This window comes from Centroberyx gerrardi, chromosome 15, assembly GCF_048128805.1.
Source record: "Centroberyx gerrardi isolate f3 chromosome 15, fCenGer3.hap1.cur.20231027, whole genome shotgun sequence".
NCBI classification, from domain to species: domain Eukaryota; kingdom Metazoa; phylum Chordata; class Actinopteri; order Beryciformes; family Berycidae; genus Centroberyx; species Centroberyx gerrardi.
Genome location: NC_136011.1, coordinates 13,875,307 through 13,944,918, shown reverse-complemented (window position 1 = coordinate 13,944,918; position 69,612 = coordinate 13,875,307). Strand labels below are relative to the sequence as shown.

At 41.7% G+C, this 69,612-nt stretch overlaps 9 protein-coding genes across 9 annotated transcripts; 6 read left to right on the top strand and 3 right to left on the bottom strand.

Moving 5' to 3' along the window:
* Positions 1–9,053: 9,053 nt before the first annotated feature.
* Positions 9,054–14,189, top strand: tmem72 (transmembrane protein 72). Its single transcript, XM_071913773.2, has 5 exons — positions 9,054–9,129; positions 11,456–11,522; positions 12,939–13,010; positions 13,484–13,623; positions 13,747–14,189. The coding sequence occupies exons 1-5, from the start codon at positions 9,054–9,056 to the stop codon at positions 14,187–14,189; spliced, it is 798 nt and encodes a 265-aa protein (XP_071769874.1).
* Positions 14,190–16,964: 2,775 nt separating this feature from the next.
* Positions 16,965–36,457, top strand: rassf4a (Ras association domain family member 4a). Its single transcript, XM_071913383.2, has 11 exons — positions 16,965–17,072; positions 23,499–23,567; positions 23,700–23,775; positions 31,783–31,904; positions 32,561–32,640; positions 33,933–34,102; positions 34,565–34,666; positions 34,765–34,816; positions 34,911–35,032; positions 35,642–35,739; positions 36,195–36,457. Exons 2-11 carry the CDS (start codon positions 23,515–23,517, stop codon positions 36,262–36,264), a joined length of 945 nt encoding a protein of 314 aa, XP_071769484.1. The 5' UTR covers positions 16,965–17,072; positions 23,499–23,514; the 3' UTR covers positions 36,265–36,457.
* LOC139922941 (C-X-C motif chemokine 10-like) lies at positions 20,766–22,709 on the bottom strand. Its single transcript, XM_071913596.2, has 4 exons — positions 22,583–22,709; positions 22,241–22,370; positions 22,030–22,113; positions 20,766–21,336 (listed from the first exon to the last, which is right to left on the bottom strand). The coding sequence occupies exons 1-4, from the start codon at positions 22,647–22,649 to the stop codon at positions 21,210–21,212; spliced, it is 408 nt and encodes a 135-aa protein (XP_071769697.2). The 5' UTR covers positions 22,650–22,709; the 3' UTR covers positions 20,766–21,209.
* On the bottom strand, positions 28,982–30,308 carry LOC144542374 (uncharacterized). The gene is made up of 2 exons (XM_078288885.1): positions 30,253–30,308; positions 28,982–29,696 (listed from the first exon to the last, which is right to left on the bottom strand). The coding sequence occupies exon 2, from the start codon at positions 29,690–29,692 to the stop codon at positions 29,270–29,272; it is 423 nt and encodes a 140-aa protein (XP_078145011.1). The 5' UTR covers positions 29,693–29,696; positions 30,253–30,308; the 3' UTR covers positions 28,982–29,269.
* Positions 36,458–38,343: 1,886 nt separating the features above from the next.
* On the top strand, positions 38,344–45,291 carry paox (polyamine oxidase). Its single transcript, XM_071913547.2, has 10 exons — positions 38,344–38,582; positions 39,056–39,232; positions 41,180–41,310; positions 41,452–41,639; positions 42,288–42,469; positions 43,183–43,352; positions 43,730–43,815; positions 43,928–44,040; positions 44,156–44,310; positions 44,424–45,291. The coding sequence occupies exons 1-10, from the start codon at positions 38,423–38,425 to the stop codon at positions 44,574–44,576; spliced, it is 1,515 nt and encodes a 504-aa protein (XP_071769648.2). The 5' UTR covers positions 38,344–38,422; the 3' UTR covers positions 44,577–45,291.
* Positions 45,292–46,361: 1,070 nt separating this feature from the next.
* On the top strand, positions 46,362–51,859 carry mtg1 (mitochondrial ribosome-associated GTPase 1). Its single transcript, XM_071913462.2, has 11 exons — positions 46,362–46,540; positions 47,438–47,504; positions 48,286–48,388; positions 48,531–48,617; positions 48,738–48,794; positions 50,147–50,237; positions 50,341–50,402; positions 50,514–50,610; positions 50,797–50,878; positions 50,969–51,081; positions 51,515–51,859. The coding sequence occupies exons 1-11, from the start codon at positions 46,438–46,440 to the stop codon at positions 51,610–51,612; spliced, it is 960 nt and encodes a 319-aa protein (XP_071769563.2). The 5' UTR covers positions 46,362–46,437; the 3' UTR covers positions 51,613–51,859.
* Positions 51,860–53,380: 1,521 nt separating this feature from the next.
* On the bottom strand, positions 53,381–53,848 carry sprn (shadow of prion protein). The gene has a single exon (XM_071912883.2). It carries the CDS (start codon positions 53,846–53,848, stop codon positions 53,381–53,383), a length of 468 nt encoding a protein of 155 aa, XP_071768984.1.
* A 1,839-nt stretch (positions 53,849–55,687) lies between these two features.
* echs1 (enoyl CoA hydratase, short chain, 1, mitochondrial) lies at positions 55,688–59,096 on the top strand. Its single transcript, XM_071913429.2, has 8 exons — positions 55,688–55,823; positions 56,949–57,146; positions 57,269–57,396; positions 57,688–57,787; positions 57,906–58,010; positions 58,218–58,337; positions 58,448–58,515; positions 58,610–59,096. Exons 1-8 carry the CDS (start codon positions 55,733–55,735, stop codon positions 58,673–58,675), a joined length of 876 nt encoding a protein of 291 aa, XP_071769530.1. The 5' UTR covers positions 55,688–55,732; the 3' UTR covers positions 58,676–59,096.
* A 3,844-nt stretch (positions 59,097–62,940) lies between these two features.
* fuom (fucose mutarotase) lies at positions 62,941–64,885 on the top strand. Its single transcript, XM_071913629.2, has 6 exons — positions 62,941–63,097; positions 63,368–63,436; positions 63,535–63,605; positions 63,769–63,867; positions 64,017–64,090; positions 64,492–64,885. The coding sequence occupies exons 1-6, from the start codon at positions 63,013–63,015 to the stop codon at positions 64,556–64,558; spliced, it is 465 nt and encodes a 154-aa protein (XP_071769730.1). The 5' UTR covers positions 62,941–63,012; the 3' UTR covers positions 64,559–64,885.
* The last annotated feature ends 4,727 nt before the right edge of the window (positions 64,886–69,612 follow it).

Genomic DNA, 69,612 nt, shown 5'->3' with positions numbered 1-69,612 from the left:
TCCAAGAGGTGATGAAATTTGTACGAATATGGGGCAATTAGAGTAAATGCTTTCGAAATGAAAATTCATTGTCTGGATGAGAACCAGAGCTGTTCTAATAAGAAAGTGAAAGTTCAGCATTGAACATCTTGGGGGTTAGAGTGAGAGTGCCACAGGTTCATATTATGTCTACACAAATAATTCCAATTTTATATTTCTTTCCAGTTGAATGCACTTAAAGAGGTCGTTCACAAGTAATGTCATCCGCCCCCAATGAATAACACCCACCCTACTTGGAATAACTGAAACACTTTTAGTCATCAGTGCCGATGTTATGACTGTAATGGTATCATGGTCCTTTATATTTATGTACCCTGTGCATGGACGGCATGTTAAACTTTGCTTTTTGTTGCTGTGTCTTGTAAGTGTAAACACACAGTTCATGCATGACTTATTACTGTGGTGAGTTTCGTCCATTTAGACAAATAGCCTTGGCTGAAAAGTGACTCAAGGGATCTCCCATCTCATAGTCACCACTTCCTCTCTCTGCTGACAATAACCAAAAAATGAGAGCTTTTGCTTTCTCTCACACTCTGCCATATTAAATCCCGCTTAACCTTCCACCCTTCACTGAAGTCGATCCTTTCCTCATCCACTCTTCCTCTTTCAATCCATCCTCTGCCATCCCATCACTTCTCCCATCTCTGCCCTTCTTTTATAGCTCTTTTACTCACCCTCATCCTATATTACAGTCGTCTGAATGGTTTAATTATTGGCCGGCTCCATGAACTCTTGTCGCCATAGCAACTGAGGATGACCCATGATGTGAGGGTCACAAGGGTACGGTTGAGTGTTGAGGACATTCTTCCACCTCCACGCATGTCCGTACCACTATAACATGGAAGCCGGTGCACCAGAAGCTGCCCTGGGTTAAAGCGCGGCCATGACCCTGCTGACCGAGCACTTCTGTGTGGCCAAACCGGGGTCACGGGTTCAGAGGAGAGGAGTGAAAGGTTAGGTAGGAGTGACAGAGAGCCAGTACGCAGGCAACAGATCGATCTCCCCGCTGAGGAAAACACGTCACTCTGACACTGGTCATGCTGTCATCCATCTTCACTCACTTGAACTACCTACTCCCTTCTCTCTCTCTCTCTCTCTCTCTCTCTCTATGTTTCTCCCCATTCTCCACTCCTCTCTCCGAGACAGTTTCAGTTCAGTGGCTGCGTCGTGTCACATAAAACATCTTGAGAAGTGTTTCTGCATTTTTATTTGTTTGGTTTCGATTCTGAATCGGATGTTTGAAATGGAGGAATGCTAAGAAAATATATTCCAGTGTGTAGATTTAAAAGACACATTTAAATCCACTTCCTTTCTGTTATTTTAAATCCCATGGCACAAATTAGTTGTCATTCTGTCACGTTCAGAGGCCAACTGTTGTCACTCAGCTTGTTAGCGCATACAGCTTTACTTTGGACTCACTGAGAGTAATCAGAGAAAGTTCTCCCTGTGTGTCCTCTCAGGAGTCTGATGTGATTTACGTATGTGACAGGTGTGCATACCCACACACATGCGTACACACACACACACACACACACACACACACACACACTGGACATGGTCATTATTACATAGAGATCTTTTTCTCCTCTCTCATTAAAGCAACAAGTTTGTGGATGCCAGAATAAACTACTTCTGAGTTTCTGTCATCAAATCTGTCCGTTCTTATAATACCTCAGAGCATCAGTGGATGTACATTCCTTATACAATTCACATTCATGGTTTGGGAATTAAAGCGCAGGCCAACATTCAGTTCACTGTGGGGTTTGCAGCCGAACTACGACCCAGATGCTTATTCAATGTTTTCAAACTGATCTAACAATCAAGTTAACATATCCATCTCATTATAAGGTTTGACTCCACTTTCACTGCCTCTTTAGCATTGCGGGCCTCATACCAAAATTGAATAAAAACACTCCATTTGTTCTCTGGACACTACTTACAGTCTATATAAACTCAACCTGTTTCCCTGACACGTACCCATGTGTCCACTTGCACATACACAAGATGCAGAATCTGTGTGCATGCATGTCCATGTGTGTGTGTACATGCAAACGTGTGTGCACTAGCAGGTGGAGCAATCTTCCTGCCATGGGCTGTCCTTGGTTGAGGCCTCCTCTCCCTGGTATTATTGGGCAACCAGCTGCGGTTAGAACAGCTCCAGTGCATGGAAACACTTAACCAGGCTGAAGGATAGCCCTCACCCTGACCACCACCACACACACTCATAAAACACAGCCATATGTAAAGGATTGTGATGATGATGACTGGCTCTTTTGATATTCACTGTGAGGGCAGTGGGCATGACTAATGACATGGTGTTTATAATGTGGTGTATAATAGGACATGATTCCACCCTCTTAACCTGGGTCTTGAACTCAATCATCCAATTTATTAGCTGCAATTCCGTGGAGCCAGGAGTTGTAGAAGTCAGCCGTGGGATTATGGATTATATTATTGGGGAGGACTACACACAGGACTGCAGGTTTTTGTTATTAGTGTCTCAACAGGGACAAAATATTCAGACTGACACTAGCCAGTTTCTTCCTTTCAAAGTAACTTCACTTTCTGGAATCTTCAACTCTCCCAAACGTCTGTTTGGCCAAATCCATGATGACCAGTCAAATATGAGTTGCAGTCTCTCCTGTCTGGATTCCAGTGGCCCAGTACCAATGGAAACACAAAACATACAGTATCACTGTCTGTTCAGGCCTGTATGGCTGGTTAATTCACTCCTGGTTCCTGGCCTTGACACACACACAAACACACACACACACACACACACACACACACACACACACACACACACACACACACACACAAACAAACTTACACACACGTTTGTAGTAGTATACCTGTGAAAACCTTCATTGATGCTCATTCCTTAACTGGTAACCATCACTCTCTCCACTACATGTCTAAACTTAACCCTACCCTCAATCTAATCCTAATTCTAACCTTAACCCTAAATCACACACAGAGACACAGACACTTACACACACACATACCTGATGAGAAGTGTTTTATGTAGTTAAGGTGTGGTTTCATCTGTTGACTTGCACTAACATTACTAATAAATGGAAGGAGGCTGGTGTCAATTTTGATTGAGACAAATTTATAGTGTGTTTGTTTAGCTCTTGCCTATATTTGCACTGAACTTACCTTATTTGGTTATGATACATGAACTATAACTGCATTTTTCTCTATTGAGCTACTCCCAAATGGAAAATATCAGGACTTTCCACTGAACTCCAAACAGACCCTCAGTGTGTTCTGTGACTGGAGGTCACCCAAAACCTGCAGGTCGGCTCTGTCCGTCCCCCTAGGTGCACACACTGATATACAACAGTGTTTCCTCAGGAAGGAAAAACCTGCCCTCCTCCTTCCATGTCCACTGTCATGATGCTCTTACAAGCGATTGTACTCTTCAGGTCTGCTGGGGATCAACGACTTCATCTTCCTCTCTTCTCTTCTCTTCTCTTCTCTTCTCTTCTCTTCTCTTCTCTTCTCTTCTCTTCTCTTCTCTTCTCTTTTCTTCTCTTCTCTCTCTTATTCTGTCTACCCCTCCTGTCTCTAAAGGAGGACCTGTGTCTCTGTGGATTACCTCACAAAATCTTTACAGGCAGGCCAGATTACCATAAAAGCTTTTCGTCTACTCCTGGATCAGGAGTAGAAGGGAGAACTGAACAGCACATTTTTATGAGTAAAATTTGGATGTCATTAAAGAAACCTAGAACCATGTTATGAAACCATTTTTCTGTTTACAGTGAAATACTACACCATTTTAGATATTATCATGTGGGCATGATCAGCCCCGTCACTAGGCTGTGAAAGGTGGTGACGATGCTAGGGGCCCACAGCTGCAGAGGGCCCATACAAATTCCAGTAGAATGAATTAATTCAATTTATTGTATAAATCCTGCAGAAAGGCATTTGATACTTCAGAATGCAAAATAATAAACCCACAAATTATGCAATATGAAAGTAGTTTTCAGTTTGCTGCAGTTTTTGCGTAAGTTGCCATTGTGCACTGTGAACGTGCTTTGTGCGTTTTGGCTTGATTGCCTGGCTGTGGTTGGTAAGACCGAGTTCTTTTTAAGTTGTTTTACCACTGTGAAGTGTGTAAATTCACTGTACTGTGTGCATAATGGCTGGGTTATGGCTGTGGTTGGTAAGACCAAGTTCTTTTTAAGTTGTTTTACCACTGTGAAGTGTGTAAATTCACTGTACTGTGTGCATAATGGCTGGGTTATGGCTGTGGTTGGTAAGACCAAGTTCTTTTTAAGTTGTTTTACCACTGTGAAGTGTGTAAATTCACTGTGTGCATAATGGCTGGGTTATGGCTGTGGTTGGTACGACTAAGTTTTGTTTTGTTTTTCTTATAAAGTTGCCGCGGTGCAGTTTGTGTAAAATCAATGTGCTTTGTGTGTAATGGCTGGATTAAGGCTGTGATTGAAGCTAGATGTATTATAAGATATTTTTCATTGGCATTCAGATGTTTTGTTGAGAATTCGATCAAGTAATTCATTGCAGGCCTTTTACTTCATTTGTGGCATTGGCCAAAACATCCTTGCAGTCAGAGAGAGCTGTGCGCTTTGGGTTTACTGTGTACAGTTTTGTCAGGTTTGATTCTTGGAATGACATTTTGGCATTTGTGTAGTTTGCATTATATTGAAAGTGTGTAAAGCTATTTCTGGTTTTATCTCTATTCCCGGTGTGATATCTTTATTTAGTATCGGTTTATATATGCCTGTATTCCTTGGCTCTTTCACCACTGCTGCCATCAGCTGAAAGGAATCAGTGCTTGTGTGTGTGATTGCCCTTCTTATTACATACAGCACTCCCTTACTTTCCCTCTGGAAGACAAAGTGTAAGGACAGTCCTGGCCCTGTTACTACTCAAGATAATAGCCCAGTATAAACACATCAGTACGTGTCTGACAGGGCACCTCTCGTCATCCTCCTGTTGGCCTAAAAGAAATTCTCCACTCATCTGCAAGACTGCCCTCATGGTATTTGTCAGTATCAACAGAATTAGGTTGCTTCTGTGGATTACGGCCGTCTGTGAGCTGGTGAGAAGAAGGCGAGGACAGAGGGACGCAAGAGACTAAAAAACAATCCTTCTAGGAGCCGAAGCTGAAGTCCACAGGATGATGAATATTGGCTCATCACAATATGCTGTCAGTTGAAGTGAAAGGACAGAGGATGATCAGCCAACATAATCACCATATGTACTGTTAGATGACCTCAGTGAATACATACATACAGCAGCTCAGTCATATTCTCTTATTGGATAGGATGTAAACCAGACAAGCAGTAACACAGCTGTACCTCAATTAAAACCTGAAACAGAGAGGATGTGGCAGGTTAACATTAGTTTTGGAAGATAAAATTGGAATGGTTTGGAATCATTAATTGTTTAATTATGCACCAGTGAATTTGGCCTCCATGTAACAGCTGACAAGCCAAACAACTGACATTAATATCACTCAACAGTAGCGGGCACGCACACACACACACATTTGCAAGCATTTTGTTTGACGCATGCAAACTGGACGTATCCCTTTTTTCCTCGGGACAGCCTCATCCAGCTCATTTGCATTCTGTGTGAACAAGAATCAAGACTTCTCACACTCAGCCAAGTCACAGTCTGTCAATCAGAATTAAGTACATGTGAACATGGCTGTTGGATCGGATGTTGATAGTCTATGGTTAGCGCCAGTCAGCACATTGCCTACATCCGGCCTTTCCACCCTCTTGTCACTGTATCTACATGCCTCAGTTCTGGGTCAGGCTATAGAGACTCAGAATAGTATAAGTATGATGTTATCACTTTATCCTGATTTGATTTTATACAGCGCTCTCTGTACACTATAATTCTGCCTTGACACTGTGGAGGGTCTGAAACACTGCAACACATATGCAGCACCTCATACGTTTGTATACACCCTTTGTGGACTATGAGATACTAAACAGGCAGACATTACGTTGTTTTGTCCTCTCTGTCTGCTCATAACCTTCCATATGATTCATATATGTTTCACAACAGCATATTTTTGCCCCTCTCCATGTCTGTGCTCCTTCATCTCTTTGGGTGTTGCTCCCAACCTCTTGACATTGTAACTGGGATCAGAGCAAAGGGAGTTTTTGTCTGGACAGTGTCAGGACGTAAACATCACACTGGGTTTACATGAATACGTCTATTGGCTTGTAACTATACACTGACCTTACAGCTGCCTTGTAGTAACAACTCACAACCGCTAGGTGGCTCTGTACATTTATGGATTGAATACCATTGGCCCATGGCAGGGCACACAGTTAATTAACTGTTTAAGAATGCATGCAAGGTGTTAATCGTCATCTTGTATGCAATTGTGCTTATATTTTTATGTTTTAAGAAAGATTCATAGCACTCTGTTGAAATTACTTCAGCCTTTGGGGGAGTGTACACAGCCCCCTCGTGGCCTTAGATAAAACAGCCTGTAGGAGGTGATTATGGAGAGAATGTCTGAGCAAGGCGATGGAGCAGGGTAATAAAGCTGCTGGTGTAATTAAGATTAGAGCTGTTTTCACTGGTTCTGACAAGCACCAGACACCCACGCCGGACTGAGACGGGTTGGATGGGGGGGAGGGAAGAAGGGGGAGGGAGAGAGTGAGAGAGGGCGGCACAGCGAGTCTCCAGTCCCATGCCCATGGGCACAGTGGAGCAAGGGGGAGTGTGAGAACGGTGTGATGATGATGAGGAGGGCGAGGAGGTGTAATACCGGAATGATTAGCGGGTGAGAGAAAGCGTGAGCAGGCAAGTGAAAGTCTGAGAAGAGGGTGAGAGGGCGTAGGGCATGCTGGGTAAATCCGAGCGCTGAGAGGAGCTGTGGATGTGTCACAACCTCTGTCTGGAGCTGTACAGACCAAATGAAAACACAGAACTGTATTTATACTGTAACACTAGATTTACAGTCTCACTGGATGGCAATCAGTCACAATTACTTAAACCACTCCACCCTGTGGCATATCCTGGCGACTGCTACAAAACTCATTACACAGACTGGAAACGATCCCCTCAACATGTACAGTGGCTTATTATCATGAATTATGTTTTTCAGTAGATGGAAGGCTGTTTTTTTTCTGTCACCATGAAGGCCACCCATCCCAAACAAACATAAACACACAGCCCACTGTGGCCGTGGCGGCAAGGCTCAGTTAACATGCACACTACTCTCTCTGCTAACATTCCTAACTCATGTATGTCTGGTTCATGTGCAACAATAACCTACAGTCTAAATATACATATGATCTAATCAAGTCTTTATTTATTAAAACAAATGAAGTGGGTGGTCAAAAATGTTTTTTGTTTTCCTCATTCAGCATTTTTCCCCACTCTGACTAACAGTAGCCTATGGCAATTGATTATCACTTGTTTCATTAAATCACTTTTAATAGTGAAAGAATGGTTAGTAGCCTAAGCACAAGTGTGTATTTCTGCATTGAATAATGGAAAAACACTACAAAATAGAAACACACTTACTGACTTTTAGTGTGTCTGATTTGTTTATCTTTCAGTTCTTTAGATAGTAATTATTTCTCTAGTCTCTGTAAAAAGGACTCCCTCTTTTACAGGGTTTTAAACCACATCATTAATTATAGGTTTATATCTTTCATCGTTTCACACCTAGTATTGACTAACAACGTTTTATCACAGCATAGCTCACATTCACTCACTTACACACATGTACCACACATGCCACAAATAACCTGGAAGCTAAGCTGGAAACAAGTGAAACCAGTGTGAAAAAAACAAAAGTGTCTTTGTGAGAGTGTCTAAGGAGATTTACTACAGCTTACTTTGTTCCCCAACAGGAGTCAGGGTGTGTATGTGAGCTCTCTGACTCTTTCCGCTCATTCCAATAGGCGGCTGCTCTGCCTGAACAGGGTTTCACCACAGCCAAACCTGCCTCGCCCCCCTCAACCGATTACGTGTGCACGCGTGCTGATGCTTTTGCGCGTTCATGTATGTGTGTGAAAGGGTCTTTGTTGGTGCTTGTAGCATTTTATCCCATCTCCATTGCATTTTTTGACTCTAAACACATTAAATGAAATTGCATACTAACTCGAACCGGCTACACATATTTCCCGTCCCCATCAAATGTGCAAACTCTAGTTTTCTGTTTATTGGTGCAAGATGTATTGTGTCAACTCTCTCACCCAAGCTGACCCAGTGCGTAACCACTGGCTTTTAAAGTGGAAGCTGGATGTGCGACTGTGGCCTGTGTGAGAATAAAAGGTGGTTCTAATGATCTGATTAATTTGAATTATAAGTATCACCCAAGTCCTCACAAGAAGGTGCGTGGAATTAAGAGGAGGAAAGGCAAAAAAGAAGAAAGAGAGAGGAGAGGATAAATGTGTCAGGTGGGAGAAAAGTTTATTACCTTCTGAAGGTCACCAGTCCCCTCTGCAGTTCAAGGGAGCCGCTTGGTACACACAAATTACCACTAATTCAGGATATGTGTGTGTGTTTGTGTGTGTGTGTTTCCTATTCATTCCTTGCTGATAATTTTTAACCAGCTCCAATGACATGTGTGATCTGGTACACAATGACCCTGAGCTGCACAGTTTCACCTTGGGTTACAGGGTGGAATGCTAAACCAGCTGAAGGTGGTATGGTGATTTGTGTGTGTGTGTGTGTGTGTGTGTGTGTGTGTGTGTGTGTGTGTGTGTGTGTGTGTGTGTGTGTGTGTGTTAGGCTGATTAGCAGCTATTGGAGCGACAGGGGCACTGAGTCACCGACCACTCTGAGGTAAACTCACCCGGTCTAAGAGGATCCACATCATGGCAGTCTATGAATTACCCGACTTTGGCTTTTTTAACCACTTCTATCCATCGAGCTAATAGTCAACTATGTGCCTAGAATGCTGCTTTAGCAACTAGTGCGTCACCGAGAGCCCTTTGAGGTACATTTAGTGGTAGGGGAAGTGGGAAGAATACATTTTTACAAAAGAGGGGAAAAGTGTATTTTCTGGCATGGGGAACTCAGAGAGAGTGTGGTGGATTGTAGTGGAGTGCGCCTGCAGGATCCTTGGTATCTCTACAGCAACAGGTAAGCTAAAATATATAAAACAAACCCAAGAAAATAACAAGATTCATTTGACAGTTGTCACTGACAGTTATAGGCCTGATTTTGCAAATAATAGCAGATGCACAGCTGACTGCAGATCATCACTGTAAAGTTCACAGTCAACATAGGAATCACACAATGTAGCACTTGAAATTCAATCTAAATTTTCAATATTTATTCTTAGGCAAGAGAAGAGAGAACGTTTCGGTCCTTAGACCTTCATCAGGTAAATTGTTTTACCTGATGAAGGTCTAAGGACCGAAACGTTGTATCAGTAATAAAGTTTATTGCAAGTAAAAGGACAGTGTGCGGGAATTCTCTCTTCTCTTGCCTATGGACATTTCCTCCTACGCACCTGTCTACAAGAAACTGAAGATGTGCATGAGCCTCTACAGTCAAAATATGTATTCTTCTAATAATTATGATCATTAAATAATATTTATGTTATATGTTAGGTTATATTTATGTTTTATAACATTATCAAATAATATAAAGCTTATTATATAAATTTTATGTGCTTTGTGGTGCTGCGTCCCGCTGCAGAGAGTTGATATGTGCAACTCTCCATCTGTTCTGATTCCATGTAAATCCCTCACCCTCAATTCAGATATAGTGTATTTGTGTTTGGCCAACTGTAGTCTTGACTTTCTCTCCAGAAAGAACACTAAGCTGTCTCTTGGCTAATATATACTGTACATAAAACCACGCTTAATCATGCCTAACCCTGCTCTCATTGCCCCTGTTCCTCTGTTTTACTGCCCCCAGAGGCAGCAGAGAGTCAGAAAGGCTGGGAATGCATGCAGCTCCCCCAGCTACACTAAATCTTCATGGGGGAAATAACTGTCTGGTTGCTGCCTCCCTCAAAGATATGGACCCCCCTCCACTTAAATTCAAACAGATGCAGACACTGAACGTTTACTGGGCGACATGTGCCTCGCGCCACACCAAACTGAAGTCTCTATATCCTGCTGGGTTATTGGCTTATTTGATCACAAGCTGTTACACATTCGCACCTTCATGAGCTTTCAATGCACAGTTTGCATACTGTGTGTGTGTCTTTGCCTCTGTGCCTGTGTCTCCACATGTCTATATGTCTGGGTGTGTCTGTGTCTGTGTCTGTGTGTGTTCTATAGACAGACATACATGCAGTGTGCACATATATGTTAATATCCAGTGGGTCTATCAGCAGCGTTAATTCTTCTCACACTCTATAAACTCCCAGAAACCATTTAGCCACATTCCCCTGATTTAGCTCCAGTCCCTCTGGTGCAGATTCTATCTCTGCATTTCTGGTAAATAGACCCGAGCAATTGCTTCCATATGTTAGTGGCAATCAGCCTTAGTTAACCATGCTTACCTCCTTCTACCTCCCAGCAAAACGCTTGGTTATCATAATGTACTTTACATTCTTTTTTTTACTTTATCATCTTTTTTCTTATCTCCTCTCCCATTAAAACGGTGGCATTCAATTCATGTATCATTCAATGTGTTTTGCTGCCAGATTTAGGGATTTTCTTTGAACAATGTGAATTTGGTCAGTAGTTTTTTTTAATTATTTCAAGCATACTTTGAGGAGGCCTAGTGTGATAGCAATGCAATATGATACTTTATTGATCCCCATAGGGCAATTCTCTATTCACTTCCCCCTCCACATGGAGGTCAGAGGTCAGGGTCAGCTATAGGACAGTCAGTGTCTTGCTCAAGGACACTTCAGCAGAGTGGATGCTTGCTGACAAAGGGGCTTAAAGCCCAGCCTCCATACTCAGTACACCTCCCTGCTGCCCTCTTGTGTTATACTATCCATGCTGTAGTATATAAGACTACAACTGAAACAAATACTGTTGTGTATCGTTCCTCTCTTATAAACTCAATCACAGATAAGAGAGAGGACTATTAACTTACCGTGGCATTTAGTGACCACATCACAAGTTGTGAGTTTTTTTAGGATGTCATGACTGGTAAATAAAGAAGGTGGGTAAGCTATTACCACCAGTCTGTGATCACCATAAGGCAAACAACCACCAATAGAAACAAGACTCAGTTGTGTCCCATCTTCATGTGTATGTAAAATACAATTTACTATGATGTATGCTATGAATTTAGGGTCATACTAAGGTTAAAAAAGGTTTAGGTGGGTTTACCCCCCACTACATTACTGCCTGCCAGTAATACTTCCATGGCTTTCATTCTTAGCAAGAAAGTCATGAACTAAGTCTGACATCTGGTGGTCAGAATCTGCACAGTTTGCCGCTTACCAGTAACTTGCATGTTAAAATTGTAAAATGTGACTCTATTGTCTCCTTCTCAGTGTTGTGTGCCGTGGGAGTGGAGACACTACAACAGGGAGAGTTCCACAGCCTTGCCATCTACCTGCTGTAAGTGCTCTCATTGGCCACTTTCACGTCGACTCTGATAAACTATGGTAGGCTACTGCCTCAGGGAATCGAGCATAGCCTTGGATTGTTTCTGCAGTCCTTGTAATACAGTATATGTATTTAAATCTACCAAAGCACTCCTAACTCTGGCCTATTTGGCCCTAGCTGGTGAAATTCCAGAGTTACAAATTATAAATGGGACCGCCTGGATTTTAATATAGGAAAGAATGTGTGGCCCAAGGGCTGTTATAATACAATTACAGTACAGTAGCTGCCTAACTAACCACTCATAAACACGCACGCACACACTTGCACACATTCCTGGGACCTACTGAAGGGTTTCAATGTTATATATCCATTTTGGGAAAAAAAATTGCCACCTGATATTCATTAGGCAATATTGGAAAAACATAAATGATTCTGTCCTCAAAAATGTAACTATTTTATTGGCAAATGTCTTAAGATTACTTCTAACTTCAATATTAACCCATGTGCTTACTCTTCCGTCAGCAGTCAATATGGGAGTGTGGGTGTCATTTAAAAAAAAATAAAATAATGGATATCTAATTTTGGAATGAAACTCTTCGACTGCAAACATCAAATATGTTCATAGACACATTGGGAGTCAGTCGGAAGGATAAAGTGAGGTGGCAGAGGACAAAAGGGAGCACAGAGTCGACTGAGGGGAGACCAGTCCTGTTCTACTTATTATTATCTCTGTGGCTCACAGCCAAACTCCCACAGAGCCACAGGAAAGCATCTCCCAGAGGAGAATAAAAATGCATGACTGTTTATTTCATCTCCACATGCACACATGCACATACACATGCACATACACGCGCGCGCACACACACACACACACACACACACACACACGAATGCACAAAACTCAGCAATAACCTCTCGGAGAGAGGGCAGTGTGGTTAGGATGGGTTGGCTTGGGAGCATTCCTCTGGTTCACAAGATTAGATGGTTATCAAAAAATTTAAACAAAAAAAGAGAAGAGAGCATCCTCATATAGTGCAAAAGAGTATTTTTCACTGAAGTATCAGCACACACAAAACCACAACGGTTTTTAAGCATGGTACATTTTCAAAATAAGCAAAATACTAAAAGCATAAAAGATAATATTGAAAGCTCAAGGCACAAAAGTCACATCTCTTTTGCACTATATGAGGATGCTCCCTTCTCTTTATTGTGTTTGTCACACAGCCCTTTGAGCCTTCGCTTCATACCCACTTTTTCATCCCTCCAAAAATTTCTAAAGTGCAATCTCCATAATCAAAAGAATCGGTGAACTATTTAAAACTATGAAAACTATTAAATATAGGAGATGTGTATGTTTCTGTGTATTTCATTATGTATCACTGAGGCTGTACTAGTTTTATCTGGCCCTAAACTTATATCTCCCACCAGAGTGTCATCTGTTGGCATAATGCTGTTTGAGCTGGCCTATTTCCTGGATACCCTCCTGTTCATGTGTCTGCCGTGAGTACACAACACTCGTCTCTATTTTCTATCTTCCGCATTGATAGTGTAGTATAGATACACATGGAGGGATGGGACTAAGCTCGAAGAGGACACTGGTGGGGAATTCTTTGCTTTTAGAGTCCCATCCAAACCACAAATGTTCATTTTTGAACCAGGTGTGAATGGGTGTAACTCTGTGAGTGTTGATGAAAAAAGAGTGCACATGCTCAGTCTGCTATTCTTTAATAAATAGTCCAAAAAATCAAATCTAAACATCTATTTTCTACTTTGTTAGTATATCATGACGTGTGCTATATCAGCATTCGCATGTCTTCACTGTCAATAGACAATAAAAAATTAAGAATGTGACTTTTTAGTGCCAACAGGGACAGATTGGTAGAATTGCTAGTGAAATTACCTGCCTGTGTATATATAGGAAATAGTCTGTGTTTCAGTCTAAATCCTCCTCTTCTTCCCATCTCCCCCTGCAGCTGTCCTCCAGACTGGCAGGTGTTTGTGTTGTGGGGGAAGATGGCTCGCATTGGAGGCTTCCAGAAGTTCCTCTACTACTCCATCATGTCGGTGGTCTGCTTCCTGCACCCTGTGTTGGTGTGGCACGCTATTATCCCAGGTACAATGACGCTGCCAGGTACTAACTGCAGCAAACACTGATGATAACAGCAACAGATGTATTGTTTTGATTCAGCGTCAGAATAAGTCGTGAAAGTGTCATAGAAATGTCTTCTGGTTGCAGGGACCATGCTTCTGGTGACAGCCTTTTTCAACTTCATACTCAGTAAGAAAGCCAAGCCCGAGTCTCCCAAAGGGCCGCAGGAGAGCTACACTGACCAAGGCCTGACCACGGTGTGTGTGACGGAGAGAGGAGGCTCAGACAGCAGCTTCTCCTTCCTCCACATGGTGGCAGGCAGGAGGGGGGCAGGCCTGGCTTTCACACCCAGAGACCGCTGCCTCGGGCTGGGCGAGAGAGGAGAGAGCATCCAGGCCATGCTGGAGCTGGAGCAGACAGCAGCGGCACCGAAAGAGACAGAGAGGGAGAGGAGGAGGTGGAAAGAGAGGAGACAGGTGTGTTTCGCAGGTAGACAGGATCCTGTGGAGAGAGAGATGGAGGAGCTGGACAGGTACTGTGAGCCAGAGCCAGAGACCACCTCAGACACCGCACCTATGATTACTGACTGACTGTCCCTCTGCGCTGAGGCCGGTAGCACGCGATGGACAGCATGTCTAATGCATTCATACTGACTAACTGTACAGACTGTACAACTAGCTGGTGCCCCGTTGAGACTGAATTTTAGCCTCCGTCTGGAAATAACATTAAAACATTTCTGACCAGCTAAATAAGGATTTTCAGCATTTTTGAGTTTCGGTCCATCTGGTAATAAGGTTCCATGTTTTAATGTGTTTAGAGGACCAACATATAAAGATTATTAGGAAAGATTTATCAAACAAATGTTTCCCTAATGTAGATATTTTAGATATTTTTTTACTTGAAAAATCTATTTGTGCAACTGAAAATTTGCATGTGTGACATCTGTTATGGAATATGTTAAACTGCATCTTGGGCTTCAAATGTATCATTTCAAAGGAATTAAACTGTTTATACTTAAGTGTGCACATGTGGCTTTTTGTGTGACGGCCTGTTTTTTTTCGAAGGCTGGTATTGATTGAAGTGCAGACATTAATACCAGGCAATCCAATCCAGTTATAGCAGCATACATTATTCATAAGGGAATAAATTAGATAAATCATTTCATTTTGGAACATCAGAGAAAAAAAAAGTGCCGTACAGAGAGTCCCTGCACATGACTGAGATAGGAAGCGCCTTTTTAAGCCACAGCTTGCAGGTGCTTGTGCTTGTCACATCCACGGCTCTCGGTTGTGTGTTTGTCATGTGTTGAAGCGGCTGTGAGCGGTGACCATGGTGACAGTGCTCTGGGAGAAGCGCTCGTGTTGTTGTGGTGATGAGAAAAACAACATCTGATCACCCACTGTAGTGCCACCATAGGCCTATATTGCACCAAATCCAATATCATAATCAACATAACTGATGTAAGACATAATTAGAAGCAATTAGAATAAGTACAACAGGGATGTATTAATAATGTGTCATACAGTATGCCTTGATAATATTAATAAGGTGAATGAATCAGAACAAGCAACGCACACTAATAGAGCTATTCACTTTCCCAAGCAATATAAATTACCCTGTGATTAGCATATTTGTGATACAAAATATGCTAATTTAAAAGCAACTATTAAAAGCGTGTATATCCGTTTCATTTGTTTGTCCTTTGTTTTCTCCACGCTACAAAGGATACATCTCTCCATACAGACGTTCCTCTTTTGTTCTGGTCATAAATCAATACTGTTTTTTCTGTCTTACACATGCAGACATACACTCATACACACGTGCACACACACACACACACATGCATGCACACTGTACACTCCTTTGTTCACTGAACTGTAGATATAATATTGTATGTAGCCTTAAGAGGCAATCTCTCTCCAGCATCAAAGCTAAGGAGAGAATCAATAGAGGCAGAGAAACCCATTCATCACATGGCACCTAACTGCACTCTGGTTCCAGACAGCAGACACACACACACACACACACACACATATATATATATATATATATATATATATACAATGTTGGTTAGACAAGGGTGTAATTCTACACATTTGACACAAAATATAGACCCACCAGCTAGGCTATTGTATATTCGTTCAGGCTTTTAAAAATTATTCGAGATTTGCTGTGCGATGTGGCAAAGCCATGACATGTGAACCAAGTCAGGAGGGATGAGACGTTCTGGTGCTTTATGGAGAGAACAGGGGCTCTTTGTCCAGAGTCTGCTAAGGGGCTGCAAGCTGGCCCATAACCCTGAGCTGTATTGTCCGCTCCACAATGAGCCTGGTCAATTACCAAGTGACTGACCCAATAATAAACTGAGGAGAGGAGAGGAGAGGAGAGGAGAGGAGAGGAGAGGAGAGGAGATCATTGTTTCCATTCTGCTTCCATAAATGTCCCAACAACTTGGGATATTCTTTGTCATACCCATATCCTCTAGAATGAACTGTTCTCTGTGGGGGAAGTTATTCAGCTGTTGGAACAACTTACTTCCTCTGAGAGAGAGAGAGAGAGAGAGAGAGAGAGAGAGAGAGAGAGAGAGAGAGAGAGAGAGAGAGAGAGAGAGAGAGAGAGAGAGAGAAGAGAGAGACTTCCTAAACCTCTGTTACCACCCTACCGTAGTTTCCTAGATGGTAGATCCAGGCTCAAAAACAGGATGGGTGAAATAAATCTTGATAGGTCACAGTGGCTTCCTCCTTTCCATGTCTGACTGCTGGGCTGGAAAAAAAACAGGATAGGTGATTTTGTTCTGGCTGTCTTTTGGAAATTTGATTTTCTTATCACTGCATATGGGAGAGCACACAAAGAAAAGATGTTGATGATTGAGTCTATGTTTCTTCACTAATGGCATTCATTTTACATATATTTTGAGTGGCCAAATACTTACTGAAAATGTATTTCCAGTCTCCAAAATCAATTTCAAATGAATATAATCTATATGAATGTACAAATATAATTTTTTTTGCCCAGTTTTTGTATTTCTATTTTGAAATATACTAAACATATTCTGAAGTAGCCTATATGCGAGGGGTTTTTTTCAGTATGGGTTGAATTAGTTGAATTAGTTGAAATGAGTTTTAATCCAGCCATGATCTCTGACTGGATTTTTCAGATTTTTCACAATGGTGGTTAACACATTGCTGTGAGTAATGTGAGGCAAAGCCGCTGATGGCATATAGCGCACAGAGGCACCTTGATGAAGGAGAGGTATGCAACCCTGACTCTGTATGACCCGCCCACGCTCAACACTGATTGGCTGCGGCTTATCAGTGTGTCCTTCTGTTGGGTTACTCTGCTGTCATTTAATCTCGCAGCGTGCAGAATACCGCAGGGTCAAGGAGGTATGAAGACTGATAAACGATAAGTGGAATACGGCGCTCGTGGATGTAAGGGCTTTGGAACCAGAGAGGGGGACGCACTCAGCTGTGGTAAGATCTCTGCCTCATCCAAAAGAGAATGATTTTATTGTAGGATCGTTTTTACCAAACGATCAGGAGGCGTTAGGCACTTCTGTTATTTAGGTTATTGTAGCGTGGTCCGACCGCGCGCTTGAGAAAAACCTGAAGCAAAATAATGTCACGGTGTCACTGTATGTCCTGAAGTTGGATGCAGGCTACTCATGGAAAGCATATGGGTACATTCAGTGTTATGCATTTAGGAAATAATAGTCCATTGCTGAGTGGACTTAAAAACTTTCTTCTGGTCAGCTCTCCTCTGTTGCGCCCTTATGCTCCCGTTATACACTTCCATTAGGTGCAATAGATGTTGATAGTAGTCTACAGTTTTAAGTAATTTGCTGTTAAATGATAATCATGTTTTTCTTTAAGTCAGTGTTAGGCTCGCAATTCAGACTCTGAGAGCTTTTGCCAAATGTGCATTATTTGGAGCTCTCCAGCTGGACATTTTACGCATGGGAATGGATTGTTTACGGGCGCAGCTGCCTGTGTGGGTGCGATAATTGGATATGAATCTCGCGATGATCAAATCAATTAGCAGCCCCGCAGTGAAGGTTCTTTGTCCACCGAGGGAGCTTCACGATATCAGAGACACACTGCCTATTGCGCATCACTTCAAATCCAGAGGAGAGGAAAGGAGAGGAGAGGAGAGGAGGAGTCCAGATCCAGATCCAGATCCAGATTATGTACATTTACTTAACAATATCTGAGCATCACCCACACTTCACAGTGACCCCTATTTGTCTTTGTACAGCCATAAGCCTTTGCTCTATCTCCTGTGCAGCCATGTGCAGTGGTTGAATAATTCATAATAATGGTGACAGACTGGAATCCTTTAACTTATGGAATATTTATGCACCCATTATTATGTATGAATATGTATGAGAGATAGACTGACCATCCTGGATCCCATTATTCACCTACTTTGTCAGCAGTTTCACGGGATGAAGGAGTATGGGCAAGGATCTGACATTGGTTCTTGAACAATGAATATTTTTAAAGAGAGTAGTCTGAGGTCAGGCAGACAAAAAAAAGGGGGAGGGGTTCTAATAGGTTATAGTAATTCCCCTGAGCAATAAATATTTTAATATTTTTCTGGTAGAATATGGACAAGTCTATGAAGTCCATCATTTACTTGTACTTCCATAGGCCTGTTTCATCTAGAGCAGTTTAGAGCAGCTGTGTGAGGTCAGGCTGAGGGGAAGCAGCCCGGGACATGCAGGAGATCCATGCAGTGAAATGCAGTTAAAGTGGAAATCCACTAGGAAGATTCTTTTTTTAAGCAACATCTTTGATGCTATTGCTGTGTTGTTTTTGCACTGCATTTTCCAGAGATCACCTGTCAATCAAACAGTGTGCCCAGTACTGACATCTTTTTCCTTGGATTTTTGTTTGAGTTTCTGTAGGTGGCGCTCTTTTCTTTGCCTGTTCAGTCATGCTGGCTATCGCTGCTCATGCTAACCACACAGTTTTTCTATTTATTCCAAACAAACTGTTGTTGCTGCAGGAAATGTGAAACGCATCACTTCCTGTGCGCTATAGAGACCTACCAGACTCAAATGTAAAAATCATGAACTGGGTAAAGGTTGAATCCCGATTGGGTATCAGTCAGCACATTAGTACTTGAATGGATTGCCCCGACTGTGTGTACCCAGTGAAGTCTCTCCCTTCTCTATCATGTATGACCAAATGATGCTGTGAAACTAACTGAGGTCAACTTAAAAGGACTGAGGGTCCCAACCAATACCTTTAAGTCATTAGTAAAGTGGAGAAAGGAAAAGATAATACCGAAACACCTAACTATCCTGCACACAATACCTGTGAATTGGAACAGTGTCTGTTGCTGTTTGGACCATAACTGACTGAGACTGAGCTGTGGTGCCACGCTCTGCAGGTCTGAGGAAGTTCAACGTACTTCATGGTTCGGACACTAGGTGACAGCATCATCGCATCAACATTATGGCTACACTGATAAAGTGATAGATTAGATATGTTATAATGAAATATTCATATGTAAATCACCAACATCACTTCACAGTATACGATATATTATAGATACAAGACAGAATTTCCTTGCTTTTTAGTGAAGAGTTTATTTTTCTTCCTGTTCGTATGATCTGCTCATTCTTAATGTAAATCTTGAAGGTTTCTTCTTTCTTTCTTTTTTTCTTTCTTGCTTTCTTTCTCTCTATCTTGCTTTCTTTCTATCTATCTATCTTTCTTTCTTTCTTTTACTCATTCTCAATGTAAATCTTGAAGGTTTCTTCTTTCTTTCTTTTTTTCTTTCTTGCTTTCTTTCTCTCTATCTTGCTTTCTTTCTTTCTATCTTTCTTTCTTTCTTTCTTTTACTCATTCTCAATGTAAATCTAGAAGGGATTTCTTTTTTGTTTTTTCTTTCTTTCTTTCTTTCTATTTATCTATCTATCTATCTATCTATCTATCTATCTATCTATCTATCTATCTATCTTTCTTTCTTTCTTTCTTTCTTTCTTTCTTTCTTTCTATCTATCTATCTATCTATCTATCTATCTATCTATCTATCTATCTATCTATCTATCTATCTTTCTTTCTTTCTTTCTTTCTTTCTTTCTTTCTTTCTTTCTTTCTTCTTTGTTTTTCTCATTCTCAATATAAATCTTGAAGGGGTTTCTTTTGTTCACATGCCAGCCAAATAGAAATCCTGGGAGCTCTGGACATCTCCTCCTATAATCACTTTCTCCTTTCTAATCTCCAACCCAGCATGCAGGGCAATAATGTTTAACTTAAAAAGCTCTGTCCAGTTTTTACTGCAGTCGGCAGCAGGGTAGATCCCAGATAAAGTCCCCTAAATTCCCCTACCTGGACTTTGACAAAAGGGAATCTTGTTGAGCAAAATCACTTTCACTTTCCATTTTACATCAACATGTGCTCTCATGTAATTGAGTGAAAGTAATGGGATCAAATAGCAAATAACATTCAATCACAACTGGAAAACAAAACAGGTTGGTGCAAGCCTTGCATGGCTATCAAATTTCCATTGCCCACGCCAATTTGGGTGCAAGGTAAAAGCAGGACCAAGCATATTGTGTGCGTGTGTGTGATGTGTGTGTGTGTGCGTGTGCGCGTGCGTGTGTGTGTTTTCTTGGGTTCTATCCTGGTCACATGTTTTACAGGAAATCTCAGAGTTGCTGTGAAGCGGGATGAATATCTTACAACGACTCTCTCGCTTTCCATGGATCATTCTCTGCTCATCTGGCCGTCTCTGTCTCAGAGTGGCTTGTGTAACCCAACAGTGGTAGATAAAAGTCTCAACTATTACAGGCTGTGATATGTACCATGACAAAATTACTGGTATTGTGGTTTAGAAAAAAAAAAAAACACTTAAATACAGCGTCACACCAAGTGGTCTCTTTGGTATATTTTCCAGTAGAGTGCCATGGAAGGATTACTGTGCATTCACATTAGAGCACAACACACAGTTTTAAGATATTTGTGCAGATGTTTTGAGTAGGACATGTTTACTTTGTGCCTGGCGCTGACTCATGTCCTGTCATTTATTAACTAAAGCTGAGGTTCTGCAGTGAGTGACCTCTCATATCCTGTCAAGGAAATAATCACGTCTTTCCCATCCTGCAGTTCAGAAGATTTCATGAATGAATAACCCAAATAACCATGTCATTGTTTTGATATATTTATTAAAAAATATCAACATTCAAAAAAATGCCCAAAGTGCATATAAAAAATAAATAACCAGGGAAGTCACTTCAGTCAGCTTTTCCAGGTGTACACAGAACACCATATAAACAATATATTATATAAAAGCTGAGCTGTTACTGTGTATTAACACTTATAAAATTGAGAGCCTCCAGGGCTTTTTGACCATCATCTTAGTCATTTACACAGAAAGAGTAAAACATGGCCTGCAGAGATTGTTTGACTCATATAGAGTAGGAGAGCTTAACGCCCGAACTACGCAATGTTTAGGAAAAGAAAACGATGATAGTGTGCTGTTATCTCCAACAGTCACTGGCAGCCCGGTTATCAGTCTGGGGTCCACAGTGGGGCAGGAAGGTGGATCCACAGAGACTGCTCTCCATGCAGTAGCATTGCATTGTTCTTCTGGCCGTTTGCCTAGGAGGAGTTTGAGGATGCGGCCCTCCTGTTTTGACCCCTGTTCCTCTGTCGAGAGCGCTGGCGCTGATTGCTTCTCCTCTTCCTCTTCAGGCACAGCGTCACATCACGACCCAACTTAGTGGCCCTGGAAAACACATACAGAAGCACAGCATTTAGCCCAGCCCCCAAATTCGGGTCCCAATACAAAACCAGTTCGTCACTGAGTAAGTGGGAACTCTTTTCAGTAGATAACAGCAAAGGTTCATACAGGACTATAGCAACAATACCCAAGAGGACGCTCTTCAAAGTGATTATGATTACGATGGTGATAGCAGTATGATCACTTTTACGATCACTTCTATTAAACAGTAACCAACATGTACTGTCTGAAAACTTTTCTTCAAAGTAGTAGCCTACATACGCGCCGGAAATATCAATAAAGATTAGAACTAGCTGCTTGGTTACCACAAGAGTTGGCATGGCAACCAGTAAGACACGATTAGCTGTGCTTTATGGGAATTATCAAGGTGTTTGGAATGCTCCCTGCGATCTGTAGACATCTGTTGTACTATATAATAGAATATTGCTGTTGCCGTGTGATAACCTGTTAACTACAATTTAGATGATTTTCATATTTTATGTTCAAATGAAGGATTACATGCTCCTCTATGGGCTGAGAAAATCCGTGGGCTTTTGAAACCCTTTAAAACCCTCATTGAATAAACTCAAAAATACATGGTGGTCAATCTGAAAAATTGACATTTGGGAGATGAGGTTTTTACCTGACAATATATGTGTAGCCTACTGTATGTCTCACTGTATTGATCACGTCTCTCACCTATTCCAGCAGCGAATCAGCTGTATCCCCATCGGTGACTCTGGATTCACACACACGTCCTCACTGTTCTTCCTCAGTGTCACTCTGAAATACACATGTAAACCCATACATTTAGTTACACTCCACTTGATGTGTGTGTGCATATGTGTGTTTGTGTGTGTGTGGGTGTATGTGTGTGTGTGGGAGGTGGGGGTTAGGATCCCGTACTCACATGACTGTGTTTTCGTCACAGTTGGGGCTTTTGGGGATGACTGTGAGGTTTTTCAGATGCCCTTTGACAGCATTTTGAGTCTCTGGACACAAACACCTTCCCGGGACAAACGTGCTGTCTGACTCCCGCGCTATACATAGACACAGTAACAGGATTAGAGTTAACTCAATACAGTGCAAGAAGAGCAGACATCACATCACTTCAGATTCACATGATCCCGGAGGATTTCGCCTAATTAAAGTGACAATCCCCACATTCATCCAGATTTTACTAAAGAAAGATAGGAAGAAACAGATAGATCCATACATGGATATATACACAGATGGATACATAGATTCTTACCTGTGAGCAGCACACAGCAGAAGCCCAGGAAAGCGAGCTGACAGACTGACTGAAGATAAAGCTTCATACTGGAGGCAAGCTGAGCGTTGACACTGAGCCGTAAGCCACATGTGGCTGTTTTATACCTCATGCCCCTCCCCGCGCACGCACAGAGCTGGGCTTTCCAAACTAGGAAATTCCCCAGTCACTCTCCTTCTGGAGTCAGGATACAGGGCTCAAGGCAGTCAGGGCCATTCTTCTGGGTTTGTGGCTAAATGACTTCACACCTTGAAGGACACACTATGACTAATATGTTTCTCTTTTCACTCTCATTGATTTTGGGAGATGGAAGGTGACACTGATGTTGCAGAATTTGAAGTTTGTGAGAACTCTTGATTTTTTCTAGAAATGACTCATTTCTAGAGAATGTGACACCACATATTGAGTTGATTAGCAGTGTATGAGTAGTTGGCCTCAGTAGGATTCATTTTTGATTCACTGTGCCCACAGTGTCTTCCTGGCTTTGTCCTAACATGTATCCTTTATCAGTCCCTTGGCGCTGTGTCAACAAGGACATGTGATTTCTCCTAATTCCTCACTGCTGCTTTTGATATAAGAGCCACTGGTTCAGCAGCTTTTCCATTAAAAGCCTTTCCAACCCTGCAACATGAAACCTGACAGCATCATGATAACATTATGTGTTTATTTGTTTGTTGGTTTGTTGGTTTGTTTTTTCATATGGATGTCCATCATCTTTTAAATGTATGCCCAAATGAATCTCCCCTCTGGGAAAAGTTTACCTGTACCTGAACATGATCATTATATATAGTCATTAGTTAAGATTATACATTCCTGTGTGATTTACCTCACATTACCGATATAACTCAAACATGATGTTCATATTAATGATTGTCTCTCTTGTGTTTTCATGCCCCAGCTCTGCTCTCGTCAGAATGGGTGAGGGTCAGATGTACGTGAAGCTCAGTGCAGAGAAGCTCATAGCCAAGTAAGTCCTGGTGTATTTACTCTGTCAATAATTGCGTATAATGAAGCACATTGGTGATTACAAGCATTGCATGTAATTAGCATCTATGCATGTGAGATAATCTACCCTTGGTGGTCTTGTGTTCATACGCAGGTCTGACGTCTTGTCGCTGCTTAGAACCTACAACTGCTACCATGAAGGGAAAAACTTCCAGCTGAGAACCCGCGAGGTAAGACGAGCCCGCCCACAGACATTTCACCTGCCAGGAGATTGTGATGGAGGTGGTGGCGGAGGAAGTCAAGAGAGAGAGTTAATGGACAATTGGATTGTGGTGAGACAACACAGAGGCTTGGCATTGTGTTTGGCTGCTCTGGATTACTGGATTACTGGCATTGTAAAATGGGTTGCGCACGTGACAAAGCTGGAACCAGTTAAACCAGCACTGTCATTCTCTGGCAGATAATGAAGACAGAAATCTTAGACCAAACAGACTTGACACATGTAGTGGCAGTTCCAAGCACAGACCTGAGAGTCCTGGGTTGTTTTCCAACATGCCAAATGTCCATAAGCACAAGTAAACCACAAAAAGCCCCTTTTCCCTCAAGTTGGAAATGGATGTGGAAAGAGAGGGAGAGTTCCAGATTTCAGTCACATACACTAACTGCTTCGCAAAGCAGTTCGACCATAAATGTTTTGCTGTTGTGGTATACATGACTGATGCTGTAAAGCTGTATGCAGGAGCAAGGTTATTTGTTTGATAATTATTCTATGGGTTTCATGGTTGGGAGTTTCCCCTTAAGAATGTGTGGTCACCAGGATTGAGGGTCCTTCTTGGCTTGTGTGTGTGTGTGTGTGTGTGTGTGTGTGTGCGTGCGTGCATGTGTGTGTGTGTGTGTGTGTGTTTGAATACTCATGCATGTTCTCTGCCATGTTAGGTCTGTGACTATGTGGGGGATTTTCCAGGAAGGAGACTGATCTAATGAGACTTGTGAGAGGGACAAGAGGGACAGACCCTGAGCATCCAGCTGTTCACACACACACAGACACACACACACATACACAGACACACACACACACACACTAGAGGAACCAAAGACTAAAATATTGACCTAATGTTGTAGCCAAGAATAAGGATACAATCTAGAGATTATGAGCCTTTTTAAAAAGACCATTTGTGCTCAACATTGATATAACAGTGCCTCATCTTTTAACAGTGCCTCTTGTTTTTGCAAGTCAGTTTATGTAATTCGACCAAAAATATGTAACACTGCGGGAATGACTAAACAAATTATAATAGGAAAGATCTGTTGCTTAACAGATCTGAATTCTTTCTCCTAAACCCTTCTTAGGAGCAGTAAAGAGATGCACATGAGAATATACATCTGCATTAAGTGTAAGAAGTGCTCAAGACAAATAAGAAAAGCATGATATCTCATTTGTAGATGGCCACACTCACAGATTTCTGATATGTTTCTCCTTACTGACCCATTAAAGAATAGAGTGAGTGCATGTTAAGACGTGTGAAAAAAAATGAAAGTGCTAAGTGTACCAGATGTACCAGAGTGAAACAGTCCATGGGTTGTTTCTCAGGAGCAGAGTTTCAGAAGTATGAGAAAATAATCTCAAAATCTCACACTGATTCAACTCCTCTATGTCTAGGAGAAGTAAATGAGAGGAAGAGGGGATCTTATTTATGATATTGCTTTGTTCTGGGCATATGGCTTTCACTTGCTCTAATGAGTCATGCTCAGAGGTGGGATGTAACAAAGTAAAAATACTTCATTACTGTACTTAAGTAAGATTTTCAAGTATCTGTACTTTACTCAAGTTTTTCTTTCACTGAAGACTTTTTACTTTTACTCACTACATTTCAAAACAGACTCGTTACTCTCGGGAAATCATCAACTGATTTTCTAAAAAAAAAATATTTTCAGCATCAGACAGCTTCCATCCCGGAAGCAGCTGATCAAGAGCCAAATGTGATTGGCTGCTTGTTCAGCAAAGCGACACCAAAAATTAGGGAAAGGGACAGAGAGAGAAGCAACACGAAGAAGAGAGAAGCAACAAGAAAGAGATAATTAACGTGAATTCAGCTGCTAGGGTTCGGGTTAGTGATCTGAGCTGCAGACTCTTTCTCATCTGGGATTCAGAGGAACGCTCAACAGAAAACCAGTTTAGAACATTAGAAATGACTTTTTTAGAGAACGACTTCTACTTTTATACTTTAAGTAAATTTAAGTCCACGTACTTTTATACTTTGACTTGAGTAAAGGATTTGAAACGGTACTTCAACTTCTACCAGAGTATATTTTTAAATGAATATTTGCACTTTTACTTGAGTAGGGAATTTGTGTACTTCTACCACCTCTGTTCATGCTTACCATGAAATACTGACCTTATTTCAGCTAATAGTCTAACCTCATTAACCAGATTTAGTTAGCCCATAGATTACTCAGCATTGACTCACCAGACGTTTGGTGGATGCGAGGGACAAAACATTAGTCAGCAGGAACATACTTTGGTTGAAAGTTGGCGTAAGACAGAAATTTGGGATTTCAACTAATCTGAACTCCAAAGATTGTATGGAGAGCGTGTGAACGGGTTTCATCATCATTCCCAGAAAGAGGTTCAGTGTGAACATACCTGACATGTCTGAGTAGTTAGTATTGTTGTTGCATTATTATTCAGACTCAGGCAAACTCGTTCTGTGTGAAAGAACAAGAGGAAGAGGAGGTGGGGCGGGCACAAGGGCTTGTAAATGTTGTTTTAAGCTCATGTATGATCATGCTGCGCTGCAGGTGTAGTCAGGTGATGTGTGTTAGTCATGGTATGGAGACCCATGTCAGGTGGTTGACTCAGAAGTTTAGCACCATCCACACGGAATTAGTCATTTATGGAAGCCCGTTTCCGCCACCTTTTTTTTTCCATCATGAATTGAAATTTTTTTCTCAATATTATGACTTAGCATCTCATAATTATGAGATACTAAGTCATAATTATGAGATACCAAGTCATAATTATGAGATACTAAGTCATAATCATGAGATAGTATCTTTTAAATATGACACTAACAGGCCACTTTATTAGGTACACCTACTTGTTAACACAAACAGTCAGCTCCTCCAAACAGTGAAATCATGTGGCTGCAACTCCATATATAAAGCATGCAGACATGGTGAAGTGGTTTAGTTTTTTGTTTGACCAAACATTAGAATGGGCAAGATGCGTGATCTAAGCAACTTTGACTGATTGGTGCGATTGTTGGTGCCAGACGTGGTAGTTCAGCATCTCAGAAACAGCTGCCCTCTTGGGATTTTCATGCACTACAGTCTCTAGTGTTTACAGATAATGGTGTGATAAATCAAAAACATCCAGTGAGCTGTGGCCGAAAACAGTTTATTAATGAGAGAGGTCAGAGGAGAATGGACAGACTGGTTCAAGCTAACAGAAAGGCCACAAATGCTCCAATAACAGTCTTTACAACAGTAGAGTGCAGAAGGGCATCTGAACATACAAGTTGTGGCCCTTATGATAAATGGGCTACAGCAACAGATGACCAGCCGCTACTAGATAGGTGTACCTGATAAAGTGGCTGGTGTAGGTCAGAAATATGAGATTTATGATTTATTATGAGATAGTAGCTCATAATAATGACTTAGCATCTCATAATTATGAGATACTATCTCATAATAATGACTTACCATCTCAATTCATGATGGGAAAAAAAGAGAAAAGTGCCAGATTTTTTTATTTTTTTTTATTTTTTTAAAACAGGCGGAAACGGGGTTCCATAGACATTTGTTGGGAGAAAGCTTGGCACAAGCTCTAAACTGTGCATTTGAGTACTACAGTTTAAAGTGATGCAGTGATGATGTGACACTTGATCCCTGTAAGTAAATTCTCTCTTCACTATCTTCACTTCTCAACCTTTTTGGCTTGTGACCCCTTAAACGAAGTCACAAGCTGCATATGCAGAATGGTGAACAGTTCAACCAAAGAATGATTTTCTCTTTTCAGGTTGCTTCATTTGATTAATTATCAGAGGAGTATGTGTATGTCAGTAGTAGTATGTCTGTCACGTATGTGAGGAGAGGGGGCTGGACCCAAACGCAAGACCGGCTCAGAGAACTGGGGTTACGAAAAAAGGCTTTAATGATGAACAGAGGAACATACAAAACCAAGGCAGGCAAATCCAAAAAGGCAAAAGACAAAACAGGCCGACAGGCACAAGGCAAAACTAACTAAAGTCTATCCAAAAGTAATTAACCACAACCAGGCTGGCAGAACACGGTGACACGGCAAGGAGATAGGAAACACAGGGTCAGGTCACACACACGACAACAGAACACTGAACAACAAACTGGCACAGACTACAAGCAAACAAGACTAGATATACACACAGACAGATTACCAATGAGGGACAGCTGGCAGGAGGGAGCTGATAGGTGGAGGCAGGCTGGTGAAGGGGGAACAAGGTAACAGGGCAAACGAGGGTGATGCAGGGCAGGTGTGGAGGGAAGGAGCACAGAAGGGAGGAAAGTCCAAGGACATCTGGTGGTTGGCAGGAGGATGGCAGGACTGGGGAGTGAAAGGAGGTGATGGACCGGACAACAGGAGCAGACAATGACAGGACGCAAGGGCTAGGGCTGAGATCGTGACAATGTCACAAGAAAAAAAGCAAAAATTGGACAAAAATCAGAAAAAGATAGACCGTATAATGAATTTGTAGAGAAGAAATATGTTTTTCCTATCCCATAAATTATCTCACGACCCCCCAAAATGATCTCCCAATCCCCTGGGGGATCCCGACCCCCATGTTGAGAACAACTGAACTAGACAACAGCCTTCCTGGAGCGGGTAGGGATTCACTGTCTTGCTCAAGGACCCTTCAGCAGGGTGGATGCTTGCTGACAGGGCCGTGAACCTGGGTCTTGCAGTTGAAGGACAGTCTCTCTAACTAGTGAACCACCCTCCCAACACAAAAGTGGTGATTGATTATCATGTGATAATGTTGGTAGTGTGATTAATGATACACCAGATTTCAGTCTAATCCCAGTTAGACTTGGACTGAGCAAAAGGTGTGTGTGGTTAAATGTCTTGCTGCTAGTCTACTGTAATAACCCATCGGTTCGTCTCTGTGCATGCAGCCCCCTCTGGTGGTCGTTTTAGGTAATTGTAGTTTATAGAGGCCACATGCTGCAGTACCACTAACTACCAAAAGAGGGCAGTGGAGTGCTTTGCTTTGCCTGCAGCTAAAAATCACTCTGCTGCGGACAAGAAAAGGCAAAACTGTGGCATCTTCATTTCCAGCTAAATCCGGGTCATCTCTTTCATAATGTAATATGTTCTATTTTGTGGCTCAAAAGCTTGTTACCTACTCAAAACACATTCATGTTCTGGAGTAACTCTAGTCTAAAGAAACAGAGCAACGAATAAACATTTTCATATTTGTTTTATTAGAAACAACATACATTTTAACAAAACAATAAGACATGTAAACATGGAGACTTGAGTCCTTAGTGCATAGAAATAAATATATCTTCAGCTCTCTGAGAGCCTCACTTTGGTCTTCTGTTGGTTCAGGCACCATACTGATTCCCACCATGTGGTATTTTTAATCCTTTGTGGTGTTGCCACATTCATAAACAGAGCGGGTAAATCCACTGTGTGTGTTTATGCGGTACTCCACCAAAGTACGTACAGAGCATTTAGTTTTTCCCCCTTCAACTCCTCATCTGTGTCTGTCCAAACAGCCAGTCCACAGGGTCTGCGCCCCTGCAGTCTCGCTCCCTGCCCATCCTCAGAGAGAACTCCTCTGTGTTTAGGCTGAGGGAGGAGGGTTTGGAAGTCCTTAGGGTGCGAGGAGATCCGCGAGGCAACGACACTGAAACAGAGTGCTTCATTTGGGTCTTGGAGAAATTCCGTAGCCTGGGCGACCTCTGGAGCCGGACGGGGCCACAGCTGGGGGCCTCCACAGGACGGGCAAGAGCCTGGATACTGGTCATGTAGTCCTCTAGTGACTGGGTGCTCTGGGTTGACTGGGAGGATGAGGGGTGGACTGGGACACCCTGTGAAACGGAGTCCTCTAGCGTCTCGGTGATGGTGGGTAAAAGAGCCAGGGAAAGCAGCAACCGTCTGCGCTTCATGCTGCTGGGACAGAGGAAAAACAAAAGAGTTAGAGGACTGAAAAAATCTCAAGGCTGCAGTTCTTTCTCTAAAGGCTTCAATTAGATCCAATTAACAAAACAATGAACTAACAAACAAATGGAAATCTGGAGAGTGATTTTAGGTAGTTTAGTTAAAAAGTAAAATCTACAGTAGTTATTTTATCTGTTCACTTGCTGTTTTGACTGTTGTCATTATGCTGTCAAAAGCCTTTTTCATATTTATTTATTCTGGAATATAAAATATTTTTATAAACTGTAATCATTTTAAGGTTATGTAATTGTACATAACCTTCTCTATTTAAAGTGATTGTGTGAATCACAATTAAGGCATTGTGTTATAAATATTTAAGATGAAAACCATTGTAATAATACATTGAAATCTACTTCATAGTGAATCTGTAGTGTTGCTGCAGTTCTTTTAAAAGTAGCTCCTGAAAATGCTAAATTGTAAACTCCATATTAAAGACTATACAGTTTCTAATGCAAGGTTAGTTTTTTGTCTAAAACCAGGAAGGTATACAGATAAGAAGCACTCTCACCTTTGATGCTTGACTTGTCGGTCCGACAGGCAGTGTGTGAAACAGAGTGATGTTAAGTCCGCTGAGCGAGTATTCTGGGACCGGAGTGTGTAGCCAGGCTTTATATACAGGCACGCTGCAGCACAGAGATAAGCCCACGCTGAGGCTACTAAATATAGCCCTGCTGACCTTGTTCCCTTCTGTGTAAATGTGTGTGTGGGTACGTGTGTGTGTGTGTGTATGTGTGTGAGTATGTGTGTTCAGGAAACTCAGGAGTGGTGGGTTAGCGAGGTTCAGTGGTGCAGCTGCTCTGAATGTTTATATTCCAGAAACAATGAAGCCCTGGGAGCAATCACATAGACATTGTCTCACCCACCCCTTGTCCCACACACACACCCCCCACACCCCACACCCCACCCACCTCTCTTTCTCTCTCTCTCCTGCATCTTTCTGACTGGCCTCTCTGTATTTGAATGGTTGTTATGTGATTCTAAACGCATTACGGCTCTGTAACAAGAACAGATTGCTTTCATCCACAGGAAAATATCTCTTTCAGCAATTTGCCCATTTCAACACTCTTTTGATCCCTTCGTTGTAATAACCATTACACTGGAACGAGACAAAGCTGTCAACCATAAATTATCCATGCAGAATAAACCCGCCTCATAGTGATTATTAGCAAGCTATGAAGATAAAAGGCAAGGCAGAGAGCAGTCCATGCTGCTTAAAGAATTAGTTTAGATCCATAAGCTGTTCATGTGTCCTGTACAAATCACATGGCTTTTCCTCCACAGACTCATCAGCAGTCTGAGCTTAACATGTCACCTGCCAACTGCACGTTGACTGTGTGTGTGTGTTCCCTCAGATAGCATATATAATGCTATGAGCTGATTAGACAGACTTTAATGATGGTGTGTGTGTGTGTGTGTGTGTGTGTGTGTGTGTGTGTGTGTGTGTGTGTGTGTGTGTGTGTGTGTGTGTGTGTGTGTGTGTGAGCATCTTCTGATAACATAACAGTCTATATGATTGTCACAGTTGTGGTGTGGTATCTGAGGCCAACAGACTTTGCTACTGTTTTGGCGGTGCTGTATGCACTCTGAAAGAGCCAACATGGCCTAAGATGATTTTTTTTACATTGAAAAAAGAACTTCAACTTTCACATTTGAATATTCAGACAGACTGACGCTGCACATCTTTTGTTTATACTTTAGACCGCATAGTTTGCACGTCGTCTTCTAAATTTAGAGTTTCACTTTGTGACATCAGAAAAACGCCGCTCTGCGTGTACGTGACCTGAAGCAGCCACGGCTCTGTGACTCATTATCGCTGCTTTCTGAGACGTGACTTCACCCCTGTACAGCAGGGTGGGACAGACCCGACTGGGCTTCTCCAAGATGAGAGGGTCCAGTCTGTAGCTGTGAGCGGCTGGTCCTGCACGTACACCTGACATGGAGCCACTATGGCGGGCTGCCAGCAGGATATCCGCTCTGACCAGGAGTGCTGATTATTATTGCTGTGTGTGTGTGTGTGTGTGTGTGTGTGTATGGGTAGGACGATGGAGAGCTCATCCTCGAGGGGTTGCTGAATATCTACTGGGGTCTGCGTCGACCAATCAGACTCCAGATGCACGACGACAATGAAAGATTCCGTTACTCTGCCACAGGACTCAACCGGTACAGATACCTTAGTGTGCTTTACACACAAACACACCACAGCTTTATCAGCATGGCCCCGGCCCTCACACAACCCCTATATCACAGACACACAGCTGAGAGAGAGACTCATTATTTACTGTATAATACTTCCAAACTTGATATTTTTTAGTTATGTTGAAACATATAATACATGATGGTAATTTGATATAATTAGATTTTAATCACTTTCTGTTGCAGTCAATCTCTTTGGACTTTTCCACTGTAATAATAATCATTATTATAGTAATTATTTGCTCGACTTCCTTTGGTAACCCATGTCAAATGTCATGCCAATAAAGCCTATTGTGTTGAACAGATACAGAGAGATAGAGACAGTAGAGGGGGTTTCAAATAAAGTTACCCATCTTTCTCATCTCTCTACCTCTCTTGTATCTCACATGAAAAAGATTTGATGTTTTGAATCGATGGAACAGCAGCTTTAGGAAGCTGGAGTATATGCCCAATAAATAAGATCTTCACACAGATATGAGATACAAAGACACAATTGTAAAGCATAAGCTTTCCAGTGATTTTTCCATAGAATCTGAGGTCTAAGACATTTCAATGCCTGCATTATGTTAGAATGTTAAACACTTATTGTAAGCTGTTGCAGTCTAACCACTGTGTTTGTACAGGAATGACAGATCTGCTGTTGTAAAGCAGGTAGCAGCAGAGTCTAACAATAATTCGCTGGGCAGAGAAACTGGACCAACTAGTGAGTAATAAACATGTGCACACACCTACACACACACACACACACACACACACACACACAAACACACACACACATGTTGGATTATAGCAGATTAACCCCCCCACACACACACATACACACTCACACACAATGAAACCGATTATAGCTTCAGAGGTGCTGCACTCAACATTTCCAGTGGAAAGGTCAACACGTCGACAGGTCGAGATCAGCTCATCAAGAGCTGCCACCCAGATCAGATTACCAACTCTCTAAATGGCCAGGGTTATAATTAATAGGCTGATATTGGCCTCACTGTTGTCCACTGCTGATATAATGGAGGTTCCTCCCTGACCACAGCCACATGAAAGCAGTCTGTAAAACCTCCATTGAAATTTTGTTTTTTCATTTAATTGCTCAATAATGTTTTTTTTATAAATTACTTAGCCTACTTACTCAGAGTTTCCCCCTACTATAATAGGTGTGGTGGGTCACCCTGCCTTAAGGAGCTGCTACCCACTTAAAATAATTTTAATAGTCTGGTTTTCAATAGAGTTTTAGTGTCACATGATGGTCTAAATGGTGTTTCAGAGGCTTTTCCACCCTGATAAAATTCTAGGAAAAACACCTTGTAATATGAAAAGGGTCAGATTTAAAGATAATTGATTGTTGGCACAACATATCGGCTATTGATGACTTCAGTCTGAGAATATCAGTATTGGTGTTGGCTTTCAAAAACCCATATTGGCCGAACCTTATTAATGACAGGAGAACCAACTCTATTCTCAAGAATAAAAAAATTCCAAGGTGATGGTGTCTTCTGAAAATATTAGGTGCCCCTAGATGAAGGCAGCAATGCCGCAGCACATGCAATTGCAAGATGCAATAGCCAAATACATAAAGGTTTTTATAATATTTCCGGAAGATTTATTTGTCAGTCTTATTTCTTTACATTTGGATCTTGTCTAGTAAATTCCAATGATTTTCAAACTATGGATTGCAATTCCTGGTTAAATCTGAGGGTCACAGAATGAAAGTAAAAAAAAGTCCAAGAAAAGTCAAAAATTTGTTTACTTCCCTCATTTTCTGCTTGATGGGTCCCAAGCAAAGTAACACCTTTGTGATCGGTCCCACTATTAAACATTATGTGGAAACCCGGTGCTGTTCCACATGCATGTTGATCCGTATTTGAAACTACGGAAATGTCGTGTAACTCCCTATTTCCTAGTATAACTGCTGACCAGTATAAAAAGGCACCATCACATGCACCTGAGGGCACATGAGGAGGTGTGTTTGTGTTTACGTGTGTCCCTGAGGTGGCGACACGGGCGGCCTGGAGGAAGAGGAGGCTCCTCAGCTGCTGAGGACCAGGAGTGACGCTTCCTTCATGAGAGTTCAGAGGAGGTCAAAGACACACAGCGCCAGAGACCTGCAGCGCCTCCGCACACACAGGTTCTCCATCAACGGACACTTCTACAACCACAAGGTAATAAGCACACACACACATACACACACACATTATTGTATCCCTCTGTTGACACATGTCCAGGTGCAGAGAGGCGGTCATTTCCCGTGCGGGTGTGTCTGTGCTAGCGCTGAGTGGTTCACAATAGCCCGCTGTATGCTGGTTTCATTAATGCGCCCCGGGAATGCCGGGTTACGCAGAGGTCCTTCATCAATTTCTCCAGAATTTCTGTGTGCGCTGTGTTGATTGCCAGGACACACACACACACACATACACACACACACTTAGCTGTGATTGAACACATTCCAGCTGCAGGCCCAGGGATTTCCTTTCTGTTTGAGATTTCCTGTTCAAAATGGTCAAGGTGTTCAAGCTCGACAAGTCCAGGAATCACCATTGTTGATGAAGCAAATTTCCTCAGAACATTACTGTCCTTTCCTAAGACATTTTGGGTTATGGATTTCTCTGCACTTGTCTCCCCAGACATCTGTGTTTACTCCAGCGTACGGTTCGGTGACAAACGTGCGGGTGAACAGCTCCATGACAACTGTACAAGTCCTCAACCTGCTGCTACACAAGTTCAGGGTGAGCTATGAGACACACGGGTCACAGGCCGAGCGGTGCTTCAGTAACGCTGGTGAAACTTAAAACCCAAAATAATATCAGTATTTGTGTCTTTTAAGGTGGAGAATAAATCTGACGACTTTGTTCTGTATATGGTGCACGAGTCTGGTGGTAAGTCTTAACTTCCAGTGTAGTTTATGTCACTAGAGTCGCTGTTTGTGTGTGTGAGTGTGTGTCGTCAGTTGGTTTCTTTATCATCCTGCAGAGAGGGCCAGGCTGAGGGATGCTGAGTATCCTCTGGTGGCCCGTGTGCTTTATGGACCCTGTGAGAAAATATCCAAGATCTTCATCACAGAGGCAGACCTGGGAGAGGAAGTCACATACGATGTGGGTCTGGGCCTCCTGCCACTGCTCCCTCTATCTCTATTCTCATCTTGTTCACAATAAGTGACCTCCATTTTTTTTTTGTACTCTCCAACACAGACACACAATGACACAATGGCCCCAATGATAGACACTTGGGTTAAATTTAGCAAGCAGGGGAAAGATATCCTGTTTTAGGACTGATGTAACAATGGACTGAGATGACTGTATGCTGTTTCTGCACTGAGTTGGTGAAAGTAAAACAGTATTGTTGATGGAGAAAGTATTCTTCTAGGTTTGGAGTCTCATAGGCATAATCTCACTGTATTAACACACTAATTAGAGTTAGGATATGGTAGCAGTAGAGCTATTCCATTCTATATTTACATTCCATTGGCAAGGTGTTATTCTTTTGTTGAAGGGAGTTTACTGTTTTGATTTTGTACTTATGGGAAAAGTTGAGAGTGACAGACTATAGACTGGTTTGATTTGATGCTAGGAAGCATTTATGTGGTTCCAGAGGTCTTTAACCACCTTTCTACACATCTCTGGGTGTCATATAATCAGGTATCATATAATCAGTGTCAGTCGCGGCTTTCTCATGCTCATATGTTTCAATCCTTTTCTCCTCAGGTTGCCCAGTACATAAAGTTTGAGATTCCTGTCTTGGACAGCTTCGTAGAGAAACTCAAAGAGGAAGAGGAGCGTGAGATATCGAAACTGACCAAAAAGTAGGTCAACAGCAAGTCTCTCTACTCTGCAAACTGGGTTGCAAAACTGTCACTGACTTCCACCCGAACAAGGAACTTCTTTAACAACACATGGATTTTATAATGCAAAGCCAATCTCCGTCTCCCCTCTGGCCTTCAGCAGATCAAAACAGGGGAAGAGTTCACTGCGGTGCACTGCTTATCAATGAGGACAGTGTTGTTGTTAAACTGTAATCACTGACTGTATGCCAAGTTGTATAATCCGTTAACTCATATGACTGAGATTGCAACCCTCTAACCCTGATATTGTGTTTATGTGTGAGACAGAGAGAGAGAGGGTTATTTTTATTATCTACTGTTTTCCCCACTATATGTTTTGACTACACAAATGTATTTACGTCATGCTAATAGAGCAAGCAGAGAGAGAGAGAGAGAGAGAGAGACTAATAGTATATTGTCTTTCTCTTTCTTTGCAGGTACAGTGCTCTGAAGTCCATGATTCTACATCAACTTGAGGGCATAACTCACACCAGTGACAGAGTATGAGTGTGCCTGTGTGTGTGTGTGTGTGTGTGTGTGTGTGTGTGTGTGTGTGTGTGAGAGAGAGAGAGAGAGAGAGAGAGAGAGAGAGAGAGTGGGGGGGTGAAGGACAAATGTGTCAGCACAACATGCTGATTGTTGATTACAGTAGCGAATGTAGAGGTAAAGGTTAGAAGTAAAGGCTGCAATAGAACCATATCATACACCAATGTGCTTCTACTTTTAGAATGATATATCTTTCAATTTGTATGTTCTGTTTGGTTGATGTTATTGTTACAAAGTGTTATCATTGCTTTTATATCAATTATATTGATATATTCACATTTTTTACGAGAGATCTTTCATAACAGGTTGGACTCTGCAAATATTTATAACTCTACAAGATGATTTTGGTAATGTTTTTCTGACATGGATGTTTTTAATGTAATAAATCAATTTTAGCCTGGCCTTTATAAATGCTGTTGGATCTCTGCTGACAGAAAACACGATATACAGCTCCGATTGTTCCCACAAAGAAAACAGCCATCTTTATTATTTCCTGTACTTCCACAGTAACTGGAGCACAGATTAGCATTGTTCTTCTAAGTGACCCTCTTTGCCAGCGAGTTCCCATGAGCTCTGTGTGTGTGTGTGTGTGTGTGTGTGTGTGTGTGTGCGCGCGCGCACGCGCGCATGTACAAGCTTGTCAGCCCATCAAGATAACACAATGGAGGTATCCTGAGAGCAGAGGGCTGGTCCTTTTTCCCACAGTTTCACAGCAACAGCAACTGTTGCATCATGTGGCGGACCAGCCTCGGCCTTAAATATTAATCTAGAATCATTATTAATTGACTAATGAGATTAATACTAATCAACACTAGCTATGCCTCCCTCACTCTCTCTCTCTCTCTCTCTCTCTCTCTCTAATGCACTTATTTCCTCTGAGTGAACACAATAGCCTAATTATTGATGAGCCCCAGCAGTGGTTCCCAAACTGAGGTCCGGGGGCTCCAGGGCCCCACATAGGTTTCTCTCTCTCCACTTTTAGTAGAGACAGACAACAAAAACGTTTATCAGATGCAGGTTAGTGTTGCTGTTTGACAGGAAAATGTTTGGAAACCTCTGAGCGACAATACTCTCTCTCTCTCTCTCTCTCTCTCTAATTGGTTATTCATATAACAGCGACATCTTGAGGCGGTTCGGGCTACAGCCGTGGCAGCTCGTCAGAAGGTAGCGGCAAGATCACTTCCAGTTTAGCCATTTTGCCTTCAAAATAAAGGCACACCAATTGTATACTATATCAGTCAGACTAATTGTACTGAGGGCAGCAGTTCGCAGTGTTTCTGAGCCTGTCTGTGTGATATGTGAGTAGCAGTAGGCTATCCCATATTGTTTGGTTAATTGAAGGTCATCAGCACAATAAAAGGACAAACCTATAGGCTACTATCCAAAGATATCCAAAGCTATATTAAAAATCAAGGTGCTCTAAATAAGATAATGTGTTGATATTTGGCAATTTTAACATTTTACACAGCTTTAAAAATGACACAGCACACAGTAGGCTAGCTGTAGCTCAGTTTAAAGTCAGGAAATAGTTTAAAAAGCCAAAAAACAAACAAACAAAAAAACAGCTTGAAAACATGTTTGATAACTTGATTGATTTAATTTATTAGTGAATGTAAAAAAAAAAAGTTACAAACGTTTCTCCCGCTTGCCGGTATGTCTTTTCGAGGTATTTTTTTAATTTATTTATTTTTCGAGGAACTGTCTAAAGCTGGATAATGATAACAGCAGATGTTTTGCCTTCAAAATAAAAGCAGAAACAAAAGGCCCTTTTTCTGTAATAAAAGCAGAAATATGTCGCAAAATCAATATTAGCGAAGTGCACATCAACAACAACAACAACAACAACAACAACAACATGACGCTTTAGCTACAACTATAGCCAGGGAATAGCCTACACATTCACATACAGTAGGCTATATATTATATCACGTTACATGGTATTACGGGTTTTATTTTGAAACCTCTAACCGGAAGGCTTGTATTTTTTTTAATTCAGGTTACCTCTTGCGGTATGGGGGAGGTCAGTTGGGTTCAGCTGACGCGTTGCTGTCGTGTTGACAGTGGTGTCTGCGGTAGTTTTGGTGATAGTCTTTAACCTCTTGTATCAGCGCGGGACAACATGGCTTTACGACAGCGTCTGGACTCTCAAATAATTATAATAGGATGCGGGATATCAGGTGTCGCGGCGGCGCAGCGGCTTTTTAAGAGTGGATTTCGCAATGTGCGGATTCTTGAAGCAACTGCAAGAAGTGGAGGAAGGATAAAAACCGGCAGAATGGGTGAGCGAAAGTAGCACAGCCAGACTTAGACGTTTCCCCTAATGAGGAAACAGGTTCTGACGTGAAAATGATACAAGTGCGAAGTGTTCTCTGTTTATATAGCCTGTTGGGTGTTGGCATTGTATTCATTGCACAAGGCTGCAGCAGCCCTAAGAAAACAACCACCAAACTCTCTGAATTAACTGTTGTTATAATTGTCTACAGTGTGATTTTGTTAATTTAGTACTTACAGGCCCTCTCAAACGGATAGACCTCTGTCCACTGCAAAGCATGTGACTGAGAGATAAATATGAAAGAGATAATTATAATGACACTGTGATAACCCTATCATAAACCTAACAGACTACAATAAAATCTTTATTTTCTCTGTAACCACATACTCCTTATGTTTTGTGAGATGGAGAGGGCCATTTTGTGGTCGCTCCCTCACTGGTGTCCTGTGTTCCATAATGTTTTCTTGTCTTCCTCTGCAGGTAACAACATCATTGAGATCGGGGCGAACTGGATCCATGGTCCATCTGAGGAGAACCCAGTGTTCTGCCTGGCCCGCCACTACGGCCTCCTGGAACCAGCGGCCCTCACTCCAGAGAACCAGGCCCTGGAGATCGAAGGACATCCTCCCTGGCTCCCCAACTGGTTCAGCAGCTCAGGTCACCAGATGCAGAAACACATATGTCGACCAGAATTTGGGTCAAAGACATTCCAATTCAACTGAGCAATTGGAATTCAATTGGAATTGGAAATTGAAAAAACCTAGAGGAAACAGAATTTGTATTGAATTGGAATTTAAAGAAGTTGAATTTAATTTAATGAAATTCTGTGAAATTGCAAGTTTTCTTCTTACCACATATCTGAGATTACATGTAGTGTCAGTGTTTCCCACAGAATTTAAATGTATTTGTGGTGGTAGGTGGGTTGGCGGCAGGGGGGGGTTAATGGGATCCCATTACCTGGATGGCTGAAACATTATCTAATGTAGGCCTCCTCCATTTTAAATAGTTCCATTTGTCAAACAAATAACTAACCTGTATATATCTAAAGTACTTTGTGTCAAAGATAACATAACTTAAAAATATAAACAGTGCTACACTGTTTTGTTTGTTGCTTGCTTTTGTCTACAAGGTGAAGAATAGAAATGAGACTCCTTTTACAGAGAAATCAGCTGTTCTGCCCCTCTGCCCTGCTACATCTCTCTGTGTTCTCAGTCTCTCCTGTATCTTTACATCGTTACATTACAGCCTTTGACATTATTATCTGCTCTGCTTTACTGCTCAGCAGCTCCTCTGGTCCAGACTGTCCTGCTCTTCCTCAGGACGAGTCCTTTTCCTTCTTTGAAAATATTTTTCAATATTAATCTGGATTGAGGGAGCAAATATTCAGAGTCAGAGTTAAAAAGTTAATATTAACGTTATCAGTCCACTCAGTGGATACTGACTAGCAGCTAGGCTATACAGCGTGCTAATCTCGGAAACTCAGCTGTATTCCGAGAAACGTTAACTGTTAGTTCTTCTTTTCAGGAATTCAGTCGGCCGTCTTCTTGGCATGGAAAAAATATATCCCTCATGCGTGTGCAGTGGGAGGCGAACAGACAGGTCCGGTGAGAGAGAGAGAGAGAGAGAGAGAGAGAGAGAGAGAGAGAGAGAGAGAGAGAGAGAGAGAGAGAGAGAGAGAGAGACCGAGCAACAGAGAGAGCAAGTGAGAGAGAGAGCGCGAGAGACAGAGAGAGAGAGAGAGAGAGAGAGACAGAAAGAGAGAGAGATCGCGTGGAGCAATTAGGGGCTGAGCGAATCAAAGCGCTACACGCAGTTCTACGATTAAATGGTGAAAAAAAAGAAAATTTGTGGCGGTCAGTGCTGATATTGTGGCGGTCCGCCACAAAGTTTTCTCTGTGTGGGAAAACCTGGAGGGGTAGAGCGAGGGGAGATTGTCCACTAGTTAATCGATCGCGGATGGCATCGTTCTCTCGGACGGATAAAAAAATAAAAATAAAAAATGCTAAAATGGGTCGCCAAATATACTTCGGCGGCCGTTAATATACCTGGGCGGCCCGCCCAAGTAAAGTCTATGTGTGGGAAACACTGAGTGTTATATATTATTAGTACTGAATATTGTTGAGGGTACCTTTTAGGTGGTATTTGACACATAACATGTAATCGTAATACATACATTATGATTGAATGTATTTGATTTATAATGTTTAGCATGTCAAGACAACCTCTCTTAGAAGTGGAATTTAATGGAATTCAATTAAATTCTGTATCCTGTCATTCCAATTCAATTCCAATTCCAGTTTCCTTAGAGCTGGGTGACATTCCAATTCCAATTCCAATCCCAGGAGTTGAATTGGAATTTACCATGCATTCTCAATTCAATACATGAATGGCCTGAACCCTGATCTCAACATCTTGTTTTTATAAGCCATATAGCCTGTTTCAAGACTGTCTTCCATAGTTATGCATGAGTTTGCATTATCTTATGTAATTGCATAGCTTGTGTCTCTGATGGTCTGACCTTATAGTGTTATTGATTACTTAATGTACCGGTGTAGTAACTGACGGGATACAAATTGGTAGGCCTGAACACATGTTCCTGTGCAGGTCAGAAGCTGAGTGCTGAGGACATGACTCCTGCTATGGATTTGTTTGCTGAGCTGCTGGATGAAAGCTCAGATTTTGAGAGTCAAGGAGGAGAACCATTTGCCAGCGTGGGAGAGTATATACGGGCACAGGTACATTTTGTCTCAGTGACTGAAAAGGTTTCCCTGGTTCTTGATGTTAAACTGTGTCTTGCAAGAAAATAATGTGTTTGTTTGTATGTTTGATTGCTTGTCTGTGTGTGTGATGCGTGGTTGTTTGGGTACTGAATGCAGGCCCCGCTGCGAGCAGCAGAGCGGTGGAAAGACGAGGACGCGTCCACCAGGGCGCTGCGGCTCTGTCTGATCACTAACATGTTGAAGGTGGAGTGCTGCGTCAATGGGACACCCACCATGGACCAGCTGGGGCTGGGGGCCTTTGGCATGTACAAGTGTCTGCCTGGACTGGACTGCACATTCCCAGGGTTAGTACCACCCCCACCCCCTATATACACACACACACACACACACACACACACACCACCAAGGGTTGAAGTAATTAATTACATTTACTCATGTCATTGTAATTGAGTAGCTTTTTTGTGCACTTGTACTTTTTTTGTATTATACTATACTAATTATACTAATTATACTAGTACAATTTTATTGAAGTATCACTTCACTACATTTTAAATCACATCCATTATAGAGTACAAATCTTGTGGCTCTCCATAAGCAACAGAAACTAGAACATTGTAAATTGGCCAATTGTGGAGCCATTCACAGTGAGAACAGTAATCTGGCTTTACTTTGTTTGTGCACTTTTTTTTGTAATAAAGCGCACAAACAAAAAGATTTTCCAATTAAAAGAATCTAGTTTGAACTTTGCCCCCTCATCCTTGTAGAATTGCATGGAAAAGATCACCTGTAACAATGTTATCTTTTCTAACTAATTTTTTACTTTTTTACTTTTACTTAAGTAGATTTTTACACCAGTACTTTTACTTCTACTTAAGTAAAACATCAGCACAACTTCTACTTGAGTAGGATATTTTACTTTTTCCACCACTGCACACCACCAAATAAATGGCACAAGTTGGATTGAATGAGACATTCTCTTTTTTCACTTGCAGAGGCTATGAAGGCATAATAAAGAACTTGATGTCGGAGCTCCCCAGTGATTTAGTGACCTACAGACGGCCGGTGTGCTGTGTCCACTGGAACGGCACAGAGAGGGGAGGGAACCCTGTGACGGTTGAATGTGTCGATGGGGAGAGGATCGCTGCTGACCATGTTATTGTCACAGTGCCTCTAGGTAGACTGAGATACACACGCACATACACAAACATATCGTCATTGTGTTTTATACCATCGGAATATATAAACGGAGAGATTGTTTATGAGATCTTATCACATCTCCTTTCAAAGTGCAAGTGTTTATTAGTTGCTGGGCTGGATGCTTTTTTGGCAACATTGACTCAGGCTGTACCTATCTCAACCTTTTTCATATCAAGGACCCCCTAATTAATTTGTCATTACACCTGCCCAGGGACTGCAGTTGAAAATTAGCCAAGATGGCTAAACTGGCACATTTACAGAAATGTCTATTAATTTGCACTGTCCCTGTAACTTTAAACTCTATAAAAAAAAAAAATGTAGTCCACATTTGGGCCACGGACCCCCATCTGATAAGATTTTGTCTCTCGAACCCAAATCTGAGAATAGTTTTATTGTCAGACGCGATTTTGTCCAGAATTCCACGACTGTATTGTAGGTAGAAAGATAACAGTGAAACTATGATCAAAATAGTCATTCTTATACATTCTCTAATTGTGTTAACTTTTTGTAAAGGAAACAATGGTGAAGTTTAACAATTCATCAATTTGCTGGGGACCCCCTGGAACTCACTAAAGGACCCCTGGTGGTCCCCAGACCCCACATTGAGAACCACTGCTGTACAGTGTGTACTGTGAGCAGAAACTAGTTCTGTTCTGTAATGTTCTGTTCTATTCTGTTCTGTTTCGTCAGGATACTTAAAGAAGCACCATTCAACCCTGTTCCGTCCGCCTCTCCCGCTACACAAGATGCACTCCATCCAGAGAATTGGTTTTGGAACGAATAACAAAATATTTGTGGAGTTTGATTCCCCATGGTGGGATGCTGACTGTGAAGTCATTTACCTGGTGTGGGATGACGAGGTGTGTAGTGTGGCTAGGTTTACACTTACATGCATGTACACTGATCACACTGGCATTGACACATGTCTTGTGTCTGAATTGTGTCTAGGTGTGATTTAGCGGGATTCCATTTACACCTGACGTTAAGATGCATCTCTAGTATACATGTTAAAATCAGATTTCTTCTTCCCTCGCTAAAATACAGACTGTCGCACACATCACGTCCTCTCATAATATTTCTTTACTTTAAAATTGACAGTAAATGCCTCGTCCTGCTTATTCCCCATCCACGAGTATCCTGACAATCTATTTTTGATAAGTATGTGTCACAGGATAGGAAAAATACTGACTGCACACACACACTTGAACTGTCTGTTTCATGTCTTATCTCTGTTCAGGAGAATATGGTGGACCAGGTGTCAGATATACAGAGATCCTGGATAAAGAAGATGTTTGGGTTCACTGTCCTCAAACCCTCTGAAAGGTCGGGGACCGCATGAGACTCTGTTGCTTCCCTAGCTTGTTTCTGCTAAATTTACAGAAAAAACGTACGCTGTGCGAGCGACTCCTCATCCTATTTATGTTTCGACTCTCAGGTACGGCCATGTTCTCTGTGGCTGGATCGCTGGTCATGAGTCGGAGTATATGGAGACGCTGCCTGAACAAGAAGTCACACACACTGTCACACAGCTCATCCGCAGGTTCACAGGTGAGTCGAAAACCCTTCTGTGTTCATCCGTATATTTTCTAGTGATGTTTCTAAGCCTTGGTCATTGTAGCATGTCACCTGTCAGAGTTGGTGAAGTAACTGTGTGTGTGTTTAGGGAACCCCACCATCACACCGAGGAAAATCCTGCGCTCCCAGTGGTTTCAAGACCCCTGGACCTGCGGATCCTACAGTTACCCAGGAAGAGGCTGTTCGGCGCAGGACCTGGACAACTTGAGGGAACCTCTGCCTGCACAGGGCACACAGTCTCAGGTACACACACACACACACAAACACGCACACACACATAGTACATACACACACTCACAAATGATTGACCAAGACCAAGGTTTTAGTCTTTGTTCTGACTGCTTGGTGTTTTCCAGCCCTTGCAGGTGTTGTTTGCTGGAGAGGCCACTCACTCCTGCTACTACTCCACCGTCCACGGAGCCCTGCTCTCCGGCTGGAGGGAGGCTGACCGGCTCGTCGCTCACTACGCCTCCATCAGTCCCTCCGAGCCACACAGATCGAAGCTTTAAAAACAGCAATGCACTCTTGTTCTAAAGAGATTTTATTTTATTTTTTAGCCAAATTGTGCCAAATTGATTCTCACTGAATCTATGAATGTTTTTTGTTTTAAATGATGAAAGATCTCCAGATAATTTCTGTGACTGAAAAAATGTATGATTCCAATCAACTTTTAAAATGCACTCGTAGTAATCCTGTTTACAAATCATTATTAATTATGCCATTACAAGCATTGGTAATAATGTCATTTTGCAGTTGTAATGTCATGTTTTCAGAGTGAATAAATCCGTTACAGTTTTTTAATGACGTGACATAATTGTGAAATATTGTGTGTGTGTGTGTGTGTGCAGGGCCGGCTCTAAACCGCTGGAGGCCCTAGGCAAAATTTTCTGTGGAGGCCCCTTTTTGACACAAATCCTACCTGCCATCAAGCAATAAAGAATGAGTAAAAAAATTGCCTTTAAAGCACTTTATTTTTTGTTATCTGTTATAAGATACAGCACATGCATATCAAAATAAATTGTAATAAATAACAGTAACAGTAACACCACCCGCACTGTATTCTACATCCCGATTCAGACCCACACCTAGAGTCACTAGCACATGTTATTAATGGATGTAGCACATACAAAGGCTTACACACTGCTCATCAGGACCGTATTGTAGTCCTAGTAGTGGCTGCAATCCATCTGGTGTTAAGCTGTTCAAACATGCCTGTGTAATGTCTAGCTGGTTCACTCACAATGTTGATGTGTTCTCTGATATTGCAAATACACCGGATGTTGCTTTTGTTGATGAAGGCACACAGGCAGTCCATGTTGTAGAGATAGGCTGCTCATTTGACCTATACATGGAGCAAGCCTTCACTGACACATTTACCAAGTATCAGCCCATGACTGCCTCAGTCGGCAGCTTGGGATAGGCATGCCACCTTTCTGTGCTAATATTTGGTAGCCTTGGACATGTACACAGGCTGACGGTGACAGGCCTGTCAAAAAGTAGAGCCAGGCAGCTGGCAAGACACTGTTCTGTGTCTGCTGCCGTAGCCTGGCAGTGTGGAGGAGAAGGTGCCTTTTGTACCCCGAAAGTGTCCAGACTCTTGAACCCTGTGTATATATGAGCCCATTGCACTGTTAATGTAATTTGTGGACTCAAATAAAGCATTTAAAATGTGTGTGTGTAATTATGATAACCGTGTTGCAATGCTTCAGTGCAGTGAATTGAATTGAACACACGCGTCGTGGATCTGTACAGGATCTGTGCTTGTTAGTATTAGTGTGACACACTGGGTGCATAACAAACAAACATCTTATAATAAAGTGAGGCCCACGCATAAAGTGGTTAAAATTCAGTAATTTATTAATTGGTTAAAGACATATGAAACGGAATAACTGATCATTTAATTACCACATTAATTGTTTTATAAACAGTGTATCGCCTCATTTAAATGTAAATTGAACTAATCGCTTATGTCTTTTAAGTTATAAATTAATCAATAATAATCAATTGATGAACAAGTCTATAAGAATTAGACTGCCAGAGTAGGAGCACTGCACCTGAAAGCGTTAATGATTTTGGTTCCTCATCATTCAGGCTTTCACTTTTATTTTTGTCTTATTTGACTAATACAATGCCATGCTATTTTCATTGAATAGTGTGTCAAAGTTTAAAGATGCACTGTGTGTAACATTATATGCTGTATCATGCTGTAACTGCACACATTAAACGAAATTGTAGGAACCAAGTTGTTTGACACAGATTCGGGTCGGCATGTAAACAGTGTAACACAACATGATCATGGCTTGTGCAGTAAGAACTTGACAGGTCAACGTCAAGTGTAATCCTGTCTAGTTTTTATAATAAACTATAACCATGAAACTGTACCACGCACTCCGCAGTATCGGGAGGTTTCGACCAGTTTTCGACTTTGGTGAACGCGAAGTCGCCCACTGGTTCCCCGGACACATGGCGAAAGGTGAGCTCACTCATGTCTGCTGGTACTGTAGACTTAAAGGTCGCCTTGTTTAAATGTTGTTGGAATACGTTTTATTTTAAGTCTTATCCACAGAATATGTGAAACTTACTAGGGCTCGAGTGGAAGTGCTTGTTAGCTACGGATAGCTTTAACTGTATTCATGGAGACGAAATTGTTTCACTGTCTCCTTAAGCAATCCAATTCCCAACAACTTCATTGTCATTCCACCAAAAACCTTTTCTTGGGGTCACAAACAAGAGGGAAACCAATGCACAAGACAGCATGATGTAACAAAATCCTCAAATGGATACATTGGCCATTACAATTCAAAATTACACTCCCCAAACATACACACACACACACACACACACACACACACACTTTACATCTCGTCCATCCTCAAGGACCCCCTGTCCTGCGTGTTTTGGTCCTTGAGGACTGGATTTGGAATGATTGCCCCAGAGAAATCCTCTTCTCACTTAACCCCTGCTCCACAGGAGGTCAAAGCCCGGGGTCAGCTGCAGAGCAGCGACCCCTGGAGCTGGTAGGGGTTCAGTGTCTTGCTCAACGACACTCCAGCAGGGTGGAGGCTTTCTAACCAAGGTGCTTTAGGACGGTCTCCCTACTCACTATGCCACACTACGACCTTGGGTACAGACAGTATATTTCTGGATGGACCCAAATGGGACCGCATTTATCAACAATTAGAATCATGCAGACAAGTTATGAATAATCTGCTGTTTGCTACTTTGAGACCTTGCTGAGCTTATATTTTTTATTTATTTATTTATTTTCATATAAAGAGAAAGACAATGACGAATACCAAACCAAGCTGTGATTTTCCATACATCTAATATCTTATTGGTACTGACAGTACTCTTGTATCACTGTTTGCAGGACTGAAGCAGATGAGAGCCGGCCTCAAGAATGTGGACTGCATCATAGAAATTCATGATGCCAGAATATCCTTTTTCAATGCTGTAGGATTTAGCAGGACAAAATGCCAACTTACTTTCGATTACAGATTTCCTCCATCATGTAAATGAATCCAGTTTATGATGTTGGTCTACAATTAAATACAGCAGTTCAGCATAATGTATCTGAGATCTGCAGAACCTATCAAGTCAATCAACGAGCTCACAAGATTACAGCTGCACAGAGTGAAAGGAAGCTGGGGCCAAGTCTTAAAGACGAGATGAAATGAAAAATGCCTTTTTAACCCTTTTAGATCACATCCCCGGTCATACTGTGCACCTATTTAACAATATATGCCAAAAAAAATACCAAAAATCTATTTCATTGTATTCTTATATCAAAATTCAATCATGTTTTCTTCCTGTAAAACAAAATATGCCGTGTGCTTACGTAAGCATGCCCGTAACTAATTTCAACCAATAATATCATGACATCCACCCATCAATCAATCTTCAACTTTTAGCGCACAGAGCTAAGAGGCTAAGATTCATTAGTTAGCTAGCTAGCAACAGCATGGTACTTCGGTGTGTCTTCGGGTGTTATGACACACCCACTTTTCAACGTTCAAATCAAATTCCTCCCAACGTTATGTCCCGCCTGTCTTTCCTGTTTCACTCGGAAATACGTCACGATACGGAAGTTAGATACTCTCGAAATGCCGTTTCATCTCGACTTTAATGCCAGGAGAAGCCCATTGTACTGCAGAAGTGGGGAGAATGAGGGAGTATGCATGAAACTTGATTTTTCATTTTTCTTAAACATTCGCATATCCCCTTCTCTGGGAGAAACCCTCTATTTCAGGAGAGTCTAGATGTCAGACCGCACCTGCTCATTCTCAACAAAATGGACCTGGCTGATCTGTCAAGCAAGCAGGTACTGTACACCTGCAACAAGGAGTCTCTTGCAAGTCATTTTGTTGTAGCTTACTCTGCTAATTGAGCATAGTGACCTGTTAGTAGCAAATATGACAGCATTTTGTAATTACTGACAATATTATCTCACAATTTCCCTGCAGAGAATCCTGAAGCAGCTGGAAAAAAATGGGGTAAGGAACGTTCTCTTCACAGACTGCCTCAAGCAGAGAGATGACAACGTCAAAAAGGTGAGAGCCATCTTCACTGGAGACTTAGCATTTGACAGTTCTCAGAAATTAGTCCTCAGATGAGATGAAATACAATTATGAACTTTAATGTGCAAATTCTGCCTGTTGTCTCTGTTGTAGTTGGTGCCCATGGTGACACAGCTGATTGAGAGCAAACCACGCTTTAATAGAGATGAGGTGAGCTTTCGTCAGATAATTTTAGCATTTTATTTATCAGTGGACCTGTCATTTGTACCTTATCTAGTTGCATAACAGGGTGGAAGGAATGTTCCCAGAGGGTCATGAGACAGTTATGCTGTTGTGCATGAAAGGGGCTTATCTACTAGGCTAGACAAGTGCCAAGTCAGTTGCCAAGTCTCGCCTCTTCTGAGAACATTTGGTTCAAGGCATCCTCCCCCACATAGCAGAGAGGTGTGTGATAAAGTGAGTGTAAGGCAAATGAAGGATGATTATGAAGCACTTAAATCCAACAAATGCATTACTTCCATTGGCAGAACTGACTACAGGCTTAATGCTAGTGTTGCATTACTTCTGACTGGTGGAGCTGACTACAGGCTCGCATACCTAAAATCCCACCATTGTAGCAGGAACAAGCTATCGTAAAATGGCTGTGAGAAGTACAATAGATTACTCTATAGTAACAAATGCTTTACACTACATCTATTTCCATGTATGTGAGTGTAATCAATTGTTTTTAGAAGTCACATGATTTATTGAATGAAGATCACCTGTATGCAGTTACGGTGTTGCAAATGCTTTTGGGTTAAATACATCCGTATCTGGTAGGTCCCATAGTTGGCTAGTATGTTTTTCTACAAAATGTCTTTCCTTGCTTGTCTTTATTCATTTAATAAAATGTAAACAATAAATATTATTTTTAATCTGTATTCAAGATGTAGGCTATAGGTTGTATTTTCCCCACATCCTCACGAGTTACATCACAATTTCTTGGTTATATATAATGCTTCTAAATCCACCCTGAATCCACTCCAGTGGGCTCAAGTTTATCTTGATTTTTGGCATCAAAACCCGTCTAATCTCCGCCTTTAGAGTTTTGAAAAATTCAGAAACAAGATTTGAGATTGATTAAAGGTAGGACTTTATTACTCAATCCAAATGCCAATCTGAATGATCAGAATCTTGTTCATCAGTTTTGAAAAGCCCAAGTTGCAGAAAGTTTTGTAAAACTGGGCCCTGGAGTGGCCAAGTCAGAGCTCGGGCCTTAGTCCAATTTAGAATTTGGGCAGGACTTAAATTGCTTTTTACTCATGGTTCCCAACTAACTTTAACTGGAGCCTGAGCAATTTTGCAATGTCCAGATGTGCAAAACTAATAGACAAGACTCAGAGCTGTAATTGCTGTTAAAGGTGTTGACTGAAGGAAGGTGAATACTTATGGAATCATTTATTTTCACTTTTATATTTCTGATACATTTTTGTAATTCTGTAGAAATTTGTTTTCAGTTTAGTTACAGATTTTGAGGATAATAGAGGGTAAATGCTGTAGTTATGTATCAATGTAACTTTCAGAATACAAATTATTGCCTGATGGTGATTGGTGTGCCAAACGTGGGGAAGTCATCTCTTATCAACTCATTAAGAAGAACAAATTTGAAAAAAGGTATGCAAAATTGTTGCGTATTGATTTCCTATGATACATATCAAAATAATTTGGATTATTCATTCCCTCTCTAATAAGTAAACTATTCATAAATTGATTTCAGGCCGTGCTTCTAGGGTGGGTGGGGAGCCAGGTATAACCAAAGCAGTCCTGACCAAAATTCAGGTGGGTGTACAATTCATTTTTGGCTCTGTGTATTTGTATGTTTTTGGGGGCGTTGTGTATGTGCATATGCACTTGCAGCTCTCTTTGTGAGTTTTTGATGCTTGTCCTCAGGTGTGTGAAAGACCCATCATCCACCTGTTGGACACACCAGGTGTCCTGCCTCCTAAGATCGAGAGTGTTGAAACTGGCATGAAGCTAGCTTTATGTGGTGAGCGGAAATGCATAGTTTTAATTTATTGTTTTGCAACAAAAGGGAAAGATAATCATTCAGGAACACCTGGTGGAAACTATGTAGTGCTACATTCAATCTCCTTTCTGTCACATAATTAGGGGTGAGGGGGTTTGTACAGTGCGCTCAAGAAATATTGTACAAAGTTTTTCTGTATCTTCCTAGGAACTATACTGGACCATTTAGTGGGGGAAGACATTATCGCTGACTACTTGCTCTATTCTCTGAACAGGCTGGAGAAGTTCAGGTGTGAATTTCCTCCCTTACATTATGGTTGACTGTACTTTTATATGATCTATGCATTCATTTTTCTTTGTGCGTTGGTGTGCGTTTGTAGTTATGTTGAGAAGTATGACCTCGAAGAGCCTAATGATGACATCCAGCACGTCCTCAAACGCATTGCTGTAAAACTAGGAAAGACTCAACGGGTCAAAGCCATAACTGGAGTGGGTAAGAAAGTGCTAATCCTACAGATAATCCTGCTACACACAATTTAAATAGCTGGCTAGCCATCAGTTTAATTGATTTAAAGACCCCTGCCATTATAGCCAGGTCTACAGGCCATTTACATATTATAACTAATGTGTCATCCAGACTGGAGGCTTTTAAAACAAAAGGAACACCATTCTAAAATGGTAGGGAGCAAGCAAATCAAACAATTTTTGCTATGTTACCACAGAATAACCAGTTGAAGTAGTGCATGTTGCATGTTGAACTGGGTGTTACCTCTTATGCCGTTTGTAGCTCATCACAAGACTGTCGTTGCCTCTGAGGCGCGCTGTTTACATTCAGAAGATGAGTGGAAAACAATGGAGCATATATGCACTTTCACTCACTCATACATTAGTCTTGTAATGGAATGTTTGGTCCTTTTCTCCATCAGGTAACATAACCATCACAGTCCCAAACTACACAGCAGCAGCTTACGATTTCATAAGAGCCTTCAGGAAAGGGGAGCTGGGACGGGTTATGCTGGACTGAACTGAGACATTTCTAACAAAGATGACCAAAGACCATTTGGGGATTTTGCCAATTTGCCCTCAACCTGGAAGCACTTACAGATATGACCCAAACACTGTCTGTTACAAACATCGAGGGAATGTAGTCTGTCTCTGTCCCAATGCCTTCAGCACTTTTTGGACGTGTGGCAGTCTGTTGTGGTCATGGCTGACTTATTAAACAGGCACCAGAACACTGTATCCTTTGTAAATAAACGTCTTCAATTTGAGTCAGGTAGGACTGCTTCATTTTGTCTCAGTCTAACTCTTAGAATGGATGAAGCACATATCTGACACAGTGTAAACAAGGGATATTTATTAGCATAAAGACATTGATAACAAAATCTGTATGTATTATGTACAGAATCTTGTTTTCACAAGTGTTGTAGCATATAATAATAGAGTGCACGTATAGATAAGAAACAGTCTGTTGCTCCTGAGCGTCTACTGTAGGTGAAAAGCTCCTCTGGGATGGTGGACTGACTCAGAGACCCTGCACAACTTTTAGACACATGAATAACAATGAGAGCAGCAGTTTGTTTTCTAAAATCCCTCCCACCCCTGCCTCTGACACGTAAACCGCCTTTTGGCCAGTGTCAAATTACAGGGTTCCTACACAGGAAAATGAATTTGATCATTTCCTGGTCTTAGAAAAGTTTGGGAATTGCACAAATCTACACATTTTATGACGTTGTAGATCTACTGTCATTTGATATATTGTAATATTTATTGTGGAGAAGAATCGTCTCCAGTTTTGGCCATACATCATTCTGCACAGTGACCAAAAACATCAAATACAGTCTTGGAAAAGTATGAAATTTGTAAATGGAAAGTTGGTAGGAACATTAACTCTGGTCATTATACTAGGGGGTGTCGGGTTTCATTTAAAATGTACATGTGGCAAGGTATACTTGTGTTTGATTACCACATATTTCACTTTCTAAAAGAGATAAATCCAATTGTGGAAGAAACAAAGTTACGTGTAGTTTGTATTTCACAGGCACAATAATGCTGGTGCCAGCTTGGTGCTGGAGCCATACTAAAATGCATTCTACTCTGTTATAAAACATTTGGGGGATGGATAATCAGCTGCACTTACATATTTGTATAAAATGTGGTGTGTATGTAAACAGTGACATGACAGACTCTCTGGGCTTCTCCATTTAGACACAAGCCTTAAAGTTCCCAACTACTACTTACAAGTTATAATAATTCACATCAATAGTGAGCAGTGATGCTGGCCGTACACTTTGCATTTTTATGTGCACATTATGAAAATAAAGCTTTGTATAATAAAATTTGAAAGTACAATTAAGATTGGCAGCCAGAGGTTTGCCTGCACTCTTGATATATATGGTTTGCTTTCTGAGACAACTTATTCATCTCTTTCAATCGTATTTTCAAAGGAAACGATCTCTGATTAATTAATTTGGCCCCGTTTCCATTCTACAGACTGAAGTAGATCTGACAGTGGTTGAATCTGAGAGATGAAATATCACGATGAATAATGTGCTGGTAATGTACATTTGTCAGTTGGTATAGGTGATTACATACAGTACGTGTACAAACCTACAATACAGTGAGGTGTTCAAGTCTTTGTGGTTGTTGTTTCCTTCCACCATGGTGTTGCTCCTAACTGGCCTTCACAGTTCAGGCCCCTAGCCAGTCCTGCTCATTAGAGCCAAGTCAGTGCAGTAGTTTAGTCCTAGACTAAATCAGTAACTGGACATAATAAATTAGGTAAACTATATTTACAATATACTGTCCAATAAGTATCCATATTTTGGGGAAAATGTTGCAATAATGATAGACACCACTTGAGTGAGAGATGATACATTTTGAGTTGATCGGGACATTTGGGCATCAAAGTAATTGGTCCTGTTGTAGTAATCCAAGTCTTCCTCTGAGCTGTCGGCGTTGCTGCGGCGGAAGGCAGAGGCGTACCATTTATCAGCTGTTAATGCCACCGCTGCGCCTGCTGCCGCTGCACTCGCCACCCGCACCGGGGACGAGCGCCCTGCCGCCCTGAAGCGGGAGCGGGTCCCGCCGTAGGCTCCTGCCCCTCGGTAACCCCCCGCTGTGGAGCTGCGGGAGGAGGTGCCCCGTGAGGAACCCCGGGACCCTCCACGACCGCCCTTGGACAGCACAGGCTCACACAGGAATGCAGAGAGGAGGAGACAAGTCCAGCATGCTGCAACCACCTGGTTCATCACTGCCATCTGTGCCGCTGCCTGTGGGAGACGTCAAGAAGGAGACATGAGGGGGCAAACCTCTGGAGCAAAACATGCAGAGTAAAACTGCACTTTTTACTTGATGTTCACTTGAGATTGGGGTGATGGTGATGGCCAATCCTATCAGTTTGCATTGCTTCCTCTGCACCCAGTTGGACCCAAATTCACTTGTTTGACAAATTATCCACATGTTTTTAGTATATAAAACATTTTGATTACCAGCTGTATGCTTTCTATTCATCAATCGACATTCAGATGGTTAGATGCATAAAATGGTTAAAGGTGTATGATATAAAATTCCTCACTGCTCAATATTGGGTAAAAACATGTAAACCTAAAGAGATGTGATCACATCCTCTTAAGAGTATCACTAGCATTTGCTTAGGCTGAAGGGGAACTGTATTAGTTAGTGTTTTTCATAGTGTTTGATGCCTTGTTTTTAAATATGTTCTTCATGAAGAGAAATCTGGGTTCCTGTGTTGCAGATTGCTCCTCTCTATCAAAGTAGGTCATTTTAAAAAGAAAGACCAAGCTCAACAGAGGACATTGCTCCTGGCTTTCGTCCATCATATATGAAATAACATTCAGTGCATGGATGATTATGAATAAAAGGCAGATGATCTTCTATGTTTGTTATTAACATGATATAGGCCATGATATGAAATGCATTATTGAATTCCACTCGAGCAGATCAGGCTATTGAGGGGATGTGAACAACAAAATGTCACCATCGTGTAGAAATGAATTTATTTTCATTATTCTACGCGCTGGTATTTGTCAATAAAATGTTTTGCCGAATGCATGTTCATTTTACTGTATTCCCATAAATTAGCCTATTGTATTGTACATCATAATGAGGAATCATACCGTTGAAGAGCAAATGCATTGTTTGTTGTCTTGTTGTATATCCCCACACCCACAGTAACCGAGTATATCCTGATGGTTTGTGCTTACCTTATTTTCGTGTTTTTTTTTCTTCCAATTTTCCTTGGTTATGTTTTGGCATTCAGATGAAGGGACGATGAGATGGGCTGATCGCCGACGATCAACGCTCGTTCACACAGATGTCTGCGTGAACGCGCGGCGCGCCCACATAAGGAGGCCCTTTTGAGAAGTCTCACTGGTCAACATAATAGCCTGGTAGCCTATTGCTGACTTCATGTGTTTGAATTGTAATTACAGAGGCTAGTGTGGTCTGTGTGACTTGATCTCAGAGATTGTGATAAGCGTCACAGAGTTTTGTCAAAGGCTTCTTATTGTCTGTACGTCTGAAATCCAAGTGTCATTGTTATTAAGTATCTGAAATGTTTTAAATGTCTTGAGTATTGTGTGATTTGTTAGTTTCCCCATAGCACTTTATAGCTTTGTTTTGAAAATGTATTTTCAAATTAATTAGCCTCTTAATATACATAAATTATTATAGTTTATTATTAAAGGGAGATTTGGAAGCAGCTTTACAATAACTTATTGGTAATACATTTGATCTGACTGATAATGATGATGAAATGTTGATTAGGTTACTATGCAGGGTTTCTCTTTGAAGTCGAAAACAGAGTTCTCAGGTAGATTATGGATCCATACCCTCGAAATGTTCAACGAATACCATGAAAAACGTGAACCCAGGAGTAACGTGTAAATGTTTTGCTGCAAAAATAACCTCGAAAACTCTGAACGGTAAAGTAATACCATTATGTATAGCCTATCAGCAAGAATTGATTAATCGAGCCTATAGGTAAATCCCTGTCTCACCCTCCGGATGCACTAGGTGGCGGTAATGCGCCTTTAACATCTGACGCCAACCTGAAGAAAACACCAGAAAGAAGAAGCCGCTGAAGAAGCAAGTTCACTGTCAACAACCTCGTCTGAAGTATCATGGCTTTGTTCTGCAGAACTGCTGCCCTGCTGCTGAGGCCCGCCAGAGCAGTGCCGGCCTCCTGGTCTGCTGCACGACACTACAGCTCAGGTATAAAGAGGTCTCGTCTCAGTTTTGTGGCGCTACACGAACTGCCCCTGCTACAATGTCACGAAAGCCGCGTCACTGAATGTGCGACGCATGTGGACAACAGGCAGGCTGCAAAGTTTCTTGTTACATCAGCCGTCTTGTGTAGTATTAGTCACCAAAAATGTCTCAGTGGTGTGTTTTAGTGGCTGACCGTTTCATACTGTCACATGTTGTCGTTGAGATGAGGACTAATACTGGTGGTGCCAGGTAGGTTAGGCTATGAAGGATAGGTAGGCTGTTATGTCTTGCTGAAATCTGCTATTGTGTGTCTTACGCTTTGTTCTGCTTCTTTATGTTTGTCCTATACCATTCTGTTCTATGATTGATTGTTGATCAGTTAGATCTAGTTGGACTCATTCTCTGTCAGTGCTCTGAGACATGTTTGCGATAAAGGGCTATACAAATAATTGAACTTGAACTAGGCCTGCCTGCTTGATCTGGTCTCGATCTGTTTGAGGTGTTGACACTGAAATGATAGCATCTTTGTTGTCACATTAAACTAACTAAAGCCCAACTTACAGGCAAGCTGCAGTAGGTAAGTATCTTGCAAGCGTAAATCAGTATTAGTTTGTAACTAGCTGTGGCCTTTGCTCCAGAAGGCGTATCAAGTTGGTCACTGTAAGGCCTTGACACCGGGTTGTCAGTGTTGATGCTTAACACTTTCTTGAATGATTAACCAGGACTTGTCCTTGCCGTGTGATATCAGTGTTTCTCAGTAGGATCATGAGGATAGATAAGCTCAGCTCAGACCACTTTGGTGGTCCTTCAACTGGTTAAAGGACTACATTGCTTACAGTTAAGAAGTTGATGGTGGTGACTGATATTAGTGCAGTTATTACACCAAAGGTTAGTAACTACGGACCAGTCCACAATTAAAGACACAAGTCTGTCAGAATGCATATATATATGCAAGTCAGGACCTTGAAAGTTCACTGGTTAGGTCACCTGATATTCTTGATGCCACTGTAATGCCGTCTTTCTCAGTATCTGCCTCCTCCAGATGAGAAGTAGGATGCTCTGTTCTGTGAATCCATCCAGAGGGGCCGGTTCATCTGACTGTCTGTGTTGGGTTTTGTTTTCATCCAGGCGGTCAGTATGAATACATCATGGTGGAAAAGCGAGGGGAGAAGCAGAACGTTGGTTTCATCCAGCTGAACCGGCCTAAGGCTCTCAACGCTCTGTGTGACGGGCTGATGGCGGAGGTGGGCCGCGCCCTGGACTCCTTTGAAGCCGACGGAGATGTGGGAGCCATTGTCATCACCGGCAGTGACAGAGCCTTTGCTGGTGAGGGGATTGCGTGTGTTTATTAATGCTTGTATTTGTGTTCTCCTCTGTGTGTTCAATAAGCTGTTTACATCGACCTATCGATAAGCTCACAAGTATCACTGTTAACGTGTGTTTTTCAGCGGGGGCGGACATCAAAGAGATGCAGAATCGAACCTTCCAGGAGTGTTACAGCGGAAACTTCCTGGCTCACTGGAACAGAGTGTCAACAGTGAAGAAGCCTGTGATTGCGGCTGTCAATGGATTTGCTGTGAGTGTGTTACATCAAGTCTGAGACTATTCGGGCGTCCTGGTGGCTCAGTGTGTAAGGCGCATACCGTGTAAACACACCGTTCTGGGTTTGATGCATGTCATCCCCCTCTCTCTCTCCCAATATTTCATGTCTCTCTAGTTTGAACTGTCATATAAAGGCAAAAATGCAGAAAAAAAGTGGATTTTGGCTAGGTTAGAGCAAAGCTTAGAAATAGAATGAGACTCTCTTTGAGTGAAAATCTCTGTTTCATTCACTGTTTCTCCACATGACTGTGTTGTGTTGTTTTAGCTGGGTGGAGGCTGTGAATTGGCAATGATGTGTGACATCATCTACGCCGGAGAGAAGGCTCAGTTTGGCCAACCGGAGATCCTGTTGGGCACCATTCCTGGTAAAAACATCCTCACCTCTCATATCCTTCCTGTTGAAACTGCACCACCTTATTTGTTGATCAGTGTCATGCCTTTTGGAGAGGGGCTGTTGCCATGATGACACCTGTCTATCTGCAGGATCGGGTGGCACGCAGCGGTTGACCCGTGTAGTGGGGAAGTCCCTGGCTATGGAGATGGTACTAACCGGAGACAAGATTAACGCTCAAGAAGCCAAGCAGTCAGGTAACACAGACGTAAAACTGTTCACAACGTAGACACACACTTAAGATTAATAATGTTGTTGTTATTGTTGTTTAATTTGTGGAATTCATCCAACTGAATGACCTGTAGTGTATAGTCAGCTGAAAAATCAAGTTAAACAGTGCTTTGAATTGATAAAAAAAAAAAAAAAAAAACATACACAGATTCAGCAGCTTTTGTGTTTCTCAGGCCTGGTGAGTAAAATCTGTCCAGTGGACCAGCTGGTGTCAGAAGCTGTAAAGTGTGGGGAGAAAATTGCTGCCAACTCCAAGCTGGTCTCAGCTATGGCTAAAGAGGCTGTTAACGCAGGTGTGTAGAGTTTATTTTTGGCTAGCTTTAATCTTGAAACCTACCTGCAGCTTTACTTGGACAGGTTTGTTGTGTTTTCCTCTGACTTGCTGATCTGTGTCTGGTTGCAGCCTATGAACTGACCTTGGCTGAGGGGAACCGTTTGGAGAAGCGTTTGTTCCACTCTACCTTTGCCACGGTGAGTACAAGTGTGCATCTGAGCACGAATGAGGGGGACCGACGGACCTGAACAGTCTGAGTCTTGATCTTCGTGTCTGTTTCTGTCCCTCTAGGAGGATCGCAAGGAAGGCATGACTGCGTTTGTGGAGAAGAGACAGGCCAGTTTCCAAGACAAGTAGAGAAGAGCTGATTGAGGACTTGGCCAAGAGCACAAATTTCCTGATATCAGTGGATCATTTCCTAATCTGAAATCCATTCTGACATAAGTTGGATCCTGCAAAAATCCTGATGCTAGTGGAACATACAAGCTAACAAAATTAGGATTTAGCACTGAGTGAGTGCACAAGAGTGTCTTATCACAGCTGAGCCCAGTCTGCGTTTGCACAGTATCAAAATCAAATGCTGTGTGCGTACAGTAGTGCCGTGTGTGAATACTATTTACTAACTTTGTCACGGTCAGTGTTACAGCAGGAGGAATCAGCCCTGATGACTAATACTGACTGCGCCTTTCATTTTCACTGTCAAACCGCTGCCTACATTTTGTAGGCGGCAACCTTTTTTTTCCTTCTGTACATTTTGCAAATAAATCTCTAAAATGGTTTTGAGTAGCCAAACTGTGAAATATTATTGGTGTTGATTAAAGGAATATGTCTCCGCTTCATGTTTATCACACAGTTGATTGTTTGAGAAACTGGAATTTCCCTTATCTTCTGGTTCTAAGATTAAATGATATGGTTTCAATAATTCAGGATATTACTCCTGTTTTTTATTTCCTAGGCATGGGATAACATTCACTCATTTGGAGCTCAGTCAAGAGTAGCCTGGTTTCAAATGGTGATTTCTTACTGACTTTATATTTGAAATCTGGTGATTAGTGACCGCTTCTAATTCAATGAAATGTTGAGCCTGTCAAATGTATTATCAAACATTATGCAACATTTGGACCCAGCTCACCCAGCAGCATCATACCCAAAACAAGCTCACGCATTGAGTAAAGTTCATCAATGATGTAGACCGCTAGGTGGGGCTGGTGTGCTGTTATACGCAGTGAAAGAAACTGGACATTGAAAAGAAATTCAGCCGCCTGTTGAACACACACCCCGACTTGTGTGTGTTAAAGAGGAAAGAACAGAGCTTAATTTGCTGCAACTGAATGTATGTAATTGATGGTTATAAGGTCATGTCATTAAAATACTATATACAAATCACCAGGCCCATGGCCAAAGGATCTAATAAATTGAAGAATTCTTAGCTTTTTCTTGTCAGTATTGTGGTTTTGTAAGTAGGATAAAGATTCTTCAACAGACTATAAATGGAAAATTATTTGTCATTTTCTCTACTCAAAATACTGGTAATACATTTATCTAATATTTACACACAATACATGACTTTTTTTTACACAATATAACAAAAAAGGCCAAAAATAACTCCTAAATTTACAAAAATTGTCTCTGTTAAATAACTAATTTCTTTGTGAAAACTGTCACTATTAGCCTATTATTATTGTTGTAGCTACTAGCACAAGTTATCAAAGGTTTAAACTTAGGCTACCAGCTATTCATCCTGGAAATTAAGCCTAGAATTTTTCAGCAATAATTATTCCACTGTGTTCAACTGAAAAGGAAGACGCTGAAAAAATATATTAAGCTCAGATTGTCTTCGCTTCTATTTTAGATATCTAAAATCGATAGCCTATTGGCCTGGTGTTGAGGGATGCATTATTTGGCTCCAACTCCTCGGTAAACCATGAAACCATATAATAGTTAGGACCAATCGACTTCAAAAGTGAGGAAAACACCAGAACAAATTTGGTTAGTGTGTGCTTTCTTTTGCCTCTCCAATCATCTGAAGGCACCTTTTTTTCTCTGATCTCAGGGTTTCTTCACACGACGGCGCCCCATATCTTCACAAGGCCATGGCCTAATTGATTTTTATTTTCATTCAATATTCCCCTGGAGCTTGCTTTCTTGTCAGCCCCCTGGAACAAAACTTCTAAAAGGGGAGAAAAAAAAAACTCGTCTCCTCACTCCGTGGGGAAGCACAAAAGTCTGCAGAGAAGGCCCGAAAAGAAGCTCCGCTTTGAGGCTACCGAAAGGTCAAAATAATAAATGTAGACTCAATTGAGGCTCTCCACACAGACAAAAGGGGCAAAACGTTACATTTTGGCAGCGCAGACCCTCATAGCGTGATAAACTCATTTAAAGAAGCCGAACTAAAGAGGGAGCAGCATGGGTCCAGAGAGGGAGAAAGGGGCTTTCAGCCCGGCAGACAGGCCTGGCTCCTCCATGGGCCTTTTCTTCTCTTCACTCTCCATCCGTCTCACGCTCCTCTCCCCTCACCAAGGATCACTACAATATTCCTATAGGGACTCCGTGGTAGCCAACTCAGTAGTGAGTTTACAGTGACCATCTTACAATGTTTTTTTTTGTTGTTTTTTTATCTCCTCTGATATCACTATAATATCCCTGTAGGGACTTAAAGTGTGTCTGTGTGGGTTTTTTTTTCTAAAAGTTATTAAAGGAATATTAGACTACAGGAAAAAAAAAAAAAGCAAAACTATAAACTATACACGCTACATCAGGAGGTTTCTGCAATGGTTCTTTGGTTCAGGTATCCTCTAATCCTCTAATTTATTACAATTTTAAAAATCTAAGATCATAATAAATACGCCAGTGTGATTCTTAAAAGGTCCCTTTGATGCTGCTGGTTTAGAACATTTCATCCTTTCTAAAATGGTCCTTTACAGCACCGTAAGGTGTTCTGCCATGGTACAAAACCTAATGAACCATTGTCTGTTACTATAGAGTGTATAGGCCAATTAGCCTATAGACATATTACCACAGGAGATACAAACCTACTATAAGGTCACTATAACCGCACTATAGTGCCGTAGATACACTATGCGTCCCTATAGGAATATTCTAGGAATATGTATACCTAGCCTTCATTAACAGCAGCTGCATAAAAGCTGCAGGCAATTCAGCAGGCCTACCAGCCAGAGCTGAACCGCGACTTGATGTGGGTCTTTCATAAAAGGCTTTTTATGCAGATCTCCTGCTTTTACAGAACCAGGACTATCTGTGACCATGGAAAGGATTCCTCAGCATTTTTCTGCCATCCAGCTGAGAGTTTCTCTGGCTCAGATGAAACAAGCCGGGTGGAATGGTTTTCATCTGACAAATATTTTCATTATCTCACATTCTTGGCACCGGTGGCCGTGTCGGAATAACACATTCACTGGTGTCTGCTTTGAATTATGCCCACCCGAGGGTGTCAGGAACAACACACGGTCGAAGTTTAACCTACTGAAGCAAGGCAAAGCGTCTGTGAGGTGACGGGTTAAGTTCCCCGTTTCCTCAGGTTGGAAACAGGGCGGGCAGGTTAATACAATGACAATATTTTACAGGCTAGACATGCACATCATCTCATTTACTGCGTGATTGATGCCATGACATTTACCCTGATGGATTTACAAACGTGGTTGATGCACATTTTTGAGAGGAATTCATCAGTGAGCCAGAAATAAAAAATATAAGCAGCCTGTATGAAGCATCTGGACAGCCTGCGGGTATTACGCATAGGCCTATTTGGTGCGCACTTCTGCAGCTCTTCTGCCTTTTTTTATTTTCACTATAGGTCTAACCCTGTCGACTATTCACACATTAAACACCAACGTAATAGGCCTACTTTGTGAGGTCTGAATGCGAGAAAAAGTAGGATGATTTGTTCCTACACTATGCGCAAGATCATCCGTGCGCAATAGGCTGTTTGCGCATTTATACCTATTAGGCAAGCGATATAGATTAAGGTCTACCTGTTGCCGAGGAATTTATATTGTTGTATATGGAGATCAAAGGCTTGTTTATGAGGCTTGTTTAACTTTATGAGGCTTAATAACATAGGCTAATAACCTATGACAGGTCGCATTGAACATTTCTAACTTACTTTGTAATGTAGCTTACCGAGATATTGCCATGGACACTTAAATGACACTCTGTATTAAGCGGAATATTTATCCATTAGGCCACTAGAGGCTATTAGAAATAGCTACTTATTTGTTTGAGCGTGTAGAGACGCGCTGGTGTGGGAGTCCTCCTTCTTCTGAAACTAACCAATCAAAGTAGCCTACACACACTGATCACATGACGCACTTCCTTATGCACTGTACTCCCACAAAGATATGCACTTCACTATCAAGATAGTTCTCATCCTAGTCCAGCCTGTGGAAACCCTTGCCCGTTAGACCGGAACATACAACTAATGAGAATAATTAGCAATAGAGCAGGATAGCTATAGCTATGCATCTGACATCATCATACTACGCATGCGTGAGACACAGGCGCCTGCTGGGAGGGGGGGGGGTGGATATGGGAGCGAAAAGGACACTCTCTCTTGACTCCCAGCCAAAAAGAAGCGGTTTAGTTTGTCTAACGGGATTCAAGCGAAGACGGAAGTAGGCAGGAGTGAAGCCTCCCGCTTCGTCTGGGTGTTTTCTCTGCTCCTCTTTGCTGCTGTCATGGTTGTGCTGAAAGGAATTCCCTCAGTTTTATCTCCAGAACTGCTGTATGCTCTGGCTAAAATGGGCCATGGGGATGAACTGGGTATGTTATGTCACGACTTTTGAAACAGAAATAAACATGACCTCCACACAGGCAGAAGTGCTACCTGCTCTGTGAGATATAGCCTACTGTATGTGACACTGTTGGGCGACAGCTATGTAGGCTATTCAGTTCAAGTCCACACAGGGAAAGAGCGATAGAGCAGGACTAATCCACATGATCACCAGCCTCTAGCCACTCTGGAAAAGGTGATCTGTAAATGCTATAATTATTCCTTCATTGATTGTATTTTATTTTATTTTATTTCTTCAGTTCTTGCTGATGCAAATTTTCCAGCATCTTCCATTAGTGCCTGTGGTCCAAAGGAGATAAGAGCTGATGGTATGTGCAATTATCTATCTGTAAGGAAAAACTAAGAGGATGTGTGTATTGTTCTATAATATTGAAATTATTATCAAGCCTCTCTGATCCTTCTATAGGATTAGGAATCCCACAGCTGTTGGAGGCCATTTTGAAGCTGTTGCCCCTGGATACGTATGTTCCCACTCCGGTAGGTCACTGACTGATAAATCTGCTTAAACCACTGAGTGATTTTTCACTGATTCCAGTGATGGGTAGCTCTTCCTGCAGTATTTCATTATTTTGTCATTATTATTAGAAAATGTCTTCAAATGTATTCCCTCCATTGAAAATGTCATGCTGTGTCTCCACAGGCTGCAGTCATGGATCTAGTGGACAGTGACAAACAGAGAGGTTTAGCTGTTCCTGTGTGGGACACCTACACACAACTCCTGCAGCAGGCTGGGGTTCAGGTAAAACAACCTCTCTCTCTCTCTCTCTCTCTCTCTCTCTCTCTCTCTCTCTCTCTCTCTCAGGTAAAATAAAGGATCAACAAATTCAGCAGAACTTTATTGATGAATCCGATAGTTGACTATGTGTGTTGATTTATGTTTGTATTTAGACTCCTCTTGAGAAAGTGGAAAGGTTTGCCTTCTATGAACGAGCCAAGAAAGCCTACACTGTTGTGGCAACAGGGTGAGAACTTTCACCATTTTCTCTGCCTTCATTTGAAGTGGCTGCACGTTTGATTCTGTTTCTGCAAAATAAGTACCACAAGCATGTCTCATTTTGTAAACGTGAAACAAAAAGGTAGACACTCATCACCACTAGAGAAAACTTCCCTCTTCCTTTGATTCGTAGCTATGGAATTGTCTCAAGTCTAATTCAATCACAAAAAGCGATAATGTTCTCTCTACCTCTGTCTTTTACAAACAAGGAACTAGAATTTTGATTATTTGATAATGGTTTGGAAAATATGCCATATGCCTCCAGCAATGTCTAAAATCTGTTTTTCAAAATGCAGCTGATTTATTAAAATGATATTGCATAAACCTATCAGTCGTCTCTTGGTGAGTGACTGTGTTGTGTCTCCACAGGGAAACGGCTCTCTATGGTAACCTGATATTGAAGAAGGGGGTCATTCCTGCTGAACTACTACACTGATATGCACACAGACACACACACACACACACACACACACATTTTACTTGACTATCTATGAGATAATTATTTCTGTATAATATACAGTAGCTCAGTATTCACCCAGCCTGAATTCTGCATATTTGCACTTTTTAAAAAGAAAAAGAAAAAAATTGTTAGTTTTTTTCAAATATTTTAGACAACACAGTCATGAGTAAATACATTTTGAAATTTTTTATAGTAAAAAAATGTGTTTAAACAAATCAAGAAAGGCTCAATATTTTTTCATGTTTAATGTTGACAATGCTCATCCATCAGAAACTGTGAATTCAAAAAATAATTTATTCTTGTTAAATACTGTAAACATGATCTGATCTCTCCAATGATCTCCAGGATATGAAATTTAAATTATATTGTATTCTTGTACATAAATTACTTCTGGGTTTTAATAATAAATTTCAATAGATGATACACATGAAGTCTTGGATTTGTGTGTTTAAGTGCCTTTATCACCAAGAGACATCTGAATGAGTGAAGATTTACATGTTTTTATTCTTATGAAGGATTGGAGTGTTTAATGGAGTCAACAGGAAACTCTTTTAGCTTGTTTACCTGTTGCATCTTTATCAGATACGTCTTTATTTGACTGTAAACGATAAGAAGAGAAACAGGTTGAGTTGCTGCTGAAGGTTTAGTGGTGGTAGAGATCATCCAGATCTTCCTCTGGCTGACTGTAACTCCTCTGAGAGGACCAATCAACACGCATGGCTGCATCGGCGTCGCCTTGGTAAGGGACAGGCTGGAGCAGATCTGCGTGGTACAAGTCATCCATGTCTTCCTCTGGCTGCAGGTGAACTCTGACCTCGCTCTCACCCCTGACCTCTTGTCCAAGCGGCTCCACCTGCACTGGCGAGCGTGGGTCGTCGTGATACAGGTCATCCTCATCCTCCTCTGGCTTGGTGTACACCGGTTGGACCTTGGTGTCGACGTCGACTTTAGCCACCATCGGAGCGAGATATTTGTCCAGCACCGCCCTCGCTCGGTCTTCATCCCAGTCTTGCTCAGGATCCTCTGAGGCCACCTTATCGGAAAAGGGATCTACTTCTGGTTCCTGATCGTACCAGGTGTCAGCTTGCTTCAAGGGGACGGACTGGACGTCCTGGCTCAGGAGCCGTGCTTTGAGGAGATCGTCCATGGACGGATGGTAGAGCTCGTCCATGTCTTCTTCAGCCCTCAGGTACTGTCCGTCCTGTCCGGTCATACTCTTCCAGATGGCCATGCTTGGGTCAACGTCATAGTAAGTCCCATCCATGTCCTCTGGAGGCTCCACTTGCTCTCCCAAGGACATCTTTCCTTTGGTGTCAATGGACCTGAAATATCATACACACACACACACACACCATGATAGTCTGCATTTTCCCAGTTCATGTGAATAAGATGCTTCATATTCATTTCAACTCAAGGAAAGTATAACTTACACAACAGTATCCTGGAATGCTGCATCGGGAAATTTATTCTGATAAAAGAACAAAAATATCATTACTTGTACCATGTACCTGTGAACATGCAAACATGTATGTGTCGTGTTATCTTCATCATCATTATACGGCTACAGTGTGTTGTGGACAGCCAGGTGGGATGTGTACTTACCCAGGGTTTGTATGGCTTTGCTGTGATGCCAAATATCAGGCAGATGCAGACGGTCAGAGAAATCCTACGAGTGAAGAGACTCAGGATTAATGTTCTGATTTTCTGCCAGATTAACATCAAGTGTCACCAAGTGTGATATATATTATACAGTAGATACTTGCCCAGTTAAAGCATGCAACACAAGATATATACATAGTCAAGCATCAAAATACCATCACACCAGGTCAGCCACCATGGTAATCACAGTCAGAAACCCTTTGAAGAGATTCATATTACGGGAAGAGAACGTTTCTTACCTGAACATGGTGTCTGTGAGTGTTTTCAGCTCAACGTCTCGGTGGATCTGAACAACAGGATAATTTCCCTTCAATTCACCTGCTATGGAAAATAGAGACCAAAGTTCCACCAATAAATCCTGTTCTGTTCTCTTGACCTTTGCACCGTCTGGATATGGCGCCGTTGCCTCTCAGTAATTCATTGGTGTCTAGTTTGTGTTGTGCTGTTTAACAACACAACAAAGTGGCTAGTAAAATGCAAAATGAAACAACTACCTTTAGCAACATTTCAGCTGTTGTGTCAACATAACAGACTCTCAGCACTGACATTACTTGCTGACTGTCTCTGAAATTAATTCCTTATTCTATCATAATGTTTATGCAGTGTGTGTGTATATGGATGGGTTGGAAAAGATTACTGTCCGTTATGCTTTAGTTTAGCTTCATTATTTTGCTCTAAAAGAAAAGCTTATTCTTGCTTGTGTCTGAATTTTTTGCCAAGCACAGACAGTGAGTAACCACCTAAAGAGAAAAAATGCCTAGTCATACAATTACAATAACTACATTTTAGGTGATTAACCTGTCTTATCAGCAATCAAAAGGTGATCACATGGAATATCTTGAGATATAGCAATAACCTTTGCGACTCACTGTGTTCTTTTATTGCAGTAGTTGTGTACTGACGCCAGTGCACATGGCCCCTGCTTTGGAGGCAGAGAATGAGTCATTTGTTGTAGGCGACACACTGGTGTAATGTCTGTTCTGTTTGATAAATATAATATCTAGTGTGCTGTTGGTTAAATACTGTGATTTTGGGCTGGTAAATGTGATTAGCTACCAATCAGTTATTCAGATAAAAGGGATTGTATTCAAATTTATAATGATGTATATTTTTAAGAGTTGTATCAAACACATGAGCATTAGCATGCAGCGACAGAGCATAGACTCCCCATGCTTGGCTTATTATGACAGGAACCCTCTCAGACACAGACAGACTCCCTCCTGTGTGGCTGTAGGGCTACAGCTTCACCCATTTAGAGTGGCTAATTACCCTTCACGTACACATACACTATAGGAGGATAGATTGGAGGCAGATGATAGGCCTGTGATCTTAGTGCCAGCCACAACACTTACTAAAGCAACTGTGAGTGTGTCAGCTCTGATCTACGTTCTTGCCAAGATCCTACTACGCTGAATACAGTTCATGTTTGATGTGCAGGAAGAAGTTGGTTAAATTATAGCTGACTGTTTGCATCAGTTTTTCTGTCACTGTTAGATTTGGCAAATAAAGACAGAAACCCCCTTTTATGTTCAGCTTGTCTCAGAGTTGAAATATACAGCCGTAAACTAATTTAAACTAATCTAATATGGCATATATACGCACCTCAAGAATGTGATTTCATCTTAACTCAATGTTCCAGCATCCACTGCTCCCTCCACCAAGCTGTTATGGTTCCAGCGTATCGACGCCGTCGTCGGTGAAAACCCCACATCTCCACAATGTCAACTTTTCAGGAACCAAGAAAAACAGCTCTGTGTTTGGCTTGACCACCATACGTTTTTCAGTTTATCCAGTGGGGTTTGAAAGGGTTTCATAAGACCAAGAGGCTGTAACATTTCCTCAACCCATAGAGGAGCATGTGATCCTTCAACTGAAGTTAAAACATGAAAATGACCTGGAACTGGAGTTACCAGATTTCACATGACAACAGCGGTATGGAAGGCCAACAGATAGAAAAAATGGCCATTGAACCTCACCTCTTTCACTATTCGTACAACAGTAAAAGAGTAATTACGTGAACCTATGGGTTAATAATGTAACTCATGACAATAGGATACAGCACACACACACACACACACACACACACGTATGGTGTACAGTAGAACAGGAGCAGACAGACACACCACACACTTCCTGCCCTGTTCAAGGGATGGCTCCACTGCGTCTGCTGCTATCTGCGCTCTCTATCAGATCCATATGTGTCAGTACAAGTCCAGCGTTACCCCTCGTCTAGCCCCACTCTCAGGTCGGCGAATTGTCTGCTATGTTCTACCCCAACCGGTTCCTAGTCCCTAAAAAAAACCCTGACATCTGCGGGACAGTCTGTGTAACAATGATAAGGAAATGACTCCTGCTTTAATCCACTTTTACTATTGCTATTGGACTCTACACTCAAACAAGATTGGCTTAATTTCATAGCTGCTTCTTGAAGATAGCGATAACGACATTGTTAGATTTACACTGGTTTGGAGCCAATCATACACTGGCTGCTACCAGACTGACAGAGAAGCCATTATGGAAATGCTGTGTTGGTCTCCCAGAAACCACAACGCCGGGACAAAAGATTCTGCAGCTCCAAGCCTTGAAAGTGAGGTTTGACGGATAAAGTGTGCTGAAGCCTCTACCAATCTCAGCCCTCCCCCGCGTGTCCCATACACATCGCTGAAACTGCTTTCATGTGAAGCCCAGAGGCCCAACAGCTACCCACACACACTAACCACAGGATTCTGCACCCCTGAACTGCTGATGGTCCCACAACCTTACAGGAAAACATGCTCCTCTGCGGTTTAACGAGCCTCGGGTTGGCGGAGCGCTGCGGCTCAGCAACTGAGGCGCTCTCAGCTGTTTCTGAGGAGTGTTTTGGTCATTTCATTCGAAGACATATTAGATACAGGGATAAGGTGATGAAGTGCTGGAAAGTAGAAATGATGGGATAGTCTTTTTTTTTTTTTCAGAGCAACACTGGTAGGTTTGTGTGATGCTGGTGCAGTGTAAATGGACGGCACATACTACAGGAGCTGGGAATTATATATAGGTTCCACTGACTCATTCAACCCAATCAAAGACATTTTGATTCATATTTTCAAAAATCCAACTTCAACCATACATAAAGATCTGCATGTAGAGCTACATTATATAAATAAGTTATTTTGACTACAATGTCAGATTAGGCTAAGACCAAAGGTAATTATGTAATACCTATCATGTTTGTGGTAAAATTCCTATCCCTTAATATATTTTGTCACAAAGAGGAGTTTAGGAGCTTAGAAAGGCAAAAGTAAAAACACATCTTTCCAATGGAAACACAATTAATCTGTTGATTATTATTTGATTATTGTTATTATGATGAGCTTTTATGCGCTTGAATATGC

Coding starts and splice junctions, on each gene's coding strand:
- rassf4a (XM_071913383.2), top strand. CDS start 23,515: ATGGGTGAGGGTCAGATGTACGTGAAGCTCAGTGCAGAGAAGCTCATA. Junction 23,776..31,782: donor TCCAGCTGAGAACCCGCGAG/GTAAGACGAGCC, acceptor GTGTATGGGTAG/GACGATGGAGAGCTCATCCT. Junction 35,033..35,641: donor GAGAGGAAGTCACATACGAT/GTGGGTCTGGGC, acceptor TTTTCTCCTCAG/GTTGCCCAGTACATAAAGTT.
- sprn (XM_071912883.2), bottom strand. CDS start 53,848: ATGGCAGTGATGAACCAGGTGGTTGCAGCATGCTGGACTTGTCTCCTC.
- LOC139922941 (XM_071913596.2), bottom strand. CDS start 22,649: ATGAAGCTTTATCTTCAGTCAGTCTGTCAGCTCGCTTTCCTGGGCTTC. Junction 22,114..22,240: donor TGTGACGAAAACACAGTCAT/GTGAGTACGGGA, acceptor TGTGTATTTCAG/AGTGACACTGAGGAAGAACA. Junction 21,337..22,029: donor CTGATTCGCTGCTGGAATAG/GTGAGAGACGTG, acceptor TGTGTTTTCCAG/GGCCACTAAGTTGGGTCGTG.
- fuom (XM_071913629.2), top strand. CDS start 63,013: ATGGTTGTGCTGAAAGGAATTCCCTCAGTTTTATCTCCAGAACTGCTG. Junction 63,606..63,768: donor ATACGTATGTTCCCACTCCG/GTAGGTCACTGA, acceptor GTGTCTCCACAG/GCTGCAGTCATGGATCTAGT. Junction 63,868..64,016: donor TGCAGCAGGCTGGGGTTCAG/GTAAAACAACCT, acceptor GTTTGTATTTAG/ACTCCTCTTGAGAAAGTGGA.
- echs1 (XM_071913429.2), top strand. CDS start 55,733: ATGGCTTTGTTCTGCAGAACTGCTGCCCTGCTGCTGAGGCCCGCCAGA. Junction 58,011..58,217: donor TCAAGAAGCCAAGCAGTCAG/GTAACACAGACG, acceptor TGTGTTTCTCAG/GCCTGGTGAGTAAAATCTGT. Junction 58,338..58,447: donor TAAAGAGGCTGTTAACGCAG/GTGTGTAGAGTT, acceptor GTCTGGTTGCAG/CCTATGAACTGACCTTGGCT.
- mtg1 (XM_071913462.2), top strand. CDS start 46,438: ATGAAACTGTACCACGCACTCCGCAGTATCGGGAGGTTTCGACCAGTT. Junction 48,389..48,530: donor CTGATCTGTCAAGCAAGCAG/GTACTGTACACC, acceptor ATTTCCCTGCAG/AGAATCCTGAAGCAGCTGGA. Junction 50,611..50,796: donor CATGAAGCTAGCTTTATGTG/GTGAGCGGAAAT, acceptor GTATCTTCCTAG/GAACTATACTGGACCATTTA.
- tmem72 (XM_071913773.2), top strand. CDS start 9,054: ATGGGGAACTCAGAGAGAGTGTGGTGGATTGTAGTGGAGTGCGCCTGC. Junction 9,130..11,455: donor TGGTATCTCTACAGCAACAG/GTAAGCTAAAAT, acceptor TCTCCTTCTCAG/TGTTGTGTGCCGTGGGAGTG. Junction 11,523..12,938: donor AGCCTTGCCATCTACCTGCT/GTAAGTGCTCTC, acceptor ATCTCCCACCAG/AGTGTCATCTGTTGGCATAA.
- paox (XM_071913547.2), top strand. CDS start 38,423: ATGGCTTTACGACAGCGTCTGGACTCTCAAATAATTATAATAGGATGC. Junction 42,470..43,182: donor TATTGTCACAGTGCCTCTAG/GTAGACTGAGAT, acceptor CTGTTTCGTCAG/GATACTTAAAGAAGCACCAT. Junction 44,311..44,423: donor CACAGGGCACACAGTCTCAG/GTACACACACAC, acceptor GGTGTTTTCCAG/CCCTTGCAGGTGTTGTTTGC.
- LOC144542374 (XM_078288885.1), bottom strand. CDS start 29,692: ATGAAGCGCAGACGGTTGCTGCTTTCCCTGGCTCTTTTACCCACCATC.